Below are 72089 nucleotides of genomic sequence, written 5' to 3'. Positions count from 1 at the left end.
TCTATGTTTTCTCTAATTATACATGAATTTTCAATTTTTCCAAAGCATTCTTCTAACTAGCATACAAATTGTCAAATGAACAATACAACAAGTTGGATTACTTAACTCTTAGAAGGACTTGTAGTTCTTGACCTTTGAAAGCTTGAGCACCTCAAGTGTGATGCCTCTAATGGTTCGCAAACACCAATATGCAAGAGGAGGCTTGAAAGAATAGGTTACTTGCACAAAATCAATATCACTCTCCAAGAAACTTGTGGCAAGATGGTGTCCCAGATTGTGGCTATAGGGGGTTCTATTTATAGTGTGACAAATGCTAGGGTTACACTTTGTAAACCCTAATGACCTTTCATCTTACTTAGGATCCATGGGTTAACCTCCATGGACTATCCATGGATTATCTCATTGGTTTAGCCCATCCTAAATAACCATACATCATTAGCCCACTATTAGAATCATTGATTTACACAATCAATCCCCAATATATTTAATTAGTCTCTTTTGATCACAAAATAATACCAAATTAATTCTTGATCAATACTAATTAAATAATATGATTTAATATTAATATATTATACTTGTAATATATTAATAAATCATAAATAACCTTATTCTCAAAAGTCCAATCTATCAAATTACACTGGTAAAGGCAACCCAAAAGGACCATGCTACAATCAGGTCAAGTACATCCCAGTTATAGTTATGGGATTAGACACCAAATCCAACATAACCTTCTTCTTTCAAGAGTGTCTACTATTCAAGGAATGATCAAGTAAAAATGTCGCAAAACTAGACATTTCTCCCCCTTTTTAACAGAATCAATAAATACTGCCTTTTTTATATAAAAAAGAGATAGCAAGTAACCTGAAATAAAAGGAAAAACTTCAAATAAAGTTAGAGGATAAGATAGGTGTATCACACTATTGTGTTGTTGCAATAGTAGATCATTTACATAGATTTGCGAAGTCTCATCAACGTATGGTTTAAATGTTGAATCATTAACTTCTTTTACTAGAAAACTAAATGGTGAGAGAGGGTAGGTGCGTGTAATATAACATCATACATGTTATACCCATCGACAAAGATTTTTCGAGATCTCACTAGTGTCTGACATTTGACACTGAATCATAAAGCTCTTAGGAAGAATGATAGGGCAAGAATGGGTTGGTGCGTGTGATAGCTTACGGTACATAGACTAACCATCGGTACAAAATTTCGAACCTTTATCAGTGTGTGGTATCACACAGTGAATCATCGAGTTCTTATAAAAAAGACTTGTAGGATAGAAGTAGGATGTCTCAATCACGCTGAGGTGAAATCAACATGAATCATTGATAAGGTATAACTCATCAGCAAGAAGTGGCTTAATCATTGCATCATAGAGTTAGTTGCAGTCTAGAATCAAATATTCACCGTCAATTCGTAATGGTACCATGTCATACCTCAGTCTAGGAGGTCAAGGACATGTGAAAAATATTGGCTAAGAGAGGGGATAACATCCATGCCTTATGAGAATGTTCATTTGTGACCATTCAATATCTCTAGTTGAAGAATAGACTTTGCCATCAAATTCAATTCAAGAGATGGATGGCTCATTTAGTCTTAACAGATAGGAACACAACCTGTTGGGATAAAGACTTCTGAAGTGAAGTCTAATTAGGTCATTTACTACCAGAAGACACAAGACTTATGGCATATGCGACAACATTTGTTCCAGGGATATTGAATTGTCAACAGTTACATACTTGGCGTATGAAATGTTACCGTCAAATCTTGAAAGGTACAATGATATTATCACAAGAGACCGAACTAAATGAAGCATATGTCTCACCTTTAAAAATGAGTTCTACCTACTTGTTAATTTGAGCTCATTTTCCTTTGTCAATCATGATTTCTCCCCCGACGCTTGTGGTTTAATTGTTTGCGACACCTTGTAAACACAGTGTATGATTATTATGACATTTCTCGACAATTCCACTAAAATGACGCAATGAATTTGCAAATCATGAACTAGATGTGTATTGACACATTAGGCTGATCATAACCAAACCCCACTTGAAACTGTCTAAAAACATCACAATATCAAACATTCATGCTATCTCTCGTTTAACTTCAAATCAGTGCCTAAAATCAAAGAACTTTAAACACACAAAAAAATATGACGATTAGACACTTTAAGGGGTAAATGACTTCCGATGTTCATGGATAATTTGAAAACCAGACACGACATTAAAATTTTTCCCCCGGAGCTGACTGACTGACTCCATTTTGCACTTCAGTACATTCTCCCCCTTATATTTCTATCAAGCTGATAGAAACTATACACTTGAAACACCATGCTTGGAACACCTGCACACACTTGTTTTTAAATTTTTAGATTTAAAATATAAAAACAAAATAAATATAAAAGATAAAATTAAAAAGACAAACAAAATGCATTTAATTATGAACAAAAACCTACAAAAGAAAATTTATCTTAAAAGAAAAATAATAAAAAGAGACTTATCAAAATTAACATAAAAGACAAAAATTCAAACGAACTAATTAAGATCAACTAAAAGAGTTTAATTAAAAAAACTAATTAACATTAAAAAAAAACACATTTTTTATATTTAATTAATAGGAAACTGACTAAGACTTTAGAAAATAATTTTTTTACCTAAACTAAAATTAATTAATACTTTTTTATTCAGAGAGAGAGAGAGGTTTGCACACATGCAACTTTTGAATAATGGTTCGACATGCATTGACGTTTCCATACGAGGTTGACAGATGCAACTTTAAAGTAACCAAGTGATTTGCACACACATCTTGATTGTAGAGTGTTACTGTATCGTGTCAAAATCTTCATCCGATACTTTTTCAGTGAGACTTTGGCCTGTTGGTGGAGATTTCACAACATACTTGACAGTTCCATGTTAGTGTTACACAATTAGTTTTCTTTGCCAGCAAAACAATAAACAATTAAGGAAGGACCATACAAAGAATGCATGCAAATCCTTATTGACAACATCACATGTGAAGAACAAAGAACAACTATGACTCCTTTTTACTGTTAAAAGAATGATAAGAAAGCCTTGAAAGGAACATGCAACCATAACCCACTTTGATAGAAACTACACACAATTTCTCTTCAGCTGTCATAGAAAGAAACCGCCAACAACATACTTCTCATAAGGACATATTACCTTTTTTCTTTGAACCACTTGTAATCATCTTTAATCAAACTTGCTTCAAATCCCATGCAATCATACATCTTGTTTCCTTGTAGCTGTTCTTTTAAATTCACTTGCAAACTTACGTGATTGATGGGAATAACAGATGGTTGAGATTGATATGGAAGCAATATGAGAGATTAATTCAGTGAGATTTTTATGTTAGCATGTATAGTTACTGTGATTGAGTCTGAGAAATTAAGATTGGACACAACATATGATAATGTTCAACGAGTGAGTCAATCGTCCTGAGCATCATCGTAAACCTTAGGTCAGTGACAACCTAAGTTGTCAACTCTTCCATGGAAACATAAGCTCAGCCTTTCTCTCATCGAGAGAATATGAAAGAGAAACACTGAGTTCTCAAAACAATAATCAGAGTGACAGTAGTATCAACTCATGAAAACAGTGATTTCACACCATCTTTGTTATTTGAGAGATAATTAGTAAGCACAACAGCTTCAACTGGTGAATGAGACGAGAACTAAAGTCTTAAGGCAGAATTTAGACTTTCTTGAGGCAGATGAATGGGAAGGTTCACGCTGAGGGTTGAGATCAATGAGACTTATTCTTAAAAAAAATTGCCCAGTGAATCTTGAATCAGCGAGAGTAATTGTTCCAAAGAGATTTATCCTAGATTTTGTTTAGACACTCAGATCATTCAATAACATCACATCCGTCACACATTAATTTTGATGAAGCATATAATACACAAAATCCATAAATTAATTTCCCAAAGTGCCCTTGAGAGTAACTCTCATCCTTTTTCTATAGAGTAGGAGCTACCCACTTGAATAAGTGAACCACCAACGCATGATGAAGTAAAGATCATAAAGAAGTAGTCCATAGTCAAATATTTTACAAGATAGACCAAAACTAACCCCATGTGATGCCCTTGCACCCATGCAACCAAAATAAACCATGATGCACAAATCACGTTGGTGATCCTTATATTAGTGAATAGATGTTGAACATTGATACTTTAAACATGCATGCCAAGTGGGTTTGAGAGACAATCAACATAAACAACACAATCTTTTGGGGAAGAAAGAGAAAGCACGCATCATCTCCAGCTGCGCGGATTTATGTACATGGTTTCTATTGAACTACTCAGACCTTGATTGATGGTGGAGATGATTAGTAGCCCTTTTTAATAGTCAAGAAGTCAGACAGTCCATTTTTGTCTTTTCTATCTTATTTGAGAGCTATACCCACTTGATTGTGGGAAAAAGTAATTCTACTTGGTCTCCTAGTTGACCTTGTCAATAGGAATAAGTGGCTTAGTTGCCACCTATTTAGTAGTACATGTTCTTTTCAGTTTTAGCTTTGCAGTTACTTTTCTTTGTTTGCTATTTAAAGCTTTGTAAGTCTTTGTTTTTATGATCTGAAAGTAATAAGAAGAAAATTGTGAATCTTTCCCTGCAACTTTGTTTTTTGCTTTATTTGGGTATAAGTTTAAAGTGATCAGAACAGGGGCCTATGCCAACACTTGGTATCAGAGCTTTCCATTTGATGCCCAAATATATTCGATACAGTAACATGACGAGTTCTAGCCAGCAGGTCACAAAAGATAACGGCGGGGTGTCGTTCCAATGTCCATTGCTGACTTCAACAAACTATACCACATGGGAAATCAAGATGGAGGCCATTATGGATGCTCAAGGTGTTTGGGAATCCATAGAACCAACAGTCGGAGTCACTGTGGATAAGAAGAAGAACAAGATGGCACGGACCTACATTTTCCAAGCAATACCAGAGGATATTCTCATGCAGGTAGCCAAGAAGAAAACTGCAAAATAAGTGTGGGAATCTTTGAAAATTTGGTACCTGGGTACAGATCGAGTGCAAAAGGCGAGATTACACACACTCAAAAGTGAGTTTGATGCACTGAAGATGAAAGAAGGAGACTCCATAGATGAATTCGCAAGGAAGTTGAGTGGGATAAACTCGAAATACATCAGCCTTGGTGCAACAATGGAAGATAGTACTTTGGTGAGTAAATTGCTTGATTCTGTCCGAGAAAAATTTCTACAACTTGTGCCCTCGATAAAACAGTATTCTGACTTGGATACAATGCCATTTGAAGAAGCTATTAGAAGACTCAAAGCCTATGAATATCGACTATGAGTTCGTCATGAAAACTCGAATGCTAAAGCGGGTTTGTTGCTGACTCGATCTGAAGTGCAAATGGGTAAAAAATCACAAAAGGGCTCTCCTAGTACAACAGGAAGAGGTCTTGGATCTTCTAATGAAAGGGGAGGTCAAGGAGGATATCGAGGAAGAGGTTCAAGGGGTAGAGGAGGTCGAGGTAATCATCAATCATCCCAGGATACAAGCAATGGCCGAGGAAAGGAAAGAGACAAAAGTCACATAAAATGCTTCAGTTGTGACTTGTTTGGACACTTTGCATCGGAGTGCCCAAATCCCAAGAGGAAAGGAGCTGATGTTAATCTAACACAGGTGCAAGAAGAAGAACATGATCTTCTGTTAACTGTATGGGGGTGAAGATACATATGACTAGGTATTGCTTAATGAAGACAAAGTGTTCCCTGCATCAAAACAGAATGAGAATGATACATGGTACTTGGATAATGGGGCCATCAATCACATAACAGGGGTGCATGAATACTTTGCAGAACTTGATGAAAGAGTAACAGGGCAGGTGCGATTTGGGGACGGGTCCAAAGTTCAGATCAAAGGAAGAGGTACAATTCTCTTGGAATGTAAAAATGGAGAGCAACAAGTCATCTCTGAGGTATATTACATCCCATCTTTGCTGAGTAACATACTTAGCCTAGGACAGATGATAGAAGTGGGATTCAACATAGAGATGCTTCATGAATTCTTAAGGGTCCATGATGCAAGCAACAGGTTAATAATGCAGGCACAACGTTCAAAGAATAGGTTGTACAAGATTGTCTTGCATACAACACAACCTGTGTGCCTTAGTGTGAGCCTAGATGATACGGCATGGCTGTGGCATGTAAGATTGGGTCACGTAAACTTCAGTGTGATCGAGTCTATGGTGGACAAGGATATGGTGCGGAGAGTGCCAAGAATTCACCATCCCACACAGATTTGTGAGGGATGTCTAGTTTCCAAACAGACCCGATATCCGTTCCCAAAAGAAGCATAGTAGAATGCAAGCTCTCCACTTGAACTGGTTCATGCAGATTTGTGCGGTCCAATAACACCCCAAACACTAGCTGGCAATCGATACTTCCTTCTATTTGTAGATGAATACAACAGGTACATGTGGGTGTCGATGATCAAAGCCAAAAGTGAAGCTTTCACCGCCTTTGAGAACTTCAAGAATCGAGTAGAAGGTGAAGGGAAATACAAATTAAAAATGTTGCGCACAGATCGAGGAGGTGAATTGATGTCAAATGAATTCACTAAGTTTTGCAATCAGGAAGGAATCAAGAGGCAATTAACCGCACCCAACTCCCCACAATAGAACGGGGTGGTAGAACACCGAAATCGTACAATCCTTGAAGTCACCAGGTCCTTGCTGAAATCCATGGACGTCCCAGAAACATTATGGGGAGAAGCCGTTCGCCACGCCGTGTAAATTTTAAACCAAGTCCCAACAAGAGGAGTAAAAGACCTGTCTCCATATGAAGGTTACAGGGGATGAAGCCAACCCTAGAGCACTTTAAGGTGTTCGGTTGCATCGCTCACGCAAAGATACCAATGAAAAAGCTCACAAAGTTAAGCGATAGAAGTGAGAAGATGGTCTATCTAGGAAACGAGGAGGGAACAAAAGGGTATCGCTTGTACTGCCCTAATCGGAAGAGAATTTGGGTGTCACGTGATGTTATATTCGAATAAAAAACCAATGGGATTGGGCTAATTCGCAATCTGAAGGCCCAATTTTAAATGATTGGATCAGATTTCCCAGTGAAGTTATGGCCCAAGAATTTGTGGTGGGGAACGATCCAATACAAGGGGAGATGGGAAGTCCTAATTCATAATCCAGCGAAAGCCACTCACAACCAACATCACCTGGTCAATCACAAGCTAGCAACGAATGGGGTAAATCACCAAATGCATTTGCGGATACATTATCTCCATCATCAAACGAAGTTCCTAGTGTAGACAGAGCAACATACGATGACACACCAGTCCGAGGTTTTCAGCCATTGACCGATATATACGAGGAAACGCAAGCCCTACAAGAAGATTCGGAAGTTCTGATGTATGTAGGTGAAGAACCCACCACGTATGAAGAAGCTTCAGGTGACAAAGAGCGGAGAACCGCAATGAAACAAGAGCTGGAATTAGTTGAAAAGAATGATACTTGGAGGCTAACACATCTTCCCAAAGGGCATAAAGCAATAGGGTTAAAGTGGGTATTTAAATTGAAGAAGGATGCGGAAGGGAAAGTATCCAAATATAAGGCAAAAATCGTTGCAAAGGGGTATGTACAGTAAAAGGGTGTTGATTTCGATGAAGCTTTCGCTCCAGTAGCACGGTTAGAAACAATACGGACGTTGTTGGCTTTGGCTGCAAGTGAAGGATGGAAAGTTCACCATTTGGATGTAAAATCAGCCTTCTTGAATGGGATTCTACAAGAAGAAGTGTATGTCACACAACCAACCGGTTTAGTTATCGCAGGAAAGGAGAACATGGTGTACAAGTTGAACAAGGGTCTCTATGGTCTACGTCAGGCTCCAAGGGCGTGGAATGATAGGCTTGATAAAACATTGAAGAAATGGGATTCCAGAGATGTCCACAGGAATATGCTGTGTATAAACTCCAAAAGTCAAACAAGTCTTTGATTGTCGGGGTCTATGTGGACGATCTGATTGTGACAGGATCAAGTGAAGAACTAGTTGTTGAGTTTAAGAGACGGGTGTTGAAGAGTTTTGATATGAGTGACTTGGGAACCTTATCCTACTACCTAGGGATAGAAGTTTACCAGGGAAAGGATGGCATCACAATCGGTCAAATTGGGTATGCTAAGAAGATTTTGCAAATAGCAGGTATGAGAGAGTGTAACCCATCACAATACCCAATGGAACCTCGACTGGGTTTGACAAAAGATGAAGATGGAGTGCCAGTCAATGCTACCGAGTATCGACGCCTTATTGGAAGTCTTGGCTATCTCATCCACTCAAGACCTGATTTGAGCTACTCAGTTGGAGTAGTCAGTAGATACATGGAATCACCAAAGGAGAGCCATCTCAAAGCAGTCAAACACATTTTGAGGTATATAAAGGGGACAATCAATTTTGGTCTAATGTAGAAGAAAGGTGGTGATAAAAGTCTTATTGGATTTAGTGACAGTAGCTATGGAATGGATATTGATGGTAGAAAGGGTACAACAGGAATGATTTTCTACCCATCTGGTAATCCAATCACATGGTCGTCCCAGAAACAACACACTGTGGCTCTATCTTCCTGTGAGGCAGAGTTTATGGAAGCAACACCAACAACATGCCAAGCACTTTGGCTAAGGAGACTTCTCAAAAAATTGACCGGTTGGAAGGAAGAATGTGTCAGGATGTATGTAGACAACAAATCAACCATATCCCTTATGCAGAACCCGGTTTTCCATGGGAGGAGCAAGCACATTGACACCAAGTTCCATTTCATACGGGGTTGTATTGAAAGGAAGCAAATTGATGTGAAACACATCAGTGGTGAAAAACAAAGAGCAGATCCCTTAACAAAAGGTTTGCCCAGACTCAAGTTCTTAGAGATGAGAGATCTTTTGGGAGTTATAACGCTTGAGGACAAAGTTTAAAATTAAGGGGAAGTATGTGGGAAAAAGTAATTATGACTTAGTCTCCTAGTTGACCTTGTCAATAGGAATAAGTGGCTTAGTTGCCACCTATTTAGTAGTACACGTTCTTTTCAGTTTTAGCTTTGCAGCTACTTTTCTTTGTTTGCTATTTCAAGCTTTGTAAGTCTTTGTTTTTATGATCTGAAAGTAATAAGAAGAAAACTGGGAATCTTTCCCTACAACTCTGTTTTTTCTTTATTTGGGTATAAGTTTAAAGTGATCAGAACAGGGGCCTATACCAACACTGATATTTTTCTTTAGGAAGAAAAGCAATGATACAAACCATATATAACTCGACTGACCTACTTTTACAGTGATAGGCTACCAGACCTTTGACTTCGCAGTTCTTGACAGACCACTCCTTAATATAAATGCTCATTTTCCTTTTAATTTTGTGTGCCATGTTTAGCTTGTTGTTACGTTGGACGGAAATACCCTTGAGCCTTGACTAAGCTCAGTGATGCAACCTTTGCTTCTCATACTTGTTCTTTCTCATTATACATTGAAAATCCCGATAGACCAAAAATGACCTGGTTAAAACCTTTTGAGCAGTCACCAAAAAAAACTATTCATTTAGACACCGGGTGACCATCTATACTTCAACAAATTTTGTGGCCCTACCACCTTTGACAACCATACAACCAACTGCCTTTTTCTTTTATATACTTTATCTATGAAAACTAATTAAATAGCACTTTGAAAAACAAGATTACATATATATATATATATATATATATATATATATATATATATATATATATATATATATATATACACACACACACACACACTAATTTAAATAAATGAAACAATCTAAAAAAATTATTTATTTTACAAGAAGAAACCTAATACAAAAGTATGGGCTTGACAATTTTGGAGTCTTTCTCATTTGTCAAAACTTAACAAGTGTTTTTAGAAACCTAAATGAATTTGGGTGCTTGTACATACCTTTCCTTTTTGAAATGTCTCTGATCAAAAGAAAAACGATCAGCTTCAGGTTTCTGAAATCTTCCCTTATTTTTTCTTAGACGCTTTTGATTAAAGAGCTCCTTTCTAACTCCATTTGTTGATTTTGTTTCAGGTTCAAAAGATGATTTCTGGATAACCCAAACTTGAAGTCTTATTTGGAACCCAAGTCTTCTTTGGTTTTGAATGCTTAGACTTCTTTTTATTTGAGCAATTTGCTTTGTAAAAAGAATTGTTAAAATAAGAACATACATAAGAAAACTTACCAGCAAGAGATCTTTTGTTGTTCGAAGATGGAGCAGGAGAACGAGTCCTGACAATGTGAGATGGAGTCTTCACAGCTTGAACTAGAATAGCAGTGTAATTTGACTTGCCAGTGTGAACCAATTTTCCAGCATGAACAACCTTATCAGGTGAACTAATTTGTTAGCACTTGATGTCTTTGCATTACGAGTTGAAGTGACAGTGCAAACTTTCTCAGCTTGAAGCTTGTCAACGTGAGACTTGTTGGTGCAAGAGCTGATGTGATGTTCATCAATGTGAAAACTAGAGTTTCTTGATGAACATTCCATAGGTACATCTTCTGTTTGAACACTTATACATGAAAAGCTTTTCCTATTTACATCATTTTCTTCGATCTTCTCTTTTAGATCTAACACCTCTTTATCCCTGTCAACCAGAATCTTCTTTAAGTCTTCTATATCTTCTTGTTTCTGATTGATGATTTTCTCTTTGGGATCAAGTTTAGCAATGAAGAACACGGATAGAGGAGCCTTTGGATGATACATCAGATCTAGAAAACATGATAAAGCATGTGTGTAACACTAGCCAAAAGTAGGTCAATAACAATCACATGTGATTATACCAATCATGTAAATGTGATTTTGTTAAAACTAGTAATGTAGTAAACTTACTATGTATTTCATGATAATTCTAATATAAATATGAACTTTCATACATACTTTACAGTATAAATCAAAGTATACGTCCATACGATTCCAAAAATGTAGAGAACGTCTGAATCTGACTTCGCGTGAAGAAGTTATGAGAAACCGAACACTATAAATCTCTATAATAAGATGAATTTAAAATAGAATTAGAATTAGCTATTGGAGTCTAAAAGAGAGTTGTATTGCTCGGAATTACCTACGTGTGGATATAAAGAACATCAAAAACGGAGTTCGTATGCAAAAGTTATGGCCTTCCGAAGATTTCTCTGTCAGAAACCCTAATTTGACTGAACTCACGACGTGAGCACAAAAACTCACGACGTGAGGAGTCAAACCACCATATTTCGGATCTAGAAGGTGTGACGAGGCTGGGAGGGGATAAGATCCAAACTCACGACGTGAATATTGATATTTCACGACGTGAGGAGTCATTTTGCCACCTTCGGAAGCTAGAAGACGGATGGCAAGTCTACGAAGAGATAAGATCCAAACTCACGACGTGAAAAATGAGTTTTTCACGTCGTGAGGGCCAAAAATCTTACTATAAATAGCAAGATCGACCCCAGCCATTCTTACACCTGAACTTCTTTCTCCTCTCTCCTTTGCTGAAGCCCTCTTGCATCCCGAACCCCGACGACTTTGTACGCTGACTGTTTCTGCTTAGATTACATAAAATCACGCTACTAAGGTGAGTTTCACAGCCCCACTTTCTAATATTTCGGGGGAAAACGCATGCTAAATATTATATATACGTTATTATTATGTCTATATGATAGTATATTAGTATCAACGTAGATAGTTATAATAACCGGGATATAGTTATTTCATATTTGAAAGTATACAACTATCGTAAAGTTGTTAGCATGTTATTGTTATAGTAGTATATTAATGTAGATCTTGAGTTATACTTAGGATTCTATATATATTTTGTGTGCGATATATTTCCGAAGTTATATTCGGAAGTTCTATATGTTAAGTTATAAAGTATGTTGCTATTATTGGTTTTATGTGAAGATAAAACTTGGTATGTTATATGTTGTTATTGTTAGTTTTATGTCAAGATAAAACTTAGTATGTTATATATTGTCATTGATAGTTTTATGTCAAGATAAAACTAGGAACGTTATATGTTGTTATTATTGGTTTTATATCAAGATAAAACCTGGTTTTAATTCTAATTATAGCTGTTGTACTACCTAAGTATTATAAATATTAGGAGTAATGTTAAAAGCATAGTCTAATAACTTAGGGTTTTAGACACGGATATGATTTTACTACTAGAACTAACGGAACTCGACAAGTCTACATGAGCTATTGTATTGATCAACTAAGATTGGAAATCTTAGGGAACATCCTTTGACCTGTAACCGTTAATCCCGTGTGAGCGAGGATGTCGTGTATGAATAAGATACGGGTTGACAACCCCACTCGTGGTTGCTAGCTACAACAAAACCGTGTGCGAGTGAGGAACTGTCCTTTTGTTTGTTTATTGTTCCGACGTTGATGAAGCGTGTGGAACTTATCTCAAGATGCGAAACTTGTAGCATCAAGCAGAGGTTTGAAACTAGTCATATAGCCGCGGTTACGGACTCATGGTAGCAAATTGTTAGAAGCATTATACTTTGTCGTTATACAAGTATTAATGTTAAGTATAAGTTTCCTAAACACTTATACTCTAGGTACAAGAAACTGGTAGGTATAATACTTGTATATTAAGTAGATAATTATACCTAACACACATACTCGTATAGAACTGAAATAGATTTATACGTAGCGGTTTTACTCGTATAGAATTGAAATAGATTTATACGTAGCGGTTTTACTCGTATAGAATTGAAATAAGATTTATACGTAGCAACTTTCGTTTGTATGGAATTACAAACACTTATATTCATAGTATATGAGACTTATAGGTAAATTACTTATTTGGTAAGTAAAATTTTATACCTAGGATATATATACTAAACGTTGGAGAGTCAAAATGATATTTTCAAAACTATACTTTTGAACTTGGAAAATGTATTATTTTTATATGGAGTCAAAACCTGTGGACTCACCAACTTTATGTTGACGTATTTTAAATTGCATGTGTTTTCAGGAAGTTGATAACTATGATACGAGAAATGACGTTACACCGCCCGGTGTTTCCGCCGACGGCCGGGGTGTGACAGATTGGTATCAGAGCTATTAACTATAGTGAATTAGTACTTTCTTAGGAAAGCACGACTATAGTTTAGGCCTTACTCTGTTAGGTTTAGGTATATCCCTTAGCCTAGTAATATAAAGTATTATTAATTATACTACTAAAGGACTACTTACGGGAGCGGTGACAAGGATAGACATGTCGATTTGGGTTGCTGGATTTCAGAACGACTATATGCTAAAATGATCCTGCCCTTCGACTGTCCTGACTGGCCGGTGCCTTATCAGCTAGACTTGAAGTAACGAACAATAATTAATAGAGCATGAATACAACAAATAATAAATATAGAGTCATATATGAAGACTCAGACTCGCGATGAGAATACACCTAAATACCCGGAATGTTTTTGATCTCAAGGATTTAGATCAGATATTCCAACTAAAGTTCATATGTGCATATATCTTATCACAACTAGGTGTAGGTGTACAACTATATTTTATTATGATCATATCATATGAACTATTTAAATTGGGAGTAATATTTGATAGACTAAACACTTGGTGATCTAAAATGTATAGGAACTAAACAAAATGCCTAGAAGAAGTAGCGCTCGGCTAAACCTTAACCAACGACCATAACCAAAACAACAACAACCGCAACCACCACCACCAGAAACAAACCCTCCAATAAGTTCAGCAGAACTTGAAGATATCATAGCTCATAGAATCGCTGCAGCTCTTGCTAATGTCACAAGAGGAGGAGTTAGAAACGAAGGCAATGTAGGGACCGCCAGGATGTGTACCTACAACGATTTTATGAATTGGAAACCTAAGAGCTTCCATGGAACGGAAGGGGTCGTTAGCTTGACCCGGTGGATTGAAAAGACAGAATCAATATTTCAAATAAGCTTCTGTCCTGACGAATGTAAGGTACGATTTGCTGCGTGTACCTTCGCTGATGCAGCACTTACATGGTGGAACAGCCATGTGAATACAACGGGTATTGATGCCGCCAATTCCATGCAATGGGAAGAGCTGAAGAGGATGCTAGTAGAGGAGTATTATCCCAGGGAGGAAATACATAAGTTGGAACAAGAACTGTGGACCCTAACCATGAAGGGTTCAGAGATAAATGCTTATACTGCTAGATTTAATGATCTTGCGGTGATGTGTCCAGCACTAGTAACCCCAGGGTATAAGAAGATCGAGCGATATATATGGGGTCTAGCATCACAAATCAAAGGAATGGTGATTGCATCAAAACCTACAACATACGATAGTGCAAAACGTATAGCTCATCAGGTAACCAGCACAGAAATCCAAGTGAGATTTATAGCTGAGTCTCCCGAATCTGGAACGAACAAGCGCAAATTTAATGGGAAGAATCCCATACAATCATCTGAGGAGAGACAAGAGGTGGCAACTAATTATGCTGCCACAACAGCAATACCCACACAACCACGACGGTATGAAGGAAAACTCCCAAAATGCACTCAGTGTAGCCGTCACCATCTAGGTAACTGCTTTATATGCACTCACTGCAAGAAAAAGGGACACACCGCCAATTTCTGCAGGAGCAAAACACTTACAAAAGAAAATCAAGGAACAAACACTGGAACAGGCTATGATGGAGGAAGAGCGTGTTTTGAGTGCGGTGAAATTGGACATATCAAGAAGGAAGGTCCAAAGTTAAGGAGTCAAGGAACTTAGGCCGTGGCAGGGCATTCGTAACAGGAAGCAGAGAAGCTATCCAGGACCCTGCAGTGGAATCTAGTACAAGATAAATTTCGGGACGAAATTTTATCAACGGGGGGAGAATGTAACACTAGTCAAAAGTAGGTCAATAACAATCACATGTGATTATACCAATCATGTAAATCTGATTTTATTAAAACTAGTAATGTAGTAAACTTACTATGTATTTCATGATAATTCTAATATAAATATGAACTTTCATACATACTTTATAGTATAAATCAAAGTATACGTCCATACGATTCCAAAAATGTAGAGAACGTCTGACTCTGACTTCGCGTGAAGAAGTTATGATAAACCGAACACTATAAATCTCTATAATAAGATGAATTTAAAATAGACTTAGAATTAGCTATTGGAGTCTAAAAGAGAGTTGTAGTGCTCGGAATTACCTACACGTGGATATAAAGAACATCAAAAACGGAGTTCGTATGCAAAAGTTATGGCCTTCCGAAGATTTCTCTGTCAGAAACCCTAATTTGACTGAACTCACGACGTGAGCACAAAAACTCACGACGTGAGGAGTCAAACCGCCATATTTCGGATCTAGAAGGTGTGACGAGGCTGGGAGGGGATAAGATCCAAACTCACGACGTGAATATTGATATTTCACGACGTGAGGACTCATTTTGCCACCTTCGGAAGCTAGAAGACGGATGGCAAGTCTACGAAGAAATAAGATCCAAACTCACGACGTGAACAATGAGTTTTTCACGTCGTGAGGGCCAAAAATCTTATTATAAATAGCAAGATCGACCCCAGCCATTCTTACACCTGAACTTCTTCCTCCTCTCTCCTTTGCTGAAGCCCTCTTGCATCCCGACCCCGACGACCTCGTATGCTGACCGTTTCTGCTTAGATTACATAAAATCACGCTAATAAGGTGAGTTTCATGGCCCCACTTTCTAATATTTCGGGGAAAAACGCATGCTAAATATTATATATACGTTATTATTATGTCTATATGATAGTATATTAGTATCAACGTAGATAGTTATAATAACCGGGATATAGTTATTTCATATTTGAAAGTATACAACTATCGTAAAGTTGTTAGCATATTATTGTTATAGTAGTATATTAATGTACATCTTGAGTTATAGTTAGGATTCTATATATATTTTGTGTGCGATATAGTTCCGAAGTTATATTCGGAAGTTCTATATGTTAAGTTATAAAGTATGTTGCTATTATTGGTTTTATGTCAAGATAAAACTTGGTATGTTATATGTTGTTATTGTTAGTTTTATGTCAAGATAAAACTTAGTATGTTATATATTGTTATTGATAGTTTTATGTCAAGATAAAACTAGGAACGTTATATGTTGTTATTATTGGTTTTATGTCAAGATAAAACCTGGTTTTAATTCTAATTATAGCTGTTGTACTACCTAAGTATTATAAATATTAGGAGTAATGTTAAAAGCATAGTCTAATAACTTAGGGTTTTAGACACGAATATGATTTTACTACTAGAACTAACGGAACTTGACAAGTCTACATGAGCTATTGTACTCATCAACTAAGATTGGAAATCTTAGGGAAAATCCTCTGACCTGTAACCGTTAATCCCGTGTAAGCGAGGAAATCGTGTATGAATAAGATATGGGTTGACAACCCCACTCGTGGTTGCTAGTTACAACAAAACCGTGTGCGAGTGAGGAACTGTCCTTTTGTTTGTTTATTGTTCCGACGTTGATGAAGCGTGTGGAACTTATCTCAAGATGCGAAACTTGTAGCATCAAGCAGAGGTTTGCAACTAGTCATATAGCCGCGGTTACGGACTCATGGTAGCAAATTGTTAGAAGCATTATATTTTGTCGTTATACAAGTATTAATGTTAAGTATAAGTTTCCCAAACACTTATACTCTAGGTACAAGAAACTGGTAGGTATAATACTTGTATATTAAGTAGATAATTATACCTAACACACATACTCGTATAGAACTGAAATAGATTTATACGTAGCGGTTTTACTCGTATAGAATTGAAATAGATTTATACGTAGCGGTTTTACTCGTATAGAATTGAAATAAGATTTATACGTAGCAACTTTCGTTTGTATGGAATTACAAACACTTATATTCATAGTATATGAGACTTATAGGTAAATTACTTATTTGGTAAGTAAAATTTTATACCTAGAATATATATACTAAACGTTGGAGAGTCAAAATGATATTTTCAAAACTATACTTTTGAACTTGGAAAATGTATTATTTTTATATGGAGTCAAAACCTGTGGACTCACCAACTTTATGTTGACGTATTTTAAATTGCATGTGTTTTCAGGAAGTTGATAACTATGATACGAGAAATGACGTTACACCGCCCGGTGTTTCCGCCGACGGCCGGGGTGTGACAATGTGCATCAATTGCTCTTTTATTGTTTGAACGATTATGTTTTTCTTCTTCATCAATAACATTTGTATCTTTATTGATCCTTCCATTTATGAATTCTTCTCTCATCTGAGAAACATTATAAGCACCAAACATACTAGATACAGTTAGATAATACCAAAGATAAGAAAACATACCATACTCTCTCTTTTAAATGTCTGAAATACTCTTCATATCTTAATGATTGTTTAAGATATCTTTTTCTTCTTCTACTTCTAACTTTTGAGTTTGTGAATAGTGAATGAACTTCTAAATCTTCAACATATCCTAGAACGAATGTTCTAGCCTACTATGATACCAACTGAAAGTCCCAAACCCTTTGTAGATTCGAAGATCAAATATAAACAAGAAACAACAATGAAGAACTGTGAGAACAAGGATGATCAGATGCGCAGGGAAAAGGTTTGAAAACTCAAACCTTGAATGAATGCTTAAGATCAATGTCTGCTTACTAAGAGGTATTCCAGTCAAGTCTGGTAAAACCAGTCAAGTATGAGTTAATGCATTCAACAAAGTATTCAAGACATAAATGAAGAGAGAAGATAATGATCAAGGTAAAGATAATAAATGAAGAGCAAGAAGAATGTTTGAGAGAATAAGTGAAGTAAACTGGAATGTTGCTAAATATGTTTGAATGATCCGTCACTTGATTGGGTACAGAAAGCTCCTTTAAATAGGAGTACATGTTACGTCGTACAAACCACTTAACATACATAGGACTGGACAAAAGAGGTGCTTCTGACACTCTGATCTATCTGAGTTGACAACAAGACTAAGTCCTATGAAATGTAAAATCAAGCTAAAAGACAAATACAATAAATGCACATGGATCAAACATAGATTCGGACAAACAAACATTCCGGACACATAGTCTATTCCAGAATGCCTTCAACTGATCTTCTCATCCGGAGCACATCTTAAGTTCCGGATTCAAAAGTAATTCTGGAGCAAAGCTTCAAGTATGGACATCAACTTATTTACTTCGGAATACTGACTGGCTTCGGATCTTCAAGGATGATTGCTAGAGGTTTACTTTCAGGTTCCAACAATCTCCCCCTAAGTGAACTTAGCAATCAAGTCAGTATTAGTTCGCTTCTTCCTTGATGAACGTGTAAGCTCTAAACAGCCAATCCCTGACTTCAACATATCACTGCAGCTGACTCACAAACTTTGACTTGACATGTTTAGGAGCTTCGTACGTGGATGCTCGTATGATGAACTTCTTGAGGGCTCTAGTCGGAATTAGATGTTTGTCAAGGACTTGGAAAAAGTCCTTTTTGTTGGTCTTCTTTGTCTTGTACACAAACCCTAGGATTGGATCATCAATAGATCCTTCTGCTAGCAGTTCAGCTTCAGGAAGTACATAATCAATCTTTGCAACAAAATCTCCAGTTCCGAGTAGGTGAGCAAGCTCATAGTCGCATCGACAAAATTCCGCGACATAATCCTTGAGAAAGCCTAAAGCTGCGTGGTAAGCACCCATGCTGATGTCGTCTCGTTGAAGAATCCAGAGATGAGCAGCAATGGTCAGTACATCGTTCGGATTCATTGCAGGAAAGTCAGCATAAGTGATGGTGCGGTACGCTGGTTTGTTCCGGATGATGTGATACCGGAACAATGGACAGGTGAGTTCATATTTCACCAAGATCTTTCTTCCGAACCCATAAATATTTGTTATCCTCTTCCTTGTCCACACTTTCTTTTGAGGTTGTGCATTCTTGGAGTAGAATGATTTCAATCATTCATGCTCTGTCCGGATGATCATCTCCGGATCGTAATTTGGGTGGAGAGGATCAAACTTGATGTAGAATTTGCTATATGGAGAGAGAGGAAGATCAAGTTGTCCTGAATCAGTTGTTGGGATGTCGTAGTACATGAAGGGAACTATGTGACAACCCGAAATTTCTATTCTGTACAACATGTCAATTCAATAGAAGTCAAATCAGTTACAGTTAAATTTTCAGACTTTTTGGATTAAGTTTGATTATTTTAGGATTTACACTTTAGGAGATACCAGGAGAAAGGATGCCCTAGGGTTATAGTGCAACACTGTTATTCCTAAACTTCAAGAAATTGGAGTTTACTGCCAGAATAAAATATTTTCAGCCAAAAACCCAGAAATTTGGAGTATATATATGACACTTGTCATTTTATGTCATTTTTCCAAATTTCTCAAGAACAAAAGCAAATCCTCTCAAGTATCATCCCGGGATTTATTCCAAATCTCGATCTAGTAAGTGTTTTCAACCATTTCAAGTTAGTAGATCACTTAATCTAGTGTTTTAACACCCTTCTAACCGTGAAATCATTCCAAAAGGTTGATTCTTCCATTTTCACCAAGAACACCAAGAACACACACTAGTGTTCTTGGCATTTTGGCTCATTTCAAGCTTCCATATAGTAAGTACTTCTATCCTAGAGTGTGTTTAAGCTTGCTATACTTCATTATAACATGAAATCATCCAAGAAACACCAAGAAAATGGTGTTTACGGTCCAAGAACATTCTTGAACCGTAAACCCATTTTAAGGGACCAAAATGTCCCTAGTCCCTTCCTAAGCCTAGGTAACTAACTTGGATCCTTACCTTGATGTGTTAAGGACTTGAAATCATCAAAATACCAACATCCATAAGGGTTTACGACCGTAAACCCAAAGGGATGTGGTCTTTGGGCCGTAAACTCCAAATAGGAGTGAAATGGTGCCCTAGCTTCTTCCTTAGGCTTATACTTCAAGAGGAAACACTTCAATGGACTTAGAAACCTTCAAATCAACAAATGGTCAAAAGAGGGGGAGTTTACGGCCGTAAACTCTAGGGTTTATGACCGTAAACCCATTGGGTTGAGGTCACAAAACCGTAAACTCAAGTTAGGGTTTCTTTTGAACCCTAAACCCTATAGCATTGTTCTACAACACTTAGATGCATTCCTTGAGACTTATAACACTTATATAAGGTGTTTAACTTGTCTTAGGATGTCTTAACTTTGCTAATTAGTTGTTTAAAGTCTAATTAGATACATATATGTTGTATTTATATGTTAAATAGGATCATTGTGTGTGTACAAGTCTTCACTTGACACCTAGCAATCCTATTTCTTCAGTTCATCCAAACCACCAACTACAGGTGAGTTCATACCCCCTTAATTAACCTTTTAAATGTTTTTAAATGCTTTTATGGGGGGGGGGATACAAGTTGAACAATTGTAGTTATTATATCAATCACATGTGATTAATAACTACCAAGCAAATGGTTTTCTTACTTTTCAAACTGTTTTACCTCAAACTGTTTTACAAACTCTTTTATTGTCAAATACATTTATCAAACTCTTTTAACTTATATTATGTGTATCTATATAAATATAGTTATATAAGTAGGATTGGAAGGACTTAGGACTGCTAGTCTACCCTGCTTCCTGTTCTTGTTTGATTGTGGTCTTGGGGTATCAAGGTTAGTTGTCTGAGGGTCGTTTGAATCCTAGTTATATATTATGTATATGTATATAGATATAAAAGGTTTGTTATCAACCTCTTTAAACTTATAGTATATGTATCTATATAAATATAGTTATATAAGTAGGATTGGAAGGACTTAGGACTGCTAGTCTACCCTACTTCCTGTTCTTGTTTGATTGTGGTCTTGGGGTATCAAGGTTAGTTGTCCGAGGGTCGTTTGAATCCTAGTTATATATTATGTATATGTATATAGATATAAAAGGTTTGTTATCAACCTCTTTAAACTTATAGTATGTGTATCTATATAAATATAGTTATATAAGTAGGATTGGAAGGACTTAGGACTGCTAGTCTACCCTACTTCCTGTTCTTGTTTGATTGTGGTCTTAGGGTATCAAGGTTAGTTGTCCGAGGGTCGTTTGAATCCTAGTTATATATTATGTATATGTATATAGATATAAAAGGTTTTCCTTCATTCAAGTCCATACCCTTGGGTAGCAAGGGTATACAAACATGTTCATACATTGCTAGTAAGCTACCATAGGGGTAGTTTAGGAAGATACTATTACTAGAACGATGAAACATACAATGAGTCAGTTCATACATGAGTCAATACATACTATAATGAGAAACAAACATGAAACAGAGTGATGAGAAACAAACATACAGGCTAGACAGAGAAAGAACACACAATACAGCTAGCACACAATTCACATAACATTTACATTAATACATTTATGTGAGCCATTAAACAGGGCATGGCACTACCTGCCATGACTGTTTTTGTATCAGAATCTCCTTAATTGGGGAGCGTATGAGTTTGTGTATAGATCTATACTGGATTGACTATCCTACACCTTGCTGCTCGCTACAGTGGGACTTGCAAGTCTACGGGTGCCAAACGTCATTTTTGTGGCATCTTACATTGTCACTTTACTATTGAGTCGGTAGCAAGATACAGGTCGATCACATGTTTCCTTAAAATATACAATTGGCTTAAGGTAGTTAGTACAGCAGTAGTTTCATAATACTACATTAAAGTACTATAACATTTTCCCTTTACATTTTACTTTGTGATTTCACACAATAAACAATAATGTAAAAACTATATTTTTGGTTAATGATAGTCGGATTTGGGAAAATACTCACTTTTACAAAAGATACACGCACAGACACTAGATGCCTTGGTAGAAGGCTACTTTTAGTAGGAAACATAGGGTTTTCTAGGATAGTTCAAACAAATACAAAACTTTTACAAACACACAGTACATCTTACAAAACATCTTACAAATGCTTTCATACAAACACAGACACTAATATACTTATGAACTCACCAGCTCTAAAGCTGATAAACTCTTTCAAAATAACTTGTATTCTCAGGTCACCAGTAGACAGGTACCGGAGCCAGGTTTTGAGAAGATGGAGCTCGTTCAAGACTCATCTTATATTTTTGATGTATATTGTTTTGGTGTCTTTAAAACTTAACGGAACACACTTGTATGAAATTATATTATTAATGCAATGGATGATGTTGTTGCTTGTTTACTACTTGCATTGTTGTGATACTGTACATGACGTCCTCCACCCCAGAACGTTTCCGCCGTTCATTTGGTTTTGAGGGTGTGACAGATTGGTATCAGAGCATTGTTTATAGTGAATCGAGTGTATCAACCCATAAAAGATATACGAACCATAAACACAAGCGGGATTTAAAATACTCTGATGAAGAGTTTATACTTTAAATAATAAAATATTTAATAAAGTATACATACCTGCATTCATACTAAAATCAGTGTCACTAGGACAGAACAAAAGTATTACGATTGGTGGACAGCATAAGCAGACTTAGAGACATATGGTCAACCCTGGGAAGATGTAGCCTGATCAACTACATTATCCGAGGAGTGATTAGCATGTGCCTAAGTGTGGTTGTGAGGTTGCAACAAGTCTAAAAACTTACCAACACTTCTACAACAAGAACAGTAGAACAAAACATTAAACTTAAAATACTATAGGAGTATTTTGTGTTACTATAATTACTTATTCGAGAACTAAAGGTCTTTATTAGTATATCAATGGTTGTTTCGTGGATACACTAAAGTTATATGTACTAGGATGTCATAGACTTAGAATCTGTGATCTTTGCCTTACTTCCTGTTCCTTGTTTGGTTGTGGGCTTAGGGTTAGGGTTACTTATTCGAAGGTCTATCCCGTCTGCATGACATATAACTGGTATGCTTTAAACAAGTATTGAGGCAACTGATAAAGATCATCTTATAATTATTTATTTAGTTAGTTAGTTTAATTTAGTTATTTCTTATATCCCTTTTCTCGTGTAGATTTAATGGCGGGATTTTATCTTCCCGGAGACCCGTACTTTCCCAACCATGACAACGCATAATGGCTGGAAGAAGAACCAGAAGATAATCACCCAATTCCTTTAGATGATTATGAAGCTGAAGGTTTTTCTGATGGTTCCGACTCGGAGCCAGAAGTCAACAACCAACCCCCAGCTGTTCAAAACCCAAACCCTCGTCCCGTATTTCAAGGACCCACACCTATGTGGGCCACAAACTTGAATAGGTGGAGTCAGGAACAAGGTCAACCTTTTCCCTACGATGGAGACAGAAACTTCTACAACATTACTGATGGAGGTTCAGCTGATAGGGTCCTACCTATCATGGTTCGTAGGATTGCTCGGAACACCGAGCAGGGTCGAGCGGCTATCGACCGGGTAGTAGAAGTGGATGCCAATTCTGGTATTAACACTGTCCGCATTCGCCAGCTGGAGTCCACTCATGAAAGGGCTCAGGTTAGCAATGCAATGCTTCAGAGGGAACTTGCTGAAACCCGAGCCGAAGTCAGGGAACTTCGAGCTCAACAAGCAAGGACTGATAGGTGCGTAAGAGACATTGAACGTCTGCTTTCGGATTCAAGGACTCACTCAAGCAGTTCTCGTCGTCGTTAGAATCGTACCGACTTCTCTTTTGGATATAACTTAGTTATGTAAAAACTTAAGTCTAATTTCCTATCCTTATAAATCTTAGACCTGCTAGGTTTTGATTAGGTAGTATGCTGTCAAAATTTTCCCATCTTGGTTGATGTAAGACCTACTTCTAGGTCATTTTTCCCCAAACTCATTACATCTGTAATTCCAATATCTTTGACAGATATGAAAATCTAATGGAAATTATTATCCAAATGCTTTCATCTTCATTCAAGTATTCCATTTAATTATGCTGTTGGGCTATGGAGAGTTAGTCCATGAGTCATTCTCATCAAGGTTCATGTCAAATTCTTATCAATATCTTATTCATTCTAAACTTTCAGCTAAACGATGCCTCCACGTAAGTCAACAAGACGTAATCCTCCACCACCTATTCCTCAATTTGATACAGCAGCCCTCAATGCTGCTGTAGCTGCGGCTGTGGCAACAGCCATGGCTGAGTATCATTCTTCAAGTTCCACTGGAGGAGGGACTCCTATTCCAACAATACAGGTTGAAACCTCTGTGCGCTCGAGAGAGTGCTCCTACAAAGATTTTACAAACTGCAAGCCATTATCCTTCAGAGGAACTGGCGGAGTCATTGTACTCTCGCAATGGTTTGAGAAAACCGAATCGGTTTTCGCAATCTGCTCCTGTCCAGAAGGGAGCAAGGTGAAGTTCGCTGCTTGCACCTTTGAAACCAGAGCCCTAACATGGTGGAATAGCCATGTTAAGTCACTATCTCTTTCAGTGGCAAATGACATGGGCTGGGATACTTTAAAAGACCTCATGATTGAGGAGTACTGCCCGAGGGGCGAGATCCAAAAGCTGGAGGAAGAACTTTGGCGCCTAACCATGAAAGGCACCGACATCGTAGCATATACCGCCAGGTTCTGTGAACTGGTGGCCTTGTGTCCCAACATGATTCATACAGAGGGAAAGAAAATCGAGAGGTATATATGGGGGCTGGTGCCACCATACCAGGGAAATGTATTGTCATCACGCCCCACTACATTTGATAGTGCCAAGCGATTGGCACAGCAGCTAGTTGACCACGGGACCCGTACCCCGGCTGCAACAACCACCCTGGCCATCTCAGAAACCGCCAGAACTGCAGAGTCCAAGCGGAAATTCTGGGATGACAAGAAAAAGAAGAAGGTTGCGAAGAAACAGCAGACGGTGGCAGTTCATAGTGCGACAGCACCTGCCACTGCTGCTATTCCAATAAAGCAGTATTCTGGAAGTTTGCCTTTATGCAACAAGTGCAACTACCATCATATGGGAGCCTGTCGGGACATGCAGTGTGTAAACTGCAACAGGAAGGGGCATACAGCCCGTTTCTGTAAATCTCCGACAAGGCCAATCACCCAAGTCCCCAGCGCTGGAGTGGGCCAATCTTGCTACAACTGTGGCGATGTGGGCCACTACAAGAGGAACTGCCCCAAGGCAGGGAATGCCGGTGGAGTAGGAAGAGTTCTGGCTATAGGCCATGAGGAGGCGGTTGCCGACCCCACCGTGGTCACTGGTACGTTTCTCCTCGACAACTCTTATGCTTGTATAATATTTGATAGTGGAGCGGAGAGAAGCTTCGTGAATCAGAAATTTGCTCATTTACTTAAGCAAAAATCACGAGCGCTCAAAGAACCGTTCACAGTAGAAATGGCTAATGGGAAGACAGAGAGCACTAGCTGCATATACATAGGGTGTACCTTAACTTTAGATAGCCATTCATTCTCGATCGATCTCATGCCAGTCTCAATTAAAAGTTTCGACGTCATCATTGGCATGGATTGGTTGAGTCTTCAGCGTGCCGACATCATGTGTTACGAAAAGGCAGTCCGCATTAATCTTTCGTCTGGCGAAACCCTAGTAGTTTATGGCGACAAACCCGGCACAAACCTTCGTATCATCTCGAGCGTTCAAGCTCAGAAATTCTTGCGAAAGGAATGCCGCGCATTCCTTGCTCATGTGGTCGATGTGAGCCAAGAAGCGAAAGACATCAAGAACATTCCAGTAGTACACGACTTTCCCGACATCTTTCCAGAAGAGCTACCAGGATTACCTCCGCAACGACAAGTCGAGTTCAGAATCGACTTAGTTCCAGGGGCTGCCCCCGTAGCCAAATCGCCTTATCGTCTAGCACCTGCAGAGATGCAAGAACTATCCTGTCAACTTAACGAACTGCTCAGCAAGGGCTTTATAAGACCAAGCTTCTCACTTTGGGGAGCTCCAGTCTTGTTCGTCAAAAAGAAAGACGGATCTTTTCGTATGTGCATCGACTACAGGGAGCTCAACAAGCTGACCGTCAAGAATCGTTATCCTTTGCCTCGGATTGACGATTTATTCGATCAACTTCATGGGGCGAATTTCTTTTCCAAAATCGACTTAAGATCCGGATATCACCAGTTACGAGTACTAGGGGAGGATGTTCCAAAGACAGCCTTCCGAACTCGTTATGGGCACTACGAATTCGTAGTGATGCCGTTCGGATTAACAAACGTGCCCGCAGTATTCATGGACTTAATGAATAGGGTGTGTCGTCCTTACTTGGATCAGTTCGTCATCGTCTTCATCGATGACATACTTATCTACTCTCGTAGTAAGGAAGAACATAGTCAACATCTGCGACAAGTCTTAGAAACCCTGCGCGCGGAGAAGCTTTATGCGAAGTTCTCGAAATGCGAATTTTGGATCCGTCGAGTCGAATTCTTAGGGCACGTGGTTAGCAAGGAGGGAATCCACGTAGACCCATCTAAAATCAAAGCCATTGAGAGCTGGTCAGCACCGAAGACGCCTACAGAAATTCATCAATTTCTAGGCCTCGCTGGCTACTATCGCCGGTTCATTCAGAACTTCTCCCGCATTGCAAATCCTCTTACAACACTTACCCAGAAGGGCGTATCCTTTGACTGGGAAGAAAAGCAGGAGAGAGCGTTCCAAACGCTCAAACGAGCCTTGTGCACTGCACCAATACTATCCCTCCCCGAAGGAATAGAAGACTTCGTTGTCTATTGCGATGCATCGAACCAAGGTCTCGGATGTGTTCTGATGCAGCGAGGTAAGGTCATCGCCTATGCCTCGAGGGAGCTGAAAACACATGAGGTCAACTATACGACGCACGATCTTGAACTAGGAGCAGTTGTATTTGCTTTAAAGATCTGGAGACACTACCTGTACGGTACGAAGAGCACAATCTTTACAGACCACAAGAGCTTACAACACATATTCGATCAGAAGGAGCTCAACATGAGACAACGACGGTGGGTCGAGCTACTCAGTGACTACGAATGCGAAATTCGTTATCATCCCGGCAAGGCCAATGTAGTAGCTGACGCCCTAAGTCGGAAAGAATATTCTGGTCGTAAAGTCAAGTCATTGACTATGACTATCCATTCACACTTATCCACATAAATACAGGCGGCTCAGATCGACGCTTTGAAGCCTGAAAATGTGGCCAATAAATCCCTGCGAGGGATGGATAAGAACTTGGAAGTCAAAGGTGGCGGAGCTTATTATCTCATGAACCGGATCTGGACCCCGAAACTTGGTGGTTTCAGAGATTTGGTCATGAAGGAGGCGCATAACACTCGTTATTCCGTTCACCTAGGTTCAGATAAGATGTATCTGGATCTTAAAAAGTTATACTGGTGGCCTAACATGAAAGCAGAGATTGCTACCTTCGTAAGTAAATGCCTTACTTGCGCAAAGGTCAAGGTCGAGTACCAGAAACCCTCAGGTCTTCTTCAACAGCCTGAGATCCCAGAATGGAAGTGGGAGCGGATCACTATGGATTTCATAACCAAGTTGCCCAAGACAACGGGTGGACTTGATACCATATGGGTCATCGTCGACAGATTGACCAAGTCCGCGCACTTCCTGCCTATCAAAGAGACAGACAAGATGGAGAAACTAACAAGAACTTACATTAGAGAGATTATACGACTACATGGTGTTCCTATATCCATTATCTCGGACAGAGATAGTAGGTTCACTTCTAGGTTCTGGCAATCACTACAAGGTTCCTTAGGAACTAGGCTGGACATGAGTACAGCCTACCATCCGCAGACAGACGGTCAAAGTGAGAGGACTATCCAAACCTTAGAGGACATGTTGCGAGCCTGTGTGATTGACTTTGGGAAAACATGGGATACTCATTTACCCCTGGTAGAATTTTCCTACAACAACAGTTATCACACAAGCATAAAGGCTGCTCCATTCGAGGCCCTCTACGGCCGAAAGTGCAGATCCCCTCTATGCTGGGCTGAGGTGGGTGATACCCAGTTAGCTAAGGGACGAGTTCCTGAAAGCACTCTCACAGGTCCGGAAATCATACGGGAAACGACGGAGAAGATCGTTCAGATCCGTGAACGATTGAAAGCCTCCAGAGACCGACAGAAAAGCTACGCTGATAAACGAAGGAAACCGTTGGAATTCCAGGTGGGCGACCATGTTCTATTGAAGGTCTCACCCTGGAAGGGCTTGATACGCTTCAGAAAGCGTGGAAAGCTAAATCCAAGGTACATTGGGCCTTTCGAAATTCTTGCCAGAATCGGCCCTGTAGCTTACAAACTTAACTTACCGAGCGAACTCAGTAACGTACATTCTACCTTCCACGTCTCGAACTTGAAAAAGTGTCTGTCTGACGAGACTCTTGTAATCCAACTCGACGAGATCGAGATCAACGAGAGCCTCAACTTCGTGGAAGAACCAATAGAGATCATGGACCGGGAGGTCAAGCAAACGAAACAAAGCCGCATCCCGATAGTGAAGGTTCGCTGGAACGCCAAGCGAGGACCTGAATTCACTTGGGAGCGAGAGGATCAGATGAAACTGAAATATCCTCGTCTTTTTACTTAGTTCTTTGTAACTACTTAATTGCTTAAATTCTAATTTCGGGACGAAATTTCTTCTAAGGAGGGGATGATGTGACAACCCGAAATTTCTATTCTGTACAACATGTCAATTCAATAGAAGTCAAATCAGTTACAGTTAAATTTTCAGACTTTTTGGATTAAGTTTGATTATTTTAGGATTTACACTTTAGGAGATACCAGGAGAAAGGATGCCCTAGGGTTATAGTGCAACACTGTTATTCCTAAACTTCAAGAAATTGGAGTTTACTGCCGGAATAAAATATTTTCAGCCAAAAACCCAGAAATTTGGAGTATATATATGACACTTGTCATTTTATGTCATTTTTCCAAATTTCTCAAGAACAAAAGCAAATCCTCTCAAGTATCATCCCGGGATTTATTCCAAATCTCGATCTAGTAAGTGTTTTCAACCATTTCAAGTTAGTAGATCACTTAATCTAGTGTTTTAACACCCTTCTAACCGTGAAATCATTCCAAAAGGTTGATTCTTCCATTTTCACCAAGAACACCAAGAACACACACACTAGTGTTCTTGGCATTTTGGCTCATTTCAAGCTTCCATATAGTAAGTACTTCTATCCTAGAGTGTGTTTAAGCTTGCTATACTTCATTATAACATGAAATCATCCAAGAAACACCAAGAAAATGGTGTTTACGGTCCAAGAACATTCTTGAACCGTAAACCCATTTTAAGGGACCAAAATGTCCCTAGTCCCTTCCTAAGCCTAGGTAACTAACTTGGATCCTTACCTTGATGTGTTAAGGACTTGAAATCATCAAAATACCAACATCCATAAGGGTTTACGACCGTAAACCCAAAGGGATGTGGTCTTTGGGCCGTAAACTCCAAATAGGAGTGAAATGGTGCCCTAGCTTCTTCCTTAGGCTTATACTTCAAGAGGAAACACTTCAATGGACTTAGAAACCTTCAAATTAACAAATGGTCAAAAGAGGGGGAGTTTACGGCCGTAAACTCTAGGGTTTATGACCGTAAACCCATTGGGTTGAGGTCACAAAACCGTAAACTCAAGTTAGGGTTTCTTTTGAACCCTAAACCCTATAGCATTGTTCTACAACACTTAGATGCATTCCTTGAGACTTATAACACTTATATAAGGTGTTTAACTTGTCTTAGGATGTCTTAACTTTGCTAATTAGTTGTTTAAAGTCTAATTAGATACATATATGTTGTATTTATATGTTAAATAGGATCATTGTGTGTGTACAAGTCTTCACTTGACACCTAGCAATCCTATTTCTTCAGTTCATCCAAACCACCAACTACAGGTGAGTTCATACCCCCTTAATTAACCTTTTAAATGTTTTTAAATGCTTTTATGGGGGGGATACAAGTTGAACAATTGTAGTTATTATATCAATCACATGTGATTAATAACTACCAAGCAAATGGTTTTCTTACTTTTCAAACTGTTTATCAAACTATTTTACCTCAAACTGTTTTACAAACTCTTTTATTGTCAAATACATTTATCAAACTCTTTTAACTTATATTATGTGTATCTATATAAATATAGTTATATAAGTAGGATTGGAAGGACTTAGGACTGCTAGTCTACCGTACTTCCTGTTCTTGTTTGATTGTGGTCTTGGGGTATCAAGGTTAGTTGTCCGAGGGTCGTTTGAATCCTAGTTATATATTATGTATATGTATATAGATATAAAAGGTTTGTTATCAACCTCTTTAAACTTATAGTATGTGTATCTATATAAATATAGTTATATAAGTAGGATTGGAAGGACTTAGGACTGCTAGTCTACCCTACTTCCTGTTCTTGTTTGATTGTGGTCTTGGGGTATCAAGGTTAGTTGTCCGAGGGTCGTTTGAATCCTAGTTATATATTATGTATATGTATATAGATATAAAAGGTTTTTTATCAACCTCTTTAAACTTATAGTATGTGTATCTATATAAATATAGTTATATAAGTAGGATTGGAAGGACTTAGGACTGCTAGTCTACCCTACTTCCTGTTCTTGTTTGATTGTGGTCTTAGGGTATCAAGGTTAGTTGTCCGAGGGTCGTTTGAATCCTAGTTATATATTATGTATATGTATATAGATATAAAAGGTTTTCCTTCATTCAAGTCAATACCCTTGGGTAGCAAGGGTATACAAACATGTTCATACATTGCTAGTAAGCTACCATAGGGGTAGTTTAGGAAGATACTATTACTAGAACGATGAAACATACAATGAGTCAGTTCATACATGAGTCAATACATACTATAATGAGAAACAAACATGAAACAGAGTGATGAGAAACAAACATACAGGCTAGACAGAGAAAGAACACACAATACAGCTAGCACACAATTCACATAACATTTACATTAATACATTTATGTGAGCCATTAAACAGGGCATGGCACTACCTGCCATGACTGTTTTTGTATCAGAATCTCCTTAATTGGGGAGCGTATGAGTTTGTGTATAGATCTATACTGGATTGACTATCCTACACCTTGCTGCTCGCTACAGTGGGACTTGCAAGTCTACGGGTGCCAAACGTCATTTTTGTGGCATCTTACATTGTCACTTTACTATTGAGTCGGTAGCAAGATACAGGTCGATCACATGTTTCCTTAAAATATACAATTGGCTTAAGGTAGTTAGTACAGCAGTAGTTTCATAATACTACATTAAAGTACTATAACATTTTCCCTTTACATTTTACTTTGTGATTTCACACAATAAACAATAATGTAAAAACTATATTTTTGGTTAATGATAGTCGGATTTGGGAAAATACTCACTTTTACAAAAGATACACGCACAGACACTAGATGCCTTGGTAGAAGGCTACTTTTAGTAGGAAACATAGGGTTTTCTAGGATAGTTCAAACAAATACAAAACTTTTACAAACACACAGTACATCTTACAAAACATCTTACAAATGCTTTCATACAAACACAGACACTAATATACTTATGAACTCACCAGCTCTAAAGCTGATAAACTCTTTCAAAATAACTTGTATTCTCAGGTCACCAGTAGACAGGTACCGGAGCCAGGTTTTGAGAAGATGGAGCTCGTTCAAGACTCATCTTATATTTTTGATGTATATTGTTTTGGTGTCTTTAAAACTTAACGGAACACACTTGTATGAAATTATATTATTAATGCAATGGATGATGTTGTTGCTTGTTTACTACTTGCATTGTTGTGATACTGTACATGACGTCCTCCACCCCAGAACATTTCCGCCGTTCATTTGGTTTTGAGGGTGTGACAAACTATGTCCGCATCACGAAGAATGCCTTCACGGCATAGAGGAGAGATACCACGCATCGGATCAGGATTGTCTTTGAGAGCTTGGATTTGGATGGTGTCCTCTAAGGCTTTGTTGATTTCCTCCTGAGACCATCTGAATTTTTGCTTTGGTGGAGGTCCAGAGTGTAGAGCTTTATATTCTTCCGTGATGGGCTTCTTGCCTTTGTCTTTGTTGAGAACGGAGATGACATGCATCATGTTCTCATCAATAGTGAACTTTGGAGGAGAGGAAGAAAGAGGTTCTTCCATAATATCGTCTGAGTCCGGAGGGGAGAACCTTCATCTATAGGAGCAACGTTTGGAGCTGGAATTGGCGACATCATGGATGGAGTGGCCTGGAAATCATCAACCGTTAGCTTGGTCTTAGCTTTGGCCATTTGGATACTTTGTTGAAATACATCCGGTAGAGTAGATGGCCATAAGACTGCGGACCAGATTCTTTGCTCTTCCTCCGAAAGCACCTTGGCAGGAATTTTCTTGGGAGCTAGGATCCTAATGATGGTATTAGTGACATACTCAATTTCCTCGTCATCACTTACATCATCATCATCATCATCATCAATTCCTAGAATTCCAGAAAGAACTTGAACTTGATCATCGAAATCTTCATCTTCATCTCGGAGTTGGAATTTTGAGGCAGTCTTCCAAGGTTGACGTGGACCTTCTCCCCCTCTTGCACCGGTAGGCCTAACAACCGGAGCAAGCATAAGCGATTCCTTCATGTCTGAAAATTTCTCAAACACCTTCTGAAAGCTGATGATGATTTTGAAGGGAGAGGGTATCATAAGCATCAACAGTAGGGGCTTGAGCATTGAGATGGTTGAATAAGGAGGAGAGTATGGAGATCATCTCATCAAACTTTTGGTTCGGAACATCCACAATGTTCCAGCAAGAACAAAGAAGCTTGAGGAGGACTGTTGTAAGATGAGATTCATCTCATCCTTCTTCCGAATCTCCTTTTCCAGGCCCTGGATCTGCTTCTCATGACGAATATGTGTTTGCTTTATAAGTTCCTTGGAAGCATTCAACATATCGTCATGAACCTTCAACATGTTCGTTATTGTATCAAGGTAATGATCAACACTTTCATCATACTTCTTTTCGACTTCCTCAACAGTATACTTGAGTCTTAGGGAGATGAGTTGATCCAACTGGGCTTCACATTCCGCCATAGTAGGTCCAGAATTGTTGGCTTCGGACACAGCTTTAAGGATGGCATCAAGCTTCGAATTCAATCCAGAGACTTTCTCATCAAGTTTGGACTTGAGCCCTGCTACGGAAGTTTCAAGAGAATTGACCTTCTTCATAGTGTCTGACACATTGGTTTGAATATCCAAAAGGGCAAACGGATCAATGTGGTCTCCTGCTGAGGATCCGTTGTCAGAGCTGGAATGTTGAGGCTTGTGTTTTGGAGATTCAGGATTGATGGGAGTAACCGAAGGACCAGGTTCGTTGGTAGCTGCATCATCATCAAGTTTCTGAGTCGAATCTAATTCATTGTCACGAGTGGAGGAGGAGGATCCAAAATGAAAATCAGACTTGGATGAGGATGGCTTGGAGTGTAGTTGAACAGAGGAGAACACATTTGTATCAGCAACATGTGCATCATCTTTGGTTAGCAACACTTCTTCGGAAACTTCATCATCCGAAGCTGAATGAATGGAAGTATGAGGTGGAGTCTTGGGAGAGTCTTCGGAAGTGAAATCAAGATCAGTAAGCTCGTCTGAAGGAGCAACATAAGGAAGATTGCTCTGAATTGCTCGGTTCCGCATGGAAATGGGAGTAGCTTCAACTTGAGATTGTGTAAGTTCCGGGTTCCTCGAGTGTGCCCTGTTCACAAAATCTTTCCACAAAGGATCATTAATTCATGGTCATCTTGTACCCTTACCGGGTATCAGACCAGTTGATGCACCTGAGGTTGGAGGGACACCTTCAGCCTCAGAATGCTTAGGGTCCGGAACAGGGGTTCTGGAGTGTGTGCGTGTAGAAGAAATTGGAAAACAAATGTCACACGTGTGTTTGTTCCAGGGGGCAAGGAACTTTGTTCAACACCGACATCACCTTGTTGAGAAGGTGAGGGTGGACTGTGTGCAGACTCCCCGTGAGTGTGTGCGTGTGCTTTTGAAACATCGACGGGTACCTCGGATGAGTGGGTTGGTGGGGTGTTCGGAATGCCAAAATCATCCTGAATGTCATGAGCTCCTTCCTGTTGAGAGGAAGATCTGACTTTGGATCTCTTTTTAGGCTTTGACTTGGTGGGAGAAGACTTCCTTTTAGCAGCCTTTTTAATCTTTCCTCCAGACACAGAGGGATTGTGTGACAGCCCGAAAATCTTTGCCTTGTAAGTCCAGCCATTCAATTCAACCGTGTGTCAGACTCGTTTCTGCTATCTTTTAGCATTGTTTAGAGTCTGTTTAAGGGTTCAAAGCTCAGTACATTCAAGCATTAGGTATAGGATTTAGTTGCTAAAGTTCTTCGCATTGAAATCGAGTCGAACACTCCATCAAAGGGAGTGTACGGCCGTACACACATGTTGACCGTACACCCACCCCATATGTAGAGGATCCCTTCATTTCTAGCCATTTCTTCAACTTCCAAGTCTAGAAATCGGATTTCTCTCTCAACTATCATCAAGTTCTTCATCCAAATCCTCCAAAATCGTAAGTGATTCTTCTACCCTTCTTGATATCTTCCTTGGTGTTGTAAACATCTCTTGATTCATCCATGAAAACATCTTTTTAAGTTAGATCTTCATCTTTCACCAAGAACACACACTTGTTCTTGGTGGCTGTGAACCCCCTTCCAGCTTCCAAAACGTAAGTATCCTTTCCTTATGCTTAGTATACATTAGGAACTCTTGTTAAACACCCTAGAATCTACCATAACTCAAGAACAAAAGGAGTGTACGGCCGTACACCCTTGCATGGCCGTACACACCTCTAAACACACCAAAAGGGCCTCCAAAATGAGAACCTAGTTCATAACCTTGATGAGCAATAGACCCACAAGCTTCCTCATGGTTTAAAAACCCTCTTGTGCATGTTTTACCATGAGTGTACGGCCGTACACTCCATGGCCGTACACCCATGGCCGTACACTCCATATTGTGGCCGTATACACCCCTTTGATGAATCGCATGTGATTCTAACACTTAGTCCAAGTGTTTCCTAGTCCCTAAGGGTGTTTCCTTGCATGTTAGTTGCTTTTAAACACTAAATTCAGTTTACACTAGAACAGAGAGAACATACTATAAAGAGAAACAGGGAGGTAGATACAATACATGATAACATAGAGAACATACTATAAAGAGAAACAGGGAGGGAGATACAATACACGATAACATAGAGAACATACTATAAAGAGAAACAGGGAGGACGATTCAATACAACAGAGAGACATACTATACACTATAACAAAGAAAACATACTATACACTATAACAGAAGAACAAATCATGATTAACAAAATTATACCAATGATCACTAACTCATTGTTCTAAACAAAAGGTGATAATAAATGTGGTATACAAGATCAAGATAACTTTAATGTGAGACTAATTCACGGCTTAGCAATTTGTTTGTTGAAGTTGAGTTTTGTAACCAGAATCTCTTACAAGGAGAGCGTATAGTATGGTTACAACCACATCACATTATGACCTTAATAAAACAAACTAGTTTTAAGGTAATCAGTACTCCAGTATGTCAATTTAAAAGACAACTGTGTACTTACATTTTTCCCGTTACTTTCATATTGTGACATTTCCACTTGAAAGTTAATGCAAAGTATTTTCAAGCTAAGATAGTTATAAACTAGGGAAAACTTACATCATTACAAGCGAAAAACAGAACAGTCGAGTCTAGTACATTTAGTAGGAAGGGGCCTATAATGCTAACTTTATGATTCCTTAGTTTATACATCAGGGATATATTAATAGGATCCGACAGGTAGTAGGATGTGTGTTTCCCGCTTCATTTCATGTTCCTTGTTTGGTTGTGGGCTTAGAGCAGATTCACCCAACCTACTATCTATCCGATCTTAGCTATATATATATTCCGTATACACCAAGTAATCATAAGGAGTACCAGGTATGGGCCAGGTCATAGTATACTAATTCAATACACCGTTTTCTAGTAAAAAAACATACTTTTCAAATAGAACATTTGGTAAACAAATCTAGAAACTTACCAGTAAAGGTTTAATCCATTTATTTAAACCAGTATAACTTAAAGGACCTTAGGTGGTTAATTCTATAATACCTTAGTTTATACATCAGGGTTATATATAATTAATACCTGATAGGTAGTTGGATGTGTGCTTTTCGCCTTACTTCCTGTTCCTTGTTTGGTTGTCGGCTTAGGGCAGATTCACACAACTAACTATCTGTTCGATATTAAATTTTATATAGCTAGTATAAACTAAGTGATTATAGAAGGAACTATTATGGTTACCATTTTTACTAAAAGAAATAAGGGTTTTCTTAAAGAATCTTTTCATCAAATTATAAAGGAACTATTACAGTTAACTCCGTGAGTACCAAGTGAATATGCCAGGGTTATATACAACGATGATCTAACAAACAATGAGATGTGTGCCTTCCGCCTCATTTCCTATTCCTTGTTTGGTTGTGGGCTTAGGGAAGATACACACAACCTATTGTTTGTTTACTCTGGGTTTTATATAACTTGTATCCATTTAGTACTCATAGAAAGGCTTGTAGAGTCATTTTTACTTATCTTTCATCAAAGCATGAAATATAGAATTTTCTGGAGGAACAGGCGAACTTTTCTAAAAAGAACTTACAACTTACTTACATCACTAAAATATTATGAACTCACCAGCTTAAATGCTGATCTACTCTTTCAAAATAACTTGTATTCTCACGAGACCAGTAGACAGGTACGCGCATTGGGATTCAGAAGATGGAGCATAATAGCTTCATGTCTTGTTTTGTTATTACTTTGTAGTCTATGTTATGTGAACCACATACTTTGTAAACACTTTCTTTCTAATGAAATGGTTGTTTATTACTTTGATTACTATGATGCATGACTTGTGATACTAAACATGACGTCCTCCGTCCCCGAACGTTTCCGTCGTTCCGGTTTTGGGGTGTGACAGATTGGTATCAGAGCATTGTTTATAGTGAACTAAGTATATCAACCGATAAAAGATATACAACTATAAATACAATGGAGCCGAAGTGCTCTGGATAATATTATATTTTAAAAATATAACAATACCTTATAAAAGTATACATACTTGCTTATACATATATACATACTAGAACAAATATCACAAGAAGAACAGAACAGAAGTATATAAAGCTTGAACACTGCGGTCAAACCTGGACAGTTATGTAATCATAGCTAGGATCAATATAGCCTGGTCAACTATATTCATTCAAGATGTGACTGACATGTGTTTAAGAGTGATGTGGTGTTGCAACAGTCTTAAAACTTACCTAACTCTATTCAAGGGAATTCTAGATCAGAACATAAAGTTAAGATACTATGGGAGTATTTTATGATACTATAACATGATAACAAGTTTAAAACATACCAAGTTCATTACATTAAAATACTATAGGAGTATTTTAGGCACTATATAAATAACTTATGTGATAATTGAAAAGACCCTTACGGACAGGTCTATAAATTTGGAGTGTATACTTCCAAGGTTTTATATAATTGAGATTTTATAGACTTAGAATTTGTGATCTATGCTTCACTACCTGTTCCTTGTTTGGTTGTGGTTTTGGAGTAGGATCACTTATTCGAAGGTCTATTTAATCTTAAATTATATACAACTTGTATACATTGTGCAATTACAGGAGGACTATATAAGGATCACCCCATAATGTTTCACTTAAACTCATAGATTCTTTAGACACTTCCATTCTCGCAGGACAAACCCAGATAGATGTAACCACTTCCTCATAGTAGTCAACAAAAGAGTCAAGGAGGAACAAGAGCAGGTTCATGAGAAGTTTTCAAGGGAAGATCAGCCAAAGTAACCAACACGTCTTATGCGTCACACTAATAAATAATAATCTTGTTTAACTTAATGAGCTAGTGGAGACACTGCTCACATTATGTGTTAGGATTATTTTCTTTCGTGCAACTGGTAACAGTTATTCAGGTCACATATATTCATTCGAGGATAGCCACTTCTGATTCATAAAGTTTATTTTGTATAGACTCCTTTATGAATTGTTTCTGGAACCCTATGAAAGTCAGAACCAGATACACTCGAAACTAGGATAACATTGTCTTTCATCTTTTGGCTTATAAACCACTGCTATAGACTTATTCCATCTCATCTTTGTGTTGTTTTAGCAAAGATGCGTCCTCTCAGATCAAACATGTGCACTACTCCGATAACTCCAACTCAAACACCACTACCTCCTCCACAATTCGATCTTGCTGCTCTCCAAGCAACGATATCAGCCGCGGTGGCAACTGCTCTAGCTCACATCGGCAAAAGTGGTACCTTCGGATCTGGTAGCGCTACCCACTTAAGCAACCCCGGAGCTACTCACAGACACCCAAGGGAGTGTTCGTATAAGGACTTCATGAACTGCAAACCCAAATCCTTTAATGGAAATGGTGGAGTCATCGCTCTGATGCGATGGTTCAAGAAAACAGATTCGGTCTTCGCAATCTGTTCGTGCCCAGATGGGAGCAAAGTGAAGTTTGCTGCCTACACCTTCTCAGACGGAGCCCTAACATGGTGGAATAGCCATGTTAAGTCACTGACCCTATCAGTGGCTAACTCAATAGGTTGGGAGAACCTAAAAGAGATGATGTTGGAAGAATACTGCCCGATGGGCGAAGTTCAAAAGATGGAACAAGAACTATGAGAGCACACTATCGTTGGATCAGACATAGTGGCCTACACTAACAGGTTTAGCGACCTGGCAGCATTATGCCCCGGGATGGTTATTCCGGAGAGCAAGAAGATAGAAAGATACATTTGGGGTTTATCTACCCCTATTCAAGGAGATGTGTTGTCTTCTAACCTAACCACATTCGATAGTGCCAAACGCCTGGCTAAGCGGCTCATTGACCATGGAGTCCGCCACGGCGTGGTGGTCCCCGTTCCCAAGCCATCAAAGGGAGAGGACTATAAACGGAAGTCGGGGAACAAGAGGAAGAAGAAGCGAACAACACAGAAACCCCCGCAGGAGCAACAAACGAGTACTATGTACGCCGCCAAAACACCTGCTACTCCAGCACCTGCCAGTCGATATGCTGGAACTCTCCCGAAGTGTGATAGTTGTAACTACCACCACACCGGAGTATGTCGGGAAATGCAGTGCCTGAACTGCCATAGAAAGGGACATACAGTCCGTTTCAGCAGGGCACCGGCTCAACCTATCTCCCAAGTCCCCGAAGTTGAAGAAAACCAAGCCTGCTATGGCTGTGGTGAGAATGGACACTATAGGAGGGACTGCCCGATAACAAAGAACTCAGGAGCGGATGGACGAATTCTGATGATCACCTCTTGAGAATCAACCCCGGAGTCGCTAGCGAGCAGCGGTACGTTTTCAAAATAAAAAAAGAATTACTTTAAAAATTAATTTATATTTATATAAGATTAAAACTTGGGGAAAACACTTAAAAGTAATTATAATAACTCACTTATCGGAAAAAGTCACAGTATTTAAGAGAACTAAAAGATCCGTTCAGAGAAGCTATGATGGCTTAGTATGTACATCAGGGTTGTGCATAGCTAAGATTTTGCAGACTGAGAGTGAGTAATTCTACCTTAATTTCTGTTCCTTGTTTGGTTGTGGATTTGAGGCAGAGTTACTCAGTCGACTGTCTAATTCATCTTAATTATTCATAACTTGTATATTCCAGGCGATCGTAGTGGTACCGAGGAGGATCGTAGTATAAAGTATCGACACTAGTTATCAAAGCACTTTCACAGTATGTACTCGCTCATCGTGGTACGATACGTAGAAGCGTTAACATCAAAAGAGAAAACAGAAAGCACTAGAAAGTATACACAGAGTACATTGTCGAGCACACTAGGGGTACATCATCGTATAACAGAACTTTCTTTCAAATCGGCCAAAATTTTGTTCAGAAAAGAGTCTGTTACTATCATTCGTCATGAATTGGAGTGGTCCTCACCATACTAAGTTCATATGTTTCCATCGCCTTGACCGTCAAATTCACAAAACCTTCGTCATTCGTAATGACAGTCGGACCCAGACCTCGGAATCGTCTACCTCGTATTCTAAACCCCGAAGTACTCGTGCAAAGAGTACTTTGCCTTCCGAAGCCTTACCGCCATATGATCAGCAGACCTTCCCGAAATACCACTCGTTCAGCAGACCAAATTCAAGCACAGAGGCTAAGGACGAATACAGCCCACCTATCACTAATAGGTGTATACGCGAGGGTGGTATATAATTATGATTACGCAGATTTAGTATGTGTGTTTCCGCCCTATCTCTTGTTCCTTGTTTGGTTGTGGACCTGGGGCATAGTCGCACATCCGACCGTCTTACTAATCCTAATTATATACGACTTGTATACACGAGGTAATGATAGATGGACCAGGTATGAATCCTATCATGGACATTAATGCAAAGTTGCCCAGGTCTACGAGTGAGTATTCTGCCAATCAGAGGAGCACAACCCCAGTAGTACTGCTAAGAAAGCTAATTTTGGGACGAAATTCCATCTAACAGGGGGATGATATGACAACCCGAAATTTTTTGCTTTGTAAGTCCAGCCATTCACTGCAACCGTGTGTCAGACTCGTTTCTGCTATCTTTTAGCATTGTTTAGAGTCTGTTTAAGGGTTCAAAGCTCAGTACATTCAAGCATTGGGTATAGGATTGAGTTGCTAAAGTTCTTCGCATTGATATCGAGTCAAACACTCCATCAAAGGGAGTGTACGGCCGTACACCCATGTTGACCGTACACCCACCCCCATATGTAGAGGATCCCTTCATTTCTAGCCATTTCTTCAACTTCCAAGTCTAGAAATCGGATTTCTCTCTCAACTATCATCAAGTTCTTCATCCAAATCCTCCAAAATCGTAAGTGATTCTTCTACCCTTCTTGATATCTTCCTTGGTGTTGTAAACATCTCTTGATAAATCCATGAAAACATCTTTTTATGTTAGATCTTCATCTTTCACCAAGAACACACACTTGTTCTTGGTGGCTGTGAACCCCCTTCCAGCTTCCAAAACGTAAGTATCCTTTCCTTATGCTTAGTATATGTTAGGAACTCTTGTTAAACACCCTAGAATCGACCATAACTCAAGAACAAAAGGAGTGTACGGCCGTACACCCTTGCATGGCCGTACACACCTCTAAACACCCCAAAAGGGCCTCTAAAATGAGAACCTAGTTCACAACCTTGATGAGCAATAGACCCACAAGCTTCCTCATGGTTCAAACACCCTCTTGTGCATGTTTTACCATGAGTGTACGGTCGTACACTCCATGGCCGTACACCCAACCTACTATCTATCCGATCTTAGCTATATATATATATATATATATATATATATATATATATATATATATATATATATATATATATATATATATTCTGTATACACCAAGTAATCATAAGGAGTACCACGTATCGGCCAGGTCAAAACATACTAATTCAATACACCGTTTTCTAGTACAAAACATACTTTTCAAATGGAACATTTGGTAAACAAAACTAGAAACTTACCAGTAAAGGTTTAATCCATTTATTTAAACCAGTATAACTTAAAGGACCTTAGGTGGTTAATTCTATAATACCTTAGTTTATACATCAGGGTTATATATAATTAATACCTGATAGGTAGTTGGATGTGTGCTTTCTACCTTACTTCCTGTTCCTTGTTTGGTTGTGGGCTTAGGGCAGATTCACACAACTAACTATATGTTCGATATTAAATTATATATAGCTAGTTTAAACTAAGTGATCATAGAAGGAACTATTGTGGTTATCATTTTTACTAAAAGAAATAAGGGTTTTCCTAAAGAATCTTTTCATCAAATTATAAAGGAACTATTACAGTTAACTTCGTGAGTACCAAGTGAATACGCCAGGGTTATATACAACGATGATCTAAGAAACAATAGGATGTGTGCCTTCCGCCTCATTTCCTGTTCCTTGTTTGGTTGTGGGCTTAGGGCAGATACACACCACCGATTGTTTGTTTACTCTGGGTTTTATATAACTTGTATCCATTTAGTACTCATAGAAAGGATTGTAGAGTCAGTTTTACTTATCTTTCATCAAAGCAGGAAATATAGGATTTTCTGGAGGAACAGGCGAACTTTTCTAAAATGAATTTACAACTTACTTACATCACTAAAATATTATGAACTCACCAGCTTAAATGTTGATCTACTCTTTCAAAATAACTTGTATTCTCACGAGACCAGTAGACAGGTACGCGCACTGGGATTCAGAAGATGGAGCATAATAGCTTCATGTCTTGTTTTGTTATTACTTTGTAGTCTATGTTATGTGAACCACATACTTTGTAAACACTTTCTTTCTAATGAAATGGTTTTTTATTACTTTGATTACTATGATGCATGACTTGTGATACTAAACATGACGTCCTCCGTCCCCGAACGTTTCCGCCGTTCCTGTTTTGGGGTGTGACAGATTGGCCTCTTCCGGAATGGGCTCAACAGAGACCGGGGCAGGTTGTGTTGGGTCGAACACAATCGACGTCTCTAGGTGATGTTTCAAGTAAATTGATTCGGAAGGAATTAAGGCCAACATGTGTTCTGAAAGGTATCTAACAGGACCAAAGGAAGATTGGTTCGGAACTCTATAGTGCTTAACGGTTTTAAAAGAAAGATATACCTCTTTCAGAATTGTTGCAACTGGAATTGGTTCGGACCTTTCTTTGTAAAGCTCTTGAAGTGTGAGGGCCCAAAACCTAGGGCTTGATATTTCATTGCTCTTTCTTTTGATCGTGAATTTCCGGAAGTCCTGCCATAACACCTCCGGAAGATCGACTGCGTTACTGCGTCCGGAGTAGATGTTGTATACTACATACAGCCAATCCTTGCTTAGGGTGTCCGTACCACCATGCTTACCGGACAACCCTCGAATGATGAAATGCATCAACACGGTCCAAAGACCTGAAACTATCGACTTCTTGAAGTCCTTGGCCTTGTAGTCTTGATTGTACCCAATGTGATTCAGGAATTGTTGGAATTCTTCAGTGGTTGGTTCCTGAACCTTAAACCCTTCAGGGTTTTCATCGACACTGATAGCCCTGAGGAATGTGGATTTGTGGATGGGCACGATTCTATCACCTGTGATCTTGGTTTCGAGAATGCCATTATCGATTTTGATTCTTGTAAAAGCAGTGTGCAAAAGACTGAGTGGTAGAGGAGGATTTGGGATTTTGGTGAGTGGGATGGATATGGGATGATGAGCAATGAACTCAATCATCACTCTAATGGGTTCATCAAAATCAATGACATTTATTGAGAAGAGTTGTGTTGTATCTCTAAGAAAGTACTCAAATGATTATGAGGACGATGATTCTTTGGAAGATTTCTTCTTGGTCACAGATTTCTTGGGTGTTGAAGCAGTTGCATCAAGTTTTGGAGAGGAAGATTGAGACGTCATTGATGAAGATTTATGGTAGCTTGAACAACACGATGAACACACAAGAATTTAGGAATTTTGGAGAGTTTGAGCACGTAAAGAGGCAAATGGGGTTTTTGCAAAGTTTATATAGGTGATGGAAACGGGTCGGGTCAGAAAGGGTAATGATGAGGATCCGAAATGGAAATGGGCCGCATTTAATATGTTACCGTTTTTGGGGGTGAATTAACTAATGATGACGAAAGGTTTCTATGGAATGAAGTGAGAAATAGAAACCGTCAAACGGCGATGGGATGTTTGCTTTAAAGGATGTACAAACATGGCATGGATTTCAAGGAACACGATAAGCATCTTTTAAAAGTAACTGTTTGAAAGATTATCACCTTAAAAACCTTTGGACTTCTGAATGATTGATTCCTGACAGTTTGAGAACCGGAGTGTAAATAGGTGAGTTCCGGATCACGAAAGTTTGAAGAAAAAGGTTCGGAATATGAACAATCCGGAGTGAAACTTTGAGATTCCGGAGACAAACATGTTTGAATTCCGGAGCAGAAATCTTTTGAAAAATTCCGGAGTAAAAGTTTTAATGATTCCAAATTTATTTATTTTAGAAATCTGTTCGGAACAAAACATGAAATTCCAAAATGGTTAATTTGATGTTCCGGAGTGAGATTTGAAAGAATTTCCGGAACAAGATTTGCAAGACATTCCAGAAAAAGGTTTGAAAAACTTCCAGAGTCAGATTTTAGCAAATTCCGAAGTATAGAATGCAATACGTTTCCGGATTGGAATTCCGGGATGACTTTATGAAGTAAATTCTGAGGATAAAATTTGATCATTGTGACTATGTGGACTATAGACATCAAATGATAAGATGAACTGTACAACTAAAAACTCAAGTGGTGGTTAGAGATAAAGACAAGTAAAAAAGATCCTATGTATTCCGAGATACAATAGTTCCGAGATAAAAAGAGTTTTTGAGTTCGGAACCAGTTTTATAACTGATGTTATCATCAGAGAACAAGTCTCCTAAAAGAACTGAGGATAAGACATCATCATACCCATCTTGTTCAGAAAACCATTGAATTTGGTTTCGTCTAATACCTTAGTAAAGACATCAGCAATTTCATCGTCAGATGGAACAAAAATGAGTTCAATGTTGCCGTTTAAGACATGATCTTTTATGAAATGGTACCGTATGTCAATGTGCTTCGTCATGGAGTGCTGAATTGGATTGTGAGAAATCACAATGGGACTTTGAGAATCACAATAGATAGGAATGCATTGAAAATGGTAACCATAATCCAAGAGTTGAGACTTCATCCATAGAACTTGAGAGGTACAGCTGGCAGCAGTAATGTATTCTGCTTCGGCTGTAGAGAGTGCAATGCAGTTCTGCTTCTTGGATGACCAACTAACCAATCATCCACCTAAAATTGACAACCACCTGATATGCTTTTCCTATCCAATTGTAGACCACCATAGTTTGAATCTGAGTATGCTTGAAGAAGGAAGCTCTCATTTGTTGGGTACCAGATTCCGAGGTTCTTTGTACCTTTAAGGTATCGGAAAATTTGCTTAACAGCCAAAAGATGAGACATCTTTGGGTTGACTTAAAATCTGGCACACAAGCATGTAGAAAACATGATGTCCGGACGACTTGCTGTGAGATAGAGCAGGGATCCAATCATTCATCTATACTTCTTTTCATCAACTGCTACACCTGAAGGGTCGGCAAAGATCTTGTGTCCGAAACCCATTGGTACCTTGGCTGAGGCACAGGTGTCCATTGAGTACTTTTTTGAGGAGTTTCGAAATGTACTTCTCTTGGTGAATCAAAATTCCTCTGTTAGTCTGTTTTACTTAGAGACCAAGAAATAAGCTTAATTCTTAATTGATGCTCATTTGAAATCTACTGACCATTAACTTAGCAAAGTCAGCAACCATTGAGGAATCGGTGGATCTGAAAATGATGTCGTCAACATAAATTTGGACCAGCATTAGATGCTTTCCATTTGACATTTGGAATATAGTGGGATCTAGAATTCCTCTTTGAAAAACTGAACGCTTGAGAAAATCGGTGAGGCTCTCGTACAATGTGCGAGGAGCTTGCTTAAGGCCGTAGACAGCTTTCCGGAGTTTGTAGATGTAGTTTGGGTATGAAAGATTAATAAAACCGGGAGGCTGTTGAAGATATACTTTAGTATCAAGTTCACCATTTAGAAAAGCATTGGCACCCATTTGGTAAACCTTAAAGCCATTGTGAGCAGCATAAGCAAGAAAGATTCTGATAGCTTCAAGACATGCAACAGGAGAAAAGGTCTCATCATAATCAAGGCCTCCAATCTGTGTAAATCCTTTAGCCACCAATCTTGCTTTGTTTCGAATGATAACTCCTGCATCATCTAACTTGTTGTGAAACACCCATCTAGTACCAATAATGGGATGGTTCTGAGGGGGAGGGACGAGAGACCAAACTTCATTTCTATCAAATTCTGCTAATTCTTCTTGCATGGCTGTGATCCAGTCAGCATGTTCAAGTGCTTTTTTGATGGATTTTGGTTCAACCATAGAGATAAATGCTGAAAAATGACATTCATTTTGAAGACTTGAAGCAGATCGCGTTTGTACGCGAGCGTTTGGGTTTCCGATCACTTGGTTCGGAGGATGATCCTTGGTCCAGACATGTAACCTTGGAAGTTCTTTTGCAACAGATGATCCAATATCAACAATGGGGTTGTGTTGCTCCCCCTGAATAGTTTGAACATGTGGATGATGCTCCCCCTGAACTTCTGAACCGGATAGGTTGACATCATCTTCAGGTGGGAATTCAAAGAAGTTTGCATCATCATCAATGTTGGTTGATAGGATTGGAATCATTGAAATCAGCAGGTGCATCTTGAAATCCATCCACATTTGATTCAAGGGAATAGTGACGATTCTCCCCCTCAACCTGAGAAGGTTGAAACGGTTCGAAATCAAATGGAGGAAGACTTGGTGTCAGACCGGACATGTTTTGAGAGACCGGAGCTTCGGACATGGTTGGTCTTGTTCGAGATTCCGAATCAAGAGCCATCTCGGAAGGTCCGAACAAGGTCTCAAAATCAACTCCATAATGTGAGTTGTAACATGGGTTGGGCCAGAATTCCGAACGAAATTGTCATCAAAGGTAACATCAAAACTTTCTTCTAGTACACGAGTTCTCCGATTAAGAACTCTGTAAGCCTTTGATTTTGAAGAGTATCCAAGGAAAATGGCTTCATCAGCTTTAGGTTGAAACTTGGTAAGCTGGTCACGGTTGTTCTTGATGAAGAATCTGTTGGATTAGTGTCTAAGTCCATAACTATAATTGGTATGTACTTGACCCGAGAGTAGTATGGTACATTTGGGTTGCATGGCACCGGAACAATCTGAATGATGGATTATTGAGAAGAGGTTATTTATGGTTTATTAATATATTATAAGTTCTAATATATTAATATGAAATCATATTATTTAATTAGTATTGATCAATAATTAATTTGGAATTAATTTTGTGATCAAAAGAGACTAATTAAATATATGGGGATTGATTATGTAAATCATTCATTCTTATAATGTGGGCTTATGATCCATAGTTCTTCATGTTGGGCTAAACCCATGTGGTGACCCATGGATAATCCATGGAGGTTTTAACCCATGGAGCATGAGGGATATGGAAAGTCATTAGGTTTTACATGGTGTAACCCTAGTTACCCACACTATATAAGAACCCCTCTAGCTCATGAAATTGGCACTAGTGGTTACCTAGACCTAAGATAGTGGAAACACAAGAGGGCAAGCCGATTTTATGAGTGCAAGTGACATTTTCTCAAGTTCCTCCATTTGTTGGTGGTGTTGTGTGATTCCATATAAGGTGCACCACTTGGGGCATTAAGTTCTTAAAGGTCCAAGGTTTCAACTACACTAAAAGGTATGTCATCTAACTTGTATTTCATGTTGTTTATACTCCATTGTATGCTAGTTAGGATGATGCTTTTGAATATTGGATGTATGCATGTATAATAGAGAAAACATAGATCCAAAGCTTCTAGGGTTGCATGTACACCATAAGAGTGTTAGAATGCTCAAAACCCTTCAGTGGTATCAGAGCCTAGGGTTGTTTTCAATTATACTTGATGCTACTTGTTGTTTAAGCTTGAAAAATGGATTTTCTACTGTTCCGGATAGTGGAATCGTCGAGTCCACTGGGGGACTCGCCAAGTCCTAGCGCAATTCTGACCAACTCGCCGAATTTGTTCTTTCACTCGATGAGTTGGTGCTCCAGAATGCAGATTTTCGATGTTTTTGGCTAGAATTAGACTAGGATCATTACCCTAAGCTATTTTTGAACTTATAAACCTATTTTTGATGTGGTAATTATCATGCTTATCTAATTTATAAGATAGTTGTCAAAGTTTCATGTTTTGTATTAGTTTATATGATTATGCTAATTACATGAAATTTGTTTGATATGAATTGTCTTGTTCTTATGAATTTAATTTAGATCATTGACAAATTGTTTGATTTTGTAAGTTACATTAGTTGATCTAAATGTTTTTGATGAATTCCATAACTTTTCCTCAAGTTATGGAAAAATGAAAAGTTTTTTAAAAAAAGGTCATTAAAACTCATAGGTTTTGGGAAAGTGAAGAGTCTTTTACATAAATGTTTTTTATGAACTCCATAACTTGTCCTCAAGTTATGGATTTTCAAGAGTCTTTTCATTAAAGCCTATATTAAACTCATATGTTATGGATTCCAAAAGTTTTTTGAAAAGTTCAAAACTTGCCCTCAAGTTTTGGAATTTGTAAATGTAGAGTCTTCTTTTGACACATTTAGTTCCAAACCCTATAATTTTAAAAGTTTAAAATTCAACCCTTATATTATTATAATATTATAGGTTTAATATTTTTATATATGTATAAGAAAAAATTTAGTCTTACCGTTAGTAGGCCTCATTCACGAAGTCGTTCTATAAGGGGGGTATAAGGTTACTGCCTATAAAATGACAGTTTAATGGGTGTCCACTCTCACCCACCGCTTCCTTGACTGGTGGAGGGTCGTTAGCCGAACAGGTAGGATAGGACTCTAATTCTCCCTTCATTAAAAGTATAATGATAAATATAAAGTAACTAAACACTTATAAATTCCCAAATCTTAGTTACTTAGGAAAATGTGAATATGGTGCTAACCCATGAAATTGCACTTTGCACCTTGTTAAGTCGTTAGTGGAGCGTGTGTGGTTAACCGGCACACTAATCTGGGACTGACAGTACATGGCAAAGGGTAGCTTGATGTTAATCATAAATCAATGGAGCGTGTTTGGTTAACCGGCACATTGATTAGGTGGTTGTAACATTGGGTATACCAAGATAATTTGCATGGTTATTCACACATTGTTTGTGATCATCGGCATCCCAGTCACAAACTTGAATGGCACAATCGAGATTTAAACATGCCATTGAAAGTTTCAATGAATCTCAAAGGATCTAGGAATTTCAATTCACTTAAAACCTAAAATTCTTTTTTGTTTTTCGTGATGGAAATTGGTAAATCGTCTTTTTCCTACCTTTAAATATTTTGCAATTGGATTATGAAATCCCTCTTCCAAATTGTAAAATATTGTGTTGGGTCCTAGCTTTAATATTTCATGTGGGTGTTATATTAAGGACTTAAATCAACTATTTTGAATTTCTCCCATTGTAGATGTCTAGTTCAGACAACTATGGTCTTCCCAAATCTTTTGGAACAAACTTTCCTCTTGAAGATGATGTCTCGCGGTTGGATCGTGGAAGTCATACTTCACTTCCTCCACCTCCTCCAATAATTCTCCCTAACCCACAAGTTCAAAGACTTGAAAAATTCAAGGTCACTCAAGCCCTACTTGCAATGAAACATCAAGATGGAAGGCCTGTGTGTCACTCACGTCTTGGAGATGAAGTCACATATTGACAGACTGAGAGTATTGGGTGTCGTTGTCTCGAGTAAGTTGGCAGTTGACTGGGTTCTTCAATCACTTCCCGAGTCATATAGTGAGTTTATTAAGTACTACTATGTGAGAGACCACAGCATGACCCTTATTGATCTTACCTATTTTCTTGTTGCTGCTGAATCAGCAATGATTTGGTGCACTGGAAAATCAAATTTGATTGGAAGATCTACTCCCCAAACTTCCATGGATATTGACAATGGAAACATTGGAAGTCCAGAAACATTTCTCTTTCCAAGGGAAAGAGAAAGGCTAAGTCTGAGATTGTCCCGTGTACCATTCCCAAAGAGTCTATATGTTTCTATTGCCAAGAGAAGGGGAATTGGTTGTGAAGATGCTCTGACTACCTGAAAGATCTGAGAAAAGGTAAAATCAAAAAGTTTGACTCTGCTTCAGGTAAGTCTACAATATAACTATATTAAGTTCCTAATTGTTGATTCTTAATACATGATGTGACAAGGTTGCATTTTGATTATTTTTAGTATCATGCAAAGGGAAGGAAGCTTAAAGGAAGAGTATGCTGAATCTGATCACGAATATGGATTTTAATCGCATGGTTCGAAGATCGGATTTTTGAGCTGCTGCTTAGGAGTTATGATAGATTGCTAGGAAATATGTAATAACATAGTTTTCATTTGTAATTGCATTGTAAGGAAAAGTTTTTTCCGCATTTTATGAATAAATAAAATTTTATTTGATTATATCTCCTTGTAATGGCATTTGTGAAAATTGATGTTTGTATGTTTCTATGTTAGCAATATGAATTTGATTCTTTCGTTTGTGGTAGTGTCGATTATTTTCCAAATAAGGAAAGATTCTCATCACCCAAGTTTCAATTCGACAGAAACTTGTAATCATGCAAGTTGTATTGTATGATGAATGAGAATTTTCATCTTTGGTAAATTAAGACTAATTCCTTGTGCACATGTATATGTGAGTCAAGTGAAGTACTAGGGGATTGGGTACACTGGGTGTGCGCTGGTCAAGATCCACAAAGATCGATAAGACTATTCGTCATGATTTACTAAAGTTTAGTAAACATGGTTATGCTTACAAGTTTAAGTATAATTCTGAAACATTGGAAAAGGTTCAATGCATGGCAGAACGAATGAGAAGAATCAAATTAGGCAGAAAGATAAAATTTTCTCCAATCTGAAAAGATGGGAGAGTACTTTAGTATCGTGTTTTATGATCATCTTAATGTTTATGGAAAAACCATACCGCAATTGATCCTCTAAATACATCTTAGTGCATTTGTATGGCTAAGAAGAGGAATCGTGAATTGTTGAAATAGTTTAAATCAAGAAGATGAGTCATACTTTGTTCCTAAAACAAGTCTTAGAGTAATACTCCAAGATTGTAACCTTGAGTGACATGATCTTAAGAAAGGTTTAAAACACTTATCAAATGTAGAGTAAAATTTTTCTACTTGTACATTTGAAATTGGTAAGTTGTGATGTTTTGGATAAAACAGAGACCAAATAAGGCCAATTGTGTGAAGTGTTTGTCTTGATAAGAATCCGCACTAACTCTTGAATATTTGTTTGTCAATGAATGGTTCTTGACAAGAGAGTCTTATATGTCAAGAGGACAGTGGGAGTCTTGAAGATCTTGACAAGTTTCAAGAACTGATCAAGAATAAAACCTATTACTTATCGCTAGCACACGACTTGAGGTTTGTAACCTATCGTGTTGGCATATTCTTGTTTCTATGCCCATTCCAGTTAAAGTTGACTATGCATGTGAGTTCTATGAGTTCTCGTTTGTTTGAATAAGGCAAAGCACCTGGATTAATGAAAGTTTCATTGATCAGTGAGGGTGAGCTGCTTAACAACTTGGAAGCAATGGTAGGCCCTTGTGCTGCTAGGTGGCAAGAAATTAAGATTGAACAAGTTCAGTCCATATGAGTTGGGATTTGTCACTAACCATGTCTTGTGATTATGATCATGACAAATTCACATGGATATGAACACATACACCATAAAATCTAAGTGTCATAAGGTTTCTCTCCGATTCATGAAAATGATGGTGAGGAAAACACTTTCACTAAGTAGATTTTAAGGAGATAGAAGTTGTGCTATTTGCATTCTCCAATTCGATTATGATTACGACATCCCTCTTCATAATTCGAATTGTGAGAAATGGAAAAGGTCTAAACATTTCAAACTTATGGCTGTAAGTTCTAAAATTGCTAAGAAACACAGGTGAGCTATCTAAGGAAAGGTGTATGATTTTGAGAAGCCTAGATAAAGTCTTATCGAAGCATCTCGTATCATAAATCTGAACTTTGGTAATGAAAGTCAATAAGTATTAATCTCTAGAAGTCCAGCTGATTTCTAAATACATGTCAAAGCTAGTGGGAGCATAAGTGTCATGCTAATAATAATTATTATGCTAGTGGGAGCATAATTATTATGGTATGTGTTGCAATTTAGCAATGTTAGTTATAGAAAACAAAGGTTTCAATTCCCAAAGTTGCAGGGTTTGAAAAGTTGTTTTGCTATAATTAAGGGAGAGGAATTTATACTTCATTTCAAATCTAAAAGCTTAGATTGTGAGATTTTAATCAAATTTAGTCAAATATATATGAATGTTATGTTTGAATGGTTCAACATAAGGAAATTCTGTATATGGAAATGTTAATTGCGTTCTCAAATTTGATTATGATTACGGCATCTCTCTTTATAATAAAAATTATGAGAACATGGCAAATAGAAATATTATAGCAAAAGACTGATTAAGAATCATGTCTTTATGTTAGACATTATGAATCGTGTCCCATATGCTTCGGGTATAGGATCGATTCATATGCTATAATATTCTCGTGTTCTAATTTTCCGAATGCCTAGGGCGTTTAGAGGGAAAAAGGAATAGAACCGGATATGAATAAAGTGGTTAAACAACTATTAAGGATAATCTAAGGTTCGCTAAGGATTGGTCGCTTAAGGACAGTTGGAAGTATAGTAATGGAAGGACCACATTGGCATTATTATGAATAGACATGAGTCTATTAATAATGAGTTGTTGTATGGAAAATATGGAATGTTTCCATATTGGGAGTTGAAGAATAGATGAAAAAGTTAGAAATTTTTATGCAAGAAGGATGTTCAAAGGAATGTGCTTTGAATTTGAGACTTCATTTCAATGGAATTGTCTTGTAACAATCTCCATAGGAATATTTTGTAATATCATTGGTCAAGTCTCTGTGACTTTTGGCACCTAGACATCACAAAAGAGTCTTTGCATTATTGTTTAGAATCTAACACTTTCTAACAGTGACAAGAATTTGGAATTCTTACACTTGCAATAAGGATTTGGAATTTTGAAATGAGCATCATTGAAATGTTTTTCAATTGATATATTTCACAAAGTAAGGACCATGGACAAACATAGTGTGCATGCTTGGTGCATGGCACAACTATTTTTTAGACAAACATAGTGTGCATGCTTGGAGCATGGCATGACTATTGTTATAATTCAAGTATTAAGTTGATTATTCGAAACATTATACAATGAATAATGAGTAATCAATATGACTCAAAAGTTTTTGGGATATATAGGATAAGTATTGTTCTTGTGTTTCGCTTTGCATGTTTTGACTTCCCGAATAACTAGGTTATTCAAACCACACACAGTCGATCATACTTTGGAAGTAGGTATTGAGGTAAGACTGTCATGAATGGGTCTGTAGAGGTGTGTTAGTCATAGCACAAGTTTGCTACAGTGTTCATGAGTGCTCCTGGAATAATATTCGAGTATTGGATTTAATCCACGCTCATCTGAATCACTTCATGGATTTTATCACGAGTGATTGTGAGACAATAATATCTTATATTCTTGAAACCAAGACGTGTAAGTTGTAGTTGCAAGTCGGCTTATGATCAAGAATTAATTTGGAATTAATTTTGTGATCAAAAGAGACTAATTAAATATATGAGGATTGATTATGTAGATCATTCATTCTTATAATGTGGGCTTATGATCCATAGTTCTTCATGTTGGGCTAAACCCATGGAGGTTTTAACCCATGGAGCATTAGGGATATGGAAATTCATTAGGGTTTACATGGTGTAATCCTAGTTAGCCACACTATATAAGAACCCCTCTAGCTCATGAAATTAGCACTATTGGTTACCTAGACCTAACAGAGTGGAAACACAAGAGGGCAAGCCGATTTTATGAGTGCAAGTGACATATTCTCAAGTTCCTCCATTTGTTGGTGGTGTTGTGTGATTCCATATGAGGTGCAACACTTGGGGCACTAAGTTCTTAAAGGTCCAAGGTTTCAACTACACTAAAAGGTATGTCATCTAACTTGTATTTCATGTTGTTTATACTCCATTGTATGCTAGTTAGGATGATGCTTTGGAATATTGAATGTATGCATGTATAATAGAGAAAACATAGATCCAAAGCGTCTAGGGTTTCATGTACACCATAAGAGTGTTAGAATGCTCAAAACCCTTCAGCATCTGCATCCAAAAACATGAAGAAACGGGATAGTTGGCTTCCGACCATTCATGGCTTCATACGATGTTTTTTTGAGGCGTCGATTGATGATGCTTCTATTATGGGTAAATCATGCAGTAGAAACAACTTCAGCCCAAAGATAGAGTGGAAAATTTGCAAAATTGAGCATGGATCGAGCAGCTTCAACAAGTGTTCTGTTTCGTCATTCTACTACACCGTTTTGTTCAGGAGTGTAAGGAGCAGAAAAATTGTGGTCGATGTCCTCGGTAAGGAAGCTTTCAATGGTGGAGTTAGTGACTTCCGAACCATTGTCACTTCGGATTCTCCTTACTGGGAGTTTGAGGAGAACTTCTATTCCTTTGATGAAATTGATGACTTCAGAGGCTGTTTCTAACTTCAGCCTTAGGAAGAAGACCCAGTTGAACCTAGTAAAGTCATCCACAATCACAAGAATGTACTTTTTGTGATGCAGACTCTCTAGTGTTGATGGTCCACACAGATCAATGTGTAGAAGTTCTAATGGTTCCGAGATTGATTTTTCAATAAGGACGGGATGACCCTTCTTTGACTGCTTTCCACACTCACATGCACAACATAGATGATCGTTCTCGAATTTGAGAAGTGGCAAACCTCTAACCATTTCACCCGAAACAAGATCATTCATATATCTGAAGTTCAAGTGAGCAAGCCTCCTATGCCATAACCAACTGACGTCAGGAAAATATTTTGAGAGTAAGAAGAGTTGGGGCTTGCCAATGATCATGTTGATGTCAAGAGGATACATGTTCTTGTTGCGATTAGACTTGATCAAGCATTCCTTTCGATCTTCGGACATGATGTAGCTATGTTTCTTACAGAATTCAACTCGACGATTTGCATCAGTGAGTCAGCTACATATGCCACGTTTGAAATGGAGAAGTTGCCACTGGTAAGGATGCCATAACCTCAGATCTGTGAATTGGAGTTGTTGCCATACGTCACATAGCCAGCATTTGGTGCAAGTTTGAGATCTCGCAGAAAGTCCTTCTGCCATGTCATGTGCATGGAGCAAGCACTATCAATATACCATATTGTCTCTTGCTCCGAAGCACAGAGTGCCTGCAAAATTAATGAGTGCTGGAGTTTTTAGGCTCCATGTTAGGTTTTGGGACAAAGGTCCGAGTCTTAGGCTTGAGAAGTGACTTTTGAGAAACAGTTGGTTTAGAAGGTTTGTTCCGAGACTCCTTAGGAAACAAACATAATGACATGGTTCTTTCATCTATCCAATAGTCATATTCAATGACAGGAGTGTTCGGAATAGCTTTCTTCGGAATTTTAACTTCCAGAGTAGTGGTTACTACTATGTCTTCCAGAGTGATTGTTTCATCAATGTAGTTTTGACTTTCCACACAAAGTTTTGTTTTGATGATTTTGAAAATTTTGTTTTCATAACACATTTTGGTTTGCTTCATGACACATTTGATTTTGAAAGTCGAGGTCTAAAAATTATGTCATCGGATTTTGCAATGAAAACAGATGAAACAGTCCGAGGAGTGTTGTTTCGGACAGATGCGGTGCTCACTCTTGACTTTTTCTTAGTGGGATTAACCATTTTCTTGTGTTCTACAGGACTTGGAGGATTTGAAGGTCTCTTGAGGATCTTAGTGGGTGTGAAGGAGTTTTGACTATAGGTTGATGAAGGTGAATTCCGAGATACACTCATTTTGGAGTTCTCAAGTAATCTTGAATTTTGTCTAGTCTTAACTTCCTTTTTGTGTGCATTCCGAGCTTCCACTTTAGGATCTAAGATATCCTTCCTATTTAAAGTTGGCTTTCTTTTGGAATTAGGCGTTTATTTGGAAGTCTGTCCTACTGAGGGATTGTTGAACACAGGCTTAATGGGAACTAGATTTGTTTTTGAAATTACTTGAGGTTCAGAATCACATGAGGTTGACTCATAAACATCACTATCTAAGGATGCCTAGACATACTCCGAAGTTTCAGATTCAGTTGATTCCGGAAGGATTTCCTCAACAACCCAGTTGTTAGGAGGGTTGAGGTTCGAATTTTGAACAACAAACATTGGAGTACTAGAGTTAAGTTCAGAGGTCCGATTCAGGTCCAGGTTTATCAGAGGCGGAAATTGCGTTGAATCGGGACTCTTGACAACTATGGGCTTAAACTCAGGAATCAAGGATGCAAAATGGCCAGAAGTCTCATTAAGGGGTGACAAGGGAGAAACAGGTGTATCCGAATGTTTAATGTTCGGAACATCTCCCATGAAAGTCAGATTTTTTAACTCCTTTAAGGGACGAACAACTGGTTTCGGAAACTCGCTTCCGTGACCAGGAGCTTTTGACCAAGGATGACACAAATTGTGAGTCATCTGTTCATTTGCTTCAAGAATGTCTATGGCATGGTGCATGGCATCAATCTTACCATTAAGACGTTTGTTATTGGAAATTAAAATATTTCTTTCAGAATAAGTAATTTCACACTTGTCTTTAAGAATTATACATTCATCTTTTAACATTACAAGCTCATGTTCTAAAGACTCAATTTTCAACTTCTTATCCTCGAAACGTAACCTAAGACGACTCAATTCACTGTCCTTCTTCTCACTGGCTTCTATGGCTAACTCATAGGCTTTGTAAATGATGGTCATATCTGATTGGATCTAGGTTAGATACGGTTCACAAAGAGATAAATCAAAATTATTATCAGTAATCATAGTTTTTACCTGCTGAACGATGCTTCGACCGGGTGGATCATTGGTAGCCATATGGTTGTAGTGTGGTTCAGCAACTTCATCATCTTCTTCGGATCCGGACGACCAATAGCCTTCATCACATTCAATTTCTTGTCGATCCATGAGACACATGTTTCTGCCAGTGGTTACATCATCATCATCTCCAAACAACCAATACCCTTCCACATCCCTTGACATGGTTGTAACAAAAGCCTTTTCATTTTCAGCCAATTCTTGAGCATGACGTGCATTGTAAGCAGAGTCCTTGATCTTTGGCTTTTGTGGGACTTCGGCTAGGCAATCTTTGGCAAAGTGATTTGCATGTCCGCACTTGTGACACACAATCTTTGGTTTCTCAGATTTCGGAAGCTGAGGAGGTTCTGAAGTATGATTCTGAGTAGGAAGATTTGGCTTGTAGGCAGGAGGGTTTTCGGAAGGTTTGTTGAAAGGTTGATGATTGCTTTGGTTAGGAGCTTAAAAGTGGTTATTTTGGTAAGAAGTTTGGAATTGATTGTTGTGAGGCTTGTTGAAAGGACGGTTGTATCTTATAGAGAGTATGGCAAACTCTTGTCGAAAGCGTAGTTTGGAGTCCATTTCATCAGGGTTAAGGTTTACCATGGATTGAAAGTTTGAGTTGGTGAGAGCAGGAACGTTACAAGGTGAAGGTTGAACAGGAGGAATGTATGGAACAACAGCAGTAAGAGGGTCCGAAACAATTGGGTTTGACGTTTGTGGATCAAAGGAACTGACTAGGGAAAGAGGACCTCCAGTGAGTTCACGTAGAGTTTGAGCAACATTTGACTCATGAGCTTGAAGCTCATCAAAAAGTTGATAGAGCTTGAGATTTTTCAGAGATCCATTGCTCTGAAGACATAATTTCACATTTCCCCATCCCTTTCCTAGACTATTGAGAACTTGAGATTGTACTCAAGTGGAGTTCGGACTATCACATGAGCTGTCATATTGTTGACAATGATTCAGTATCTGTTTGAGGCTGAGGTAACAGATTCACCAGGTGTGGTAGTGAAAGTGTCGAATTCATTGACAACGGAAGTCAAGCGTTTATGCTTCATGTTCTCTGACCCTTCAAATAAATATTGAAGTGTGTCCCAAATCTCTTTTGCGGACTTGCACAGTTTGATATGCTCAAAGAGAGATGGTGGAACACCGAACACCATTTCCGGAAAGGCAACTTGATCAGCATGCAACATCTCGAGGTCATCAAAAGTGAGAGGTGCTTGACGTTGTTGATCCCGTCCCAAGAGAGTTGCAGCAGCATCTCTAACCACGGTTCGAACTGGAACATGAGGACCTTTTTTGACGGATCTCCAGATAGATTCACCTTTCTCTTTTCCAAGTAAAAATCTTTCCATTCTAACTTTCCAATGATCATATTCTTCAACAACTAGCAGTGGGGCACGTGTAGGGCAAACCCACGCTATTTGCTATTTGCATTGAATACATTTGTTGAGTATTAGAAGCAGCCATTGAAGTTAAAATATCTTTGAGCAAAAGTGGTATATAGAAGAACTTTTATCCTTAACACAGAAATGATTGAAATACCAAGGTAATTTCAAATCAACAATAATCTGATCTTATGGATTCAAAGGACAACCACTCAAGCTCTGATACCAATTATGAGAACAAGCATGATCAGATGCGCAGGGACAAGGTTTGAAAACTCAAACCTTGAATGAATGCTTAAGATCAATGTCTGCTTACTAAGAGGTATTCCAGTCAAGTATGGTGGTCAAGTCTGAGTTAATGCATTCAACAAAGTATTCAAGACATAAATGAAGAGAGAAGATAATGATCAAGGTAAAGATAATAAATGAAGAACAAGAAGAATGTTTGATAGAATAAGTGAAGTAAACTGGAATGTTGCTAAATATGTTTGAATGATCCGTCACTTGATTTGGTATAGAAAGCTCCTTTAAATAGGAGTACATGTTACATCGTACAAACCACTTAACATACATAGAACTGGACAAAATAGGTGCTTCTGACACTCTGATCTATCTGATTTGACAACAAGACTAAGTCCTATGAAATGTAAAATCAAGCTAAAAGACAAATAAAATAAATGCACATGGATCAAACATAGATTCGGACAAACAAACATTTTGGACACATAGTCCATTCCGGAATGCCTTCAACTGATCTTCTCATCCGGAGCACATCTTAAGTTCCAGATTCAAAAGTAATTCTGGAGCAAAGCTTCAAGTATGGACATCAAATTATTTACTTCGAAATACTGACTGGCTTCGGATCTTCAAGGGTGATTGCTAGAGGTTCACTTTCAGGTTCTAACAAGAACACAGAAATATCAAAGGTTGTCTTTCACTAAGAAAGGGATTGTTTTCACCAAGAAAACGGGGTTGTCACAAAGATGATTGACACAAAGCCGTTCACAAAGACACTCTAAACATTAGGGTTTCACCCTAATGTTGATTATATACTAATCAATTCTAGAGAATCCCTTCAATCAATGGATTGTATCTAATCTACATATAAACCAATCTGGTATAAAAGGAATGTATCAAATAAGATCTTCTCCAGATTCGGATATCAGCACCAACACTTCAGAAGCTAATCAGAACATCAGCTTCAGAGAGTCACACTGATCATGGCATCAACATCAGCTTCTGGAGACCAGCTTCAACTTCAGCTTCTGGATATTAGCTTTAGCTTCAACTTCAGCTTCAGAGTCAGCTTTAGTGAATGAGTGTTCCAATGTATCACATGATCAGTGTGTCATCAGTGTATAATGTTCAGCGTCTAGACACAATGATCAGTCTTCAGTAGATGGTGTCTTCAAGCCTTTGGTGCTGATAGAGTCTTCATGGTATTTCAGTTATCAAGGGATCTTCTTTAGTCTTCGACATATGAACTTCAATCAACATATTTTCAGATTCACTAACTATAACTATAGTGTATATGTTTTGCATCGTCAAATCTATACAATTGAGTAACCCAACTAGAGACTTATTGTACTATTATATACAATGTTTTAAATCCGGTTTTTTAGTTGAACCGGTATGGTGACCGGTTCCCGATTCAACTGGTTTAACCGGTTCGATCGGCTGGTCAACCGGTTTCTATAGTTTTCATCTTTTTTTTCCTATTTTCCTACATAGACATACATATATAAATCATGAATTTGACGTTTACAAGTTAAAACATTAAAAATATACAATAAAATTAGTTATAGATCAATCGAAATACATTAAAATAACACATAACAATAAGTTTTAATCTTTTACATCAATTCATATACGTCAAAAAGAAAATAAAGTATAATACCGAAACAAAATATAGTTTTAGATGAATACAAAAACATCAAAAAACTTTATAATATTTACCATATGTTTTTATTTAGGGAAAACTAACCTGATTTGAAAAAAATCACCAAAGTTTATTATGTAAATGGTTCTTGTCCATGTGTTTTTATTCTGTTTAACCGGTTCAACCGGGTTTTTTCTGAAAACCGGCCGGTTCAATCAGTTCAAAAATCGATGTAAAACCGGTGATAGTTGAACTGCTCCCTTCCCGGTTTCTGGTCCAACCGATTCGACCTGTCGGTTCAAACCGTTTTTTAAAACATTGATTATATGTTAGTTTATCATCTACATTACCAACTCAAAAGACAAGTAACAATGGTTTTTATAGCTTCAGTTGTAATTTTTTTTTTTAGTAGCATCTTAACAACTTCACTTGCAATTTTTTTTCTCAAAAGTTTTACATTACTGAGAATTTTTTTGAGGGGTGGCAATTGCTATCATTGGCTACCACATAGGTCCACCATTGATATCTAAACGAGGTTCTTTATCAAGTTAAACATGTTCAATCCCGAACTATATCATGAATAATATATGTACTAGATTTGTTATAATTTGAAAATTTAAAACCTAAAAAATTCTGATTATAGTTTTATAGAGTAGAAAATATGACCAAAAAACCGATAACTGCTTTTGATAATATCTTCAACAAACAATAAGCATTTTAAGATATATAGGAACACAAACTGATAAGAGGAAAACTAGTTCAGCCCATGCTTTAAATAGGACCATGTTAGCTTTCAATTTTATCGAAGCACCAAAATTCAACACCACCCACTTAATGTAAGGGACAAAATTTAATAAAAATATACCATACCCACAAAATTTTAGAATGGAATTTTTCAACACAAACAAAACTACCTTTAAAATTCAATAGACCATTAGTCACCTGTCACATATCTGTGGGACATCTTTTCAATTCCATATATAGAAAAAGATTCGTTAGAAATATGGATGCCATTGGGTTGTATAGCTTGTGTTGCAACTATAAGTCAGACCCACATGTCAATTTTCACTTATTTAGTTTGATATTTTGGAAGTTTGAGTTTTATTTACTTTATTTAATATTTTATATACTTTTAGTGGATATAATTGTGATCTTCGTTTTTTTCCGAGTTTTTTTGATACCCAAGATGAAGAGTGTTAATAAAAACTAGCTATCATCGTATAACGATTGAAAAATGTAATTGGACAACAAATTGTGCCGCTAAGCCTTTTTGTATAGTAAAACCAATAATTAATTTCAAAATGTAATAATAACCTTTTTCAAATATACAAATTATTTATATACTTCTATTTAGCGAATATTAAAATTAATATATATAGGGTATACGGAATATACATTACAGCCTCACCTAAGCTTAGGTACTAAACCTCTAAAATATGTCGTTTTAACTTGCTAAATATACCCGGTTTGGTTTCACTTGGTAAATATATCATCCTCCATAACATTTCTTTCTTTCATTATCGTTTTACCATCTCTGTTTTCTTCCCTCCATTATCGTTTATTACTTCACCCAAGTGAACATTACTAAACCCTAAACCTAAACCCTAAACCCTAAACCTAAACCCTAAACCCTAAACCCTAAACCTAAACCCTAAACTCTAAACCTTAAACCCTAAACCCTAAACCCTAAACGTAAACCTAAACCCTAAACTCTAAAGCCTAAACCCTAAACCCTAAACCTAAACCCTAAACCCTAAACCCTATTGTGTCGATCTTGAATATACATCTTGAAGTATTAATCGTGAATCCATTAACCGTAATCTTTATATAGTAAAACAATGTATTTTCAAGAGGTTTAGTACCTAAGCTTAGGTGGGGTGGTAATGTATATTCCGTTTTCTCATATATATATATATATATATATATATATATATATATATATATATATATATATATATATATTGAAAAATATAATAATTGCAAAACTCGCTTTTGAACTTCCAAATATTATTGAAAAAAAAATTTGTTTTATTATATGAAGCACTTGTGTTTGAAAATTAATTATTGTTGCACCATTTTCCTACACATAATATTTTGTAGAGAATATGGTATGTGTATGTGTTTCCGAGTTTTCTCAATTAGATAGAAAATTATTGTTGCACCATTTTTCTACACATAATATTTTGTAGAAAATATGATATGTGTATGTGTTTCCGAGTTTTCTCAATTAGATAGAAAAAAGAAGCACAAGAAGAAAAAAAAATATTGTTCTTTAGTTTTTTAATGGAAAGAATTAGAAAGAATAATTGATAGTAATATTCCTTCTTAAATTTCATCCCAAGAGTTGGATAGATTTGGTTAGAAAGTAATCTAATACAAACAAAAGACTTTTATTATTTACCGATGATCTCTCTCTCTCTCTCTCTCTCTCTATATATATATATATATATATATATATATATATATATATATATATATATATATATATATATATATATAGACACATACACACAGAGACTACATAACTTTTTGAGGTCAAAAATCGACTACGTCGATATCAACCAAGGTGTATGACAGACTATGGTGTTGTGAATAATGTGAGTACTGAATTGAGGTAAAAATAACACGGGTGGTTTACAAGGAAAGTCATTGATCCTTGGTAGGATCCCCGACATAAAACCTTGGGATGTGATAATAATCACCTGTCTTGTTCGGTTTTATTGATTTGGATGAAAATTACAGAAAAATAATGAAAATACGAACACAAGTGTTTCAGTAGCTTAAGGTGTCTAAGGTGTATGAAGATTGTGCCCGTTGTGTGTCATTTACAAGTGTATTTATAGTTTAGGGTAAGTAACTAAAAGTCTGAGATTTTCGGGATCCTGTTGAACTGGTATTTGCAACGTGCTTTGACTTGGTATTCACAGGCTTTAAGCCTGGTTGGAGTTATTCATCGTTATGAATGAGTCCTATGTTTACCATTTCTGCACATGTGAGAAATAAACAAGATATATAGCCGTTAAACTTGTTAGGAAATAATAATGGTGATGTTCAGGATCCTGATGTATGTTCGGGATCCTAACACTCCTTTAAGATCCGGGATCCTAGATAGGTTTAAGGATCCTTGGATATCTTTAAGATCTAGGATCCGAGATAGGATTGAGGATCTTGGCCCTAACAATTGCCCCCAAATTATACCTGCAAAATATCTGAATTAATTTCAAGTATTTAGAGTATATAATTTAATTAATTAGAAATAAAGGATTTGAAATTTAAACTCTAGCGGATAGAAATGTATTTGTTCAAAAGATATGATTATGTTGTCAAATCTATTCTCTATCCTCTACGATTCGCATAAATAGGGGTTAATGGTTATCGATCTTTTATTACTTCTTTTAGCTATCTTTCAAGCGTTATCAGTTATCTTGAAGGTAAATTTATTGTTCCTTTCTTCTCATCTTTCTTGTTTGATGATCATGGGTAAAAAGACACTCCGTTTTTGCTCGAGCATCCTTGCTTTTCCCGACAAGGACTTCCTCGATCAAAAGATCCTTTCTTACGAGGGGACTTGCTCTTTGATGATAATGACACTGAGTCCTTGAAATTGATCGTAGCTTTTCATGTCGACGTTATGTTCAAGCCTTTTGACGCTAAGGCCCAACCTGACTTTGTCTCTCCTACTTGGGTTTGCTTCCATCCAAACTATGCCTATGATCTGGAGGATCCTGTTTTAGGTTGATCAATTAAATCACTCTAAGGACCTATGCATGGGATTAGTTAAGTTGGCCCATGTTTATAATCTCCAAACTTTTGGGTCTTCTCGTTTCCTGCTCAAAGTCAAAACAAATAAATCACATCTTATGTTGAAATTGAAAAAAATGATGGTTCTTGGAAAGAGAAATATTTCTTTGTGAAATGTGAATCCATCCCCGACGGTGATCTCCTGCCAAGAAATTAGGTTAGAAAGGGTAGGATTTTATTTTATTTCGTTGAGGATCTGAAATTCACACTTCCTTATTTTTTTTTATGCAGCTTTAAAGTTCGAGGATCTCGTCCCTGCTATTGAAGATATCGAGGAGAAGATTGGGAGTTTCCTTGCTTTTCCTGTGATTGAAAGACCCTTCAGGTTTGAACAACCTAACATTCAAGAAAGTACATCTGCTACTGCCCCCATGTCAACAGGTAAAGATCATTTGTCAATCTATTTTTATTGTTCATGAAGGATCCTGAACATATTGAGTTTCTTTGTTATTTTTAGGATCCTAGGCTACACATTCTAGTGATTGGTTCACCCTTGTTGATATCGACTCCGACATGTACGGCGGCCAACTTGTGGTCAAGAAGGAGAAGACGTCATATTCTCTTCCTCCGAAGAGAACCTCGATAGATCTGACCGACAAGACTCCAGGATCCCAAAAGAGGAAGTTGGATCAGACATTGGATTTGGAGAGCCTTGGGGTGGACAAGGCACTGAGGAAGCTGATCTCTTTCTCGCAAGCTGTAAGGATCTTTGTGCTTTTTTCTGTTTGATTTCAATTCCCTTACCGTGGTCTTTTATAGGTTTCTGAGCATGTTTCTTGATTCACCAAAAATATGAAGGTTAAGCTTGACCGAGCGGAGCATGCCTTAAAGGAGCAAAAGGGGACCAACAAGGATTTTCCAAAGAGGGTGGAGAAAATGAGTAAGGAGAAAGCTATGAAAGAGGGGGAGCATGAGTTGGAAATCAAGGAGGTTATTGTGCAGGTTAAGGGCAGTGTTGTTGAGGCCATTTGGGAGGCAAAGATCAAGCTGGCGGAGGATGTGGAGAATGTAGGATACTGAAACGTAGCCAGTTGGCGTGAAACCATGGCTAAGTTGACTGGCAAGCTTGTAAATGTTGGTCAGGATCCTACAGAGAAGAAGAGAAGAAAGAGACAGAGTATATCCTAGCTGGGGGTGATCAAACCTTGAATTAAGTTTGATAAAATTTAAAAGCAATTTTAATTTTTTGTTCTGTAAAACAATATTTTATTTTTTGTTGGGTTGGAGGGTAACCCCTTTTAATATCGATGCTTTGGTTTATCTCTTTTGTTGTGTGGTTGATTTGGTTGTAGAAATAGGGTTAAAACATGTTTTTGTAAGGGTTCTCAAATGATCAGGATCCTAATGAGTTTAGGATTTACAAAAAAAAAATGGATCCTAAAGATCTGAGATAAAAAGTTACTTGATCAGGATTTTGAAATAATCAGGATCCTGAGGTTTTAGAAGAGGTAAGTTTTGGTTGGAAAAGTAGGAAAACATTTAGAAGATATATATATATATATATATATATATATATATATATATATATATATATATATATATATATATACTAGTAGGATATCCGCGCGATGCAGCGGCAGAAAATAGATTTTTTTACGATTAGTTTTCTTTCGGCATGTTGTTTTGGGAATAGTTTCTTTGTTGCAATTAAGTTACTTTCGACAGACGTCAGATAATTCTTTCCGACAAATAGTTTATTTGTGACGATTAGTTTCCATTTATGAAATATGTCTCAATTTATAGTAAACATCAATATAATAATCTAAAAACCAAAACGACACTAATTTAATGAACCATTCTTAAAATAGGTTGTGTGGTTTCTAATTTTTTTTAACAGGATATATATAGTTCGGTTTTGGATATTATGTGAGCAAAATACCACATTAAATGAAGTGACGGTATTCATCTTTTCTTGTGTATTAAAGTTAAAGTTGCTATTACAAATTGAAGTATATATTGCTTCTAGTGTTTAGAAAATAAAAGTACATTGTTTTATATTCAAAATAGATATACGTTGTTTTTTGTGTTGGAAATAAAATTATTATTCTTTCTTTATTTCTATGGATGACAAATTGTTTCATTCTTGCGATTAGTTTTTTTTGGACGAAGAATAGATTGTTTTCGACCTATTTCAAGCAGTCTCGAATGTTCTTTTTTTTGTTACCGATATTTTTCAATTATTTCTATTTTCTACATGTTTTTCGGTTGGATTTCGTTCTAGTGCAGTTTCATTTTAACATTGTGTTCTCTTTTTTGGTTTGGTATCAATTTTTCTGTTTTAGTTTCATTTTTAGGTATTTTGATGTTACCTACCAAATCTAAATATTTTATTTAAAAGTTTGAGGCGGCGGGTGTGGAGCGGGAAATGAGTGAGGGAAAGGTCCCCCCCCCCCCCCAGAACACCATATCGTAGGTGAGGGAAAAATGTGAGGGGAGTCTATCCCTCACTCTCTTTCCTCATGTGATTTGTCAATATTTTTTTTAAACAATGAGGGGTTTTTTACACACATACCTTCGAGTCTAAAAACTAATAAAAAAGATACATCAAATAATATCATTTACGAACATTAGTTGTTAAAGTAATAATTATTCGTTGATTTATACCATTCATTCGTAAGTAAATAAACTAAAACTTAAAATTAGAGTAAATATTAAAACTATCAAAAGAAACTATATCTAAATATTAAATGGTTTTCATTTGAAAACTATAGTAAAATAATCAACATTTTAGAAAATAAAATTTAAAATGCTACTTTTATATATGAAAAGTATTTTTAATGATAATTCAACGTAAAACCTATTCTTGAACATAATTAATCTGTATTTTACAAATAATTATTATTATTTTCATTATAAAAATAGAATTTTAAATAATTAAATATTTTAATTGTGTGTTGAGTATAATTAATAACTAAAATCTACAAATGTTGGTAGGTTAGCATTGTATCAACTTTTCTTGAATGGAATAGAGTAAGGTTTGCATTGACAAGTGTGCGAGATGTGCTAAATCTTTCTTATATATATTTTCATATTATTTTTATTATTTAATTTTCTCAATGTTGTTAATCTCATAGTTTGTAAATTACATTAATGTACAATAAATTTTATTTCGTAAACGACATTGTCGACATGTAATACTAATTTAAGCGAAAAATATTGTTGATATAAAAATATTTAAATTGATCAAACTAAAATAGATAATTTATCTTTTAGTTGTGTAAGTGTTTACTTGTTTGTTACTTGTTAGAAGTAGATAATTTATTTTTTAATTGTATAAGTGTTTATTTGTTTGTTACTTGTTAGAAGATATAGTTAAACAAATCAATTTTTATTGTGATTGGTCAGTAAACTGGATACAAAAAATACGTAAATAGTTTGTACTAAAAACTTTACATAATTAATAACTTAGTTTATTTGATTTGAATGGAATTATATTTAATATTATGTTAAGAGTTATGTCAACCTTCTTTATAATTAAAATATTACATACATACGATGGTCATGGACATAATAACTAATTAACAAATAATATAGCACAGCAAAATAAAACCAAATCCAAAATCTATGTTTTTTATAAATATCTGAGAAATATTTTTGTGCCTCTCGGTGTTTTGAAAACTACAGTGTATATTGATTTTGATAGCTTTCTACAACTTTTTTATTTACTTATAAAATGGTATATATTTGGAGTGTTTTCAAAAAACACTAATAGTCAATAAAAAAGTATAACAACAAAGAATATTAAATATTTTTCAAAAAAAGGTTATTTAAAGAATTTTTATGAAATATATGTATAATATTTCTTTTTAAGTTTTAATGAATAAATAAAGTAGGCTTAAAATTATTAGTATTTACATATATCAATTCTATATGCAAAAAATGACAAAACCGCCACTTTCTTTTGCATGTCAAATTCACTTTGCGTTATTTTGTATAAAAAAATAATAATAATGGTACTTATCTTCTTTTGTAACAAAAAAAATCAAATTGGGAAAACTGTTACAACAACCATTGGATCATGAAGCGATTTTAGTGCTCAATTCAATCTTGGTTCATTTAACTTCCGAGTTGTTTTTTTTTTTCGTTTCACAAGATCTGGAAATCAATTTAATCTTATTTATAATTTTTAATTACTTCTGATTAAATCGTATATATAGTTTGATGTTCCTAAACAATCATCTAAAAAAGTAGAAAATTAAATGTTAAATGTCAAAAATCTCGTGGATTCGAAATATAACTGATTCCAAAATACATGTATCAACAAAAATATCTATTTATTAAAACAAAATTCATAAACACTATTATCAAATTTATATTACAAACAAACAAACAAACTATAAGAATAACAAAACACAATCTACAACACTATTTCTACAATTATCTCAGATCCTACAGATGCGAAGGTGGCTACACACTCGGATTGACCAGATGTATGTTTTCTTAGAAACGGTTGTGAGAGTGAGAGAGTTGCGGCTTGCTGGTTTCAGATATGGTGGTTGTGTGGAATGTTATTTCAATGTCGATGGTGTGTTGGTGGAAGAGGGGAGTAAGCTGGTTGCATTCGACTTCAGGTTATGGTGACAACTTTACATATACGGTTTTCAGATCTATGGTTGAGCTTAGGGAGCAACAGTTGCAGGTTGAAGGCAGTGGTGCATGGCTTTAAAGAGCAGCAGTTGTGTAAGGTTGGTGGTTATTGGAGAAGCAAGAAAAAAGGATGGTGGTGCAGATTGGAGAACCGACTGTTTTGCCGGAGGTAGTGGTGTAGGTGGAAGGTCACAAAGGGATGGTCTTTAGGTTTTAAGTTGAACGAAGAGAGAAAAGTTTTAGAGAGAGAGAGAGAAATAGATGGTTTCAAATGAGGGTATAACTTGCGAGATTTACTTATATATCGAGTGTTTGTAAGTGTAAATTTTTCCGATTATCAAGTGAGTGTGTTTTTTTATGCATAAAATGTGATACTTTGGGCGTTAAAGTTAGTATATTTGATACGTGTTTTTGATTGGTTAATAAATTTTTACAAGGATTGCCATCCTAAACCCTTCATTTTTGATCCAATGATCAAAAATCTGTCTCCTTGTTTTAAGATAAAAGTCTTAAAATTAGAAGGGACCTACAATATGTATGTATTATAAGATAGTAAGATAAAAAGTAAGATATATATATATATATATATATATATATATATATATATATATATATATATATATATATATATATATATTGTTTTAGGAACTACTTTGGGCGTAGTAAGCATAGAGGATAAGGATAGATAGAACCTAGCGAGAGCTTTTTCCTTAGATTTCTATTAGACTTTTAATTGTGTCTTTGAACTTCTCTTTAGGATTTTGATCTTATCATCTTGAAGAGAATTCTTCTAAATATGCTCTTGGGAGATGATCCCAACTTTAGAATTTAATGGGAATAATCCCAACTCAGGTAATATTGGGAAAGATCCCACATAGCAATTCACCGGGGAAGATCCCAACTTAGAGTTTTACTGGGGAAAATCCCAACTTTAGAAATATTAGCGAAAACCCTAACTTAAGAAATAGTGAGGATTATCACAATTTAAGAAATATTGAGGATTATCCCAACTTAAGAAATACTAGGGAAGATCCCAACCTAAGAAAAACTGGGGAAAATCCCAAATTTAGATAAGAACTGGGGAAAATCCTAACTTTAGATAATAACTCAGGAAAATTCCAACTTCAGATAATAACTGGGGAAAATCCCAACTTCATATAATAATTGGGGAAAATCTCAACTTCATATAATAACTAGGGAAAATCCCAACATTTGATAATAACTGGGGAAATCACACTTCATAAGATAGCATGATAATTTTATAAACCTTAAAAATTTACTTTAGGATCTTAAAATATGTTCAGAAATAATAGGGTTGTCAAGTCACTAAAGCGTGAAATGATCCCCTTATTCACATACCATGGTTATATTCGTACGTCCAAGCGAGGTGTAGAAACCTAAAATTATGAGAAAGAGGTCATTAACTCTTTAAACCTTAGGATCTTAACATATATTCATTAATAAGAGGGTTACCAAGTCACTAAAGCATGATGATCAGTCTCTATTCGTAGTGGCTAGGATCCTTGAGTTTCTTCATGTTGCAAATGTTAGCTTGGGGTGGCTGTTAGCTTGGATAACATCCCGCTGATGCTTAAGTGAGTAGTGTTCTTAGAATAAAAATAAATAAAGAAAATAAATGAGGGTAAGGAGTAGGTATGTACCTCGACTTGATTGTGATTAATTATATGACTAAATTAACTTACATAAAGTAAGCTTCAAGGCGTATAACATTTCAAGATCTTGCCATAATCCCCTTCATGTATGTATTTTAGAACTTCGCTGGATTCTTTATCTTAGATATGGACCTGTTATGGATTTCATGTATAATACTCCATAGATCATCATAAAGTGTGAGATCTTCATCTTGAATGCTTTATCACTTTTTTTTCTTTTGGGATTGTATCCTTTTAGAGATACTTTATGATGGGTTGTGTCTAGGATCTTAAATGTCTCTGAGGATTCTGTTTGTTTGGATCGGGATCCTGAACATCGGGATTCTGGTCAGAGGATCGACGAATTGGGCCTCCGATTGTTGCTATGTTGGCCGTCTAATTATGGTCATTGGGGTCGTCTGGTCTCCTGGAGGGATCTTCTATCGCCAAGATCATTAAGTGGGTTATTGGGATCCTGGTCTCTAGCGGGATCCTGATGGAAGACTCTAAGTTGGCTAATGCGTATGCCTTAGTATTATCTTCTAGGAACATGACTCAGACTAAAAGCATAAAATTCGGAGGCTAATTTTTAAAGAATTTGAAGGTATAGTGCTAGTCTTTCGCCTTTAACTGCATAGAATCCATTAAAGTGGTTAGTTATTAATAACGAATCGACATATACCTGAAGATCCTTGATTTGAAGATCCTTGGGAATTTGTAGCCCCATGATCAGTGCTTCATACTCTGCTTCATTGTTAGTGCATGGAATTCACAACTAACTGTTTGGGGTAGGATGTCCCCCTGTGGCGATTTTAGTATGATCTCAAGGCCTGCTCCTCTAAAGTTGGATGCTCCATCTATAAAGAGTATCCACTCCCCCATGTTTTCTTCTTTTTGAAGTCATGGGATTTCTAACTATACCTCAGGTTATAGATCATCACTAAAATTAGCTACAAAATCTGCTAATGCCTGTGACTTTATTGAGGTATTGGTTCATATTTGATGTCATATGTGATGAGCTTGACTGACTACTTAGTCATTTTTCCTGACATTTCTGGTTTTCTCATGAAATTCTTAATAATATAGTGAGTTTTGACATGTATAGTATGAGTTTCAAAATAATGTCTTAATTAGGTAGAAGTTGTAACTAGTGCAAGTATTAGTTTTTCAAGGAGAGAGTACCTAGTTTCCAGATCCAAGAGACTTTTACTTACATAGTAAACAGGGGTTGTTCGCCATCAACATCCTTAGCGAGAATAAAACTTATAGCATCCGAAGTTACTCAAAGATGTAGGAGGAGTGGTTCCCCCATTCTAAGATCCTTGGCCAAAACTCGCTTTTATTCCCCTCTTGGTGACCATGTAACCAAGGAACTTGTCTGTCTTCATTCCAAAGTGATATTTGGATGGGTTCAGCTTTATGTTTTATTCATCTAATATATCAAAGACTTCTTCAAGATCCTTGAGGTTATCTTCATCTCTTTTGGATTTGACCACCATCTCATAAATGTAGACTTCCATGGTGTCCCCCCCAGTTTGTCGTTGAACATTTGATTCACCAGTCTTTGGTACGTTGTACATTTTTAAGACCACAACCCATAGCAATATATAAACATATATACTTGTATGGGTTATGGAGGTAGTATCCTATTGATTGGATGGTTCCATTTATATTTGTTGGAATCCAGCTGAGGCGTCCATGAATGTTAGTAATCCATGATATGTCATGGCATCTATCATGGAGTTGATGTGTGGCAAAGGGAAAGGATCCTTAGAGCAAGCCTTATAAGATCCGTCTAGCCTACACGTACTCACCATTTACCGTTCTTCTTTTGTACTAACACCATGTTGGCTAGCCATCATGGGAACTTGACTTCTTTAACCATTCATGTCTTAAAAAATTTTCCAACTTCCTCTTGGATGATCTGGTCCCTTTTGGGTGCAAAATTTCTTCTCTTTTGATGTATGGGTCCGAAAGAAGGATCAATGTTAAGTTTATGAGTTATATTTTTCTTATTTATACATGTCATATCCACATGCTTCCAAGTGAAGGTCTTGTTTCTATCTTTTAAGAACTTTATTAGTTCTTTCTTGATATGTTCTGGTATTGGGGATCCTATGAGGACATTGGCTTTAAGAT

The sequence above is a fragment of the Lactuca virosa genome, chromosome 1, assembly GCF_052849685.1.
Source record: "Lactuca virosa cultivar CGN04683 chromosome 1, Lactuca_virosa_CGN04683_v6, whole genome shotgun sequence".
NCBI classification, from domain to species: Eukaryota; Viridiplantae; Streptophyta; class Magnoliopsida; order Asterales; family Asteraceae; genus Lactuca; species Lactuca virosa.
Note: the sequence above shows the minus strand (reverse complement) of the source record.